This window comes from Vigna angularis, chromosome 9 (assembly GCF_016808095.1).
Source record: "Vigna angularis cultivar LongXiaoDou No.4 chromosome 9, ASM1680809v1, whole genome shotgun sequence".
In the NCBI taxonomy this organism is placed as follows: Eukaryota; Viridiplantae; Streptophyta; class Magnoliopsida; order Fabales; family Fabaceae; genus Vigna; species Vigna angularis.
The window spans coordinates 25,758,022-25,820,128 of NC_068978.1; the positions used below are offsets into that span (position 1 = coordinate 25,758,022).

The 62,107-nt window shown below is 34.6% G+C and overlaps 3 protein-coding genes across 6 annotated transcripts; 1 reads left to right on the forward strand and 2 right to left on the reverse strand.

Moving 5' to 3' along the window:
* Nucleotides 1-3,598: 3,598 nt before the first annotated feature.
* On the reverse strand, nt 3,599-16,341 carry LOC108347757 (uracil phosphoribosyltransferase). 2 transcript variants are annotated; one of them, XM_017587203.2, is made up of 12 exons: nt 16,074-16,341; nt 15,754-15,846; nt 14,653-14,731; nt 13,697-13,755; nt 9,353-9,430; nt 8,975-9,056; nt 8,583-8,631; nt 8,358-8,419; nt 4,831-4,898; nt 4,533-4,572; nt 4,399-4,446; nt 3,599-3,818 (listed from the first exon to the last, which is right to left on the reverse strand). In XM_017587203.2, the coding sequence occupies exons 1-11, from the start codon at nt 16,191-16,193 to the stop codon at nt 4,424-4,426; spliced, it is 753 nt and encodes a 250-aa protein (XP_017442692.1). In that variant the 5' UTR covers nt 16,194-16,341; the 3' UTR covers nt 3,599-3,818; nt 4,399-4,423. The 2 variants fall into 2 exon arrangements, with proteins under 2 accessions (XP_017442692.1, XP_017442691.1); XM_017587202.2 differs by having other exon boundaries at nt 4,517-4,572; nt 16,074-16,339.
* A 7,767-nt stretch (nt 16,342-24,108) lies between these two features.
* Nucleotides 24,109-41,918, forward strand: LOC108347507 (serine/threonine-protein kinase ATG1c). Of its 3 annotated transcripts, none has more exons than XM_017586788.2 (13): nt 24,109-24,545; nt 31,370-31,487; nt 31,559-31,617; nt 31,785-31,849; nt 37,161-37,254; nt 37,337-37,417; nt 37,611-37,719; nt 38,521-38,602; nt 38,677-39,056; nt 39,163-39,518; nt 40,598-40,889; nt 41,206-41,276; nt 41,502-41,918. In XM_017586788.2, exons 1-13 carry the CDS (start codon nt 24,303-24,305, stop codon nt 41,751-41,753), a joined length of 2,202 nt encoding a protein of 733 aa, XP_017442277.1. In that variant the 5' UTR covers nt 24,109-24,302; the 3' UTR covers nt 41,754-41,918. The 3 variants fall into 3 exon arrangements, with proteins under 3 accessions (XP_017442277.1, XP_017442278.1, XP_052724297.1); XM_017586789.2 differs by having other exon boundaries at nt 24,112-24,545; nt 38,683-39,056; XM_052868337.1 differs by lacking the exons at nt 24,109-24,545; nt 31,370-31,487; nt 31,559-31,617 and having other exon boundaries at nt 31,821-31,934.
* Nucleotides 41,919-46,357: 4,439 nt separating this feature from the next.
* On the reverse strand, nt 46,358-48,806 carry LOC108346684 (ATP-dependent Clp protease ATP-binding subunit ClpA homolog CD4B, chloroplastic). Its single transcript, XM_017585746.1, has 5 exons — nt 48,726-48,806; nt 48,153-48,338; nt 47,853-48,071; nt 47,529-47,746; nt 46,358-47,405 (listed from the first exon to the last, which is right to left on the reverse strand). The coding sequence occupies exons 1-5, from the start codon at nt 48,804-48,806 to the stop codon at nt 46,358-46,360; spliced, it is 1,752 nt and encodes a 583-aa protein (XP_017441235.1).
* Nucleotides 48,807-62,107: the final 13,301 nt, after the last annotated feature.

The window sequence follows — 62,107 nt, forward strand, 5'->3', positions numbered from 1 at the left end:
CATTATTCATTATTGTGGAAGTAACAATTTCTCAGTCCTCCAATAATGAATGGTGTTGGAGCTGCCAATTATATGAGAAATGAACACCACAACCTTCGAAATAGTATTTTCGTACTTATTTCTATTATTATTCTTAGAAGAGCAAAGATGGTATCACTTGGTACGTTCTATTAGTGTATTGCCGGCATAACTTGTGTTTGTGGACTAATGGGTCCCTTGTTTTCACTCTATGGTGTGTCTATAAAAAAATTAATAATTTAATTTTTATATTTAAGTTTTTTTATTTGATTTGGTTTTTATATTTATTTTTTATTTAATTTTGTCTAATTTTTGTTAAGTTGGTATTAATGTTGTTTGAAAAATAATACATGTTATTAAAAGATTTGATTATTAATTTGGTCTTTATATTTTTTTTTATTCAATTGAGTTTTATTATCTCACCTCTTAGTTAGGTATTTATAAGTAATTAATGTTATAGAATGCGATGATAAACGAGTTAAATGTTCATTTATAGAGCTAGGTTAGAGTGTAATCTTAATTTGGTAACTTTTATTTTAAGTTACATAGATATTTTTGGTTCTTTAACTTAAATAGTACATTCTCCTAGGTTCAAGGATAAGGACAGATTGAGAACTTCGTTTTTATGAATGGCACTAAAAGGAAATAGCTAAAGAATACTTTCTCTTACTTTTGATTGTATTTTAAATAATATTTTTTGTTTAGTCATAAATGAGTGTGATTGTATTTTAAATAATACTCTAAGTTGTTTAGTCATGGTTGTGTTCCAAATAATCCTTTTGATTATTTAGCCATCTCTTATGTCCTCTTTAACCTCACTTCTTACATTTAATTTTCCTACTTCACTTTATTTTCCTCTTTATGTCACTTTAAGATGTTATAGTTTGTGGCCATTCATCCATTTTCTTTATGCCAATTCATAAAATACACATGATATCTTAGCCTATCTTGGTTGGAGACAATTCATACTTGAAAAAATGGGTGTTCTTCGTGATAATGGTAATAGGGATCTTGTTCCTTTGTGTAGTAGAAAATTTGTTATTGGTCGAAAATGAATCTTTACATTCAAAGTTAGCCTTAATCAAAATATTGATAGACTCAAAGTTCATTTAGTTGTCAAAGCTTTAGACTGGAAACCGATGACACATTTTCTCCTATCACTCCAATGGCTTTTATTAAATTATTATTTGCCAAAGCTTTTCTTCAACATTGGCCTCTTTATTATTTGGATATAAAAAAATGTCTTTCTAAATGTTGATTTTATGAAAGAGTTGATTTCATCTTTTTATTTAGGTTTAATATATCATTTGATCCCTAGTTTTGGGCTTTTTGTTCAAAGTCGTCATACGTTTTAAAAAATTTCAGTTAGGCCCCATATTTTGTTAAAAAATGTTCAAAATAGTCCTTTTGGCTTACGGCGTTAAAAACATAACGGTACAGTTGTCTGCATGGCCAAAACTGAATGACGTGTAAAGTTTTTGCAATACGTGACACATGATATATTTGAATGTGTCAATTTTAAGAAAAAAAAAGAATGACGTCACAAAATGGGTTAGTGTTATTATGGCATAGTGAAATTGGTCTTGTAATCACTATGGCATAGTGATTCCTTGAAGGTGAAATTTGAAGAGCGTACGTACGTGAGGTAAGGGTTGCTAAACCTAGCCTACTTACTTGATGTTCTTGTTGTTGGATTGGGGGGTTAGGGTTTGAGGTGGAAATAGAGGGTGAAGTGGAGGTGGAAATAGAGGGTGAAGTGGAGGTGGAAAGTATTGGTGGAGAGGAAGTGGATGGTGGAGTGGAGGTGGACAGAGATGGTGGACTGAAGTTGGAAACTAATGGTGAAAAGGAGGTGGACAAAGATGGTGGACTGAAGGTGGAAACTAATGGTGGAAACTAAGTCAGATATCTTTCATGTGTTTTTCGTTGATATCCATTTGGGACCAAAGTACACAGTTTTAAATTGAAAAGGGGACCACATTGCACATCTTTTTACCAAAGGGGAAACTAAATTTAACATTACATATAAACACCTGAACGTAAACATTGAGTTTCACCTTCACATTACATGAACACCTACACCTGAACGTAAACATTGAGCTTCACCTTCACAGTACATGAACATAAACATTGACCTAGATCTTAATGTAAACATTGACCCACCTACGAACATCAACTTAAACAGACTCACATTGTTACAATGTTCACCACAATAACAACACACATAGCTCCAACTAACAATTTTATCCTTTCTCTGACAATTTCACCGTCTCTTTCGTCAATCTTTTCTTCATTACACCACTTGAAAAAGTTACAGTACATCCCTCTTGAAGATCCACCCTGTTATTTACCAAATAAGCCACCAAAATTGGTTCTAACTCAGTAATCTATGAACAAATAAATTCCAAATTAAGTAAGAAAGGTAAGTCAGACGTGAAGTTGCTAGTGTCGGAGCCGAACGTGATCATCGGCGTTGCTACATCTTTTCCAAGGCGCGTCGTTGGCCAAGAACTCCACCAACGTTACCACCAACCCTTCTTCTCAATTATTGTTCAACGTTCTTCCTCCTCTTTGAATGCATTTTTCTAGTTGTGGGTGTTTGAGGTGAAGAAGAAGACAACGATAGGGTGATAGTTGCCGAAATGTTGGGAAAGAGCTGGGGTTTCTGATTTTTTGTGAATTGCAAATTGGGAATTAGGGTTTCTAATTTTGCACATGATTTTATGAATTTTGAAAATTACAATTGGAGCTTCTGATTTTACACATGATTTTGCACAAACCCTAACCCTTTTCTTTTACCTAATAACTTCAACTTTTTAACATTTCCACGTACCTTGCCAACTCAATTCACCTTACCTTGCCACACAACCAAAAACTGTACACATCATTCAGTTTTTGCCACGGAGGCAATTGCACCGTTATGTTTTTAACGTCGTAAGCCAAATGGACCATTTTGAATCGTTTTACCAAAATATAGGACCCTACTGAACTTTTTTAAAAGATAGGACAACTTTAAACAAAAAGTCCAAAACTAGGGACATGATGTATTAAACCTTTTATTTAAATTTCTTATAAAAAAATTTGTCCAAGCAAACCTTTAGCTAACCCCATGCACAATTTTCGTAATATGATTAATATATGATGAAATCTAACACTCTTTCTCCATTTCATTCATATTTCGTTCTTCTTGTGCTAATTTGAAACGGAACGTGTTGTTGTGGAGTTCCCCAACAGACTTGAAGAATACCTTATCCATTTTGAAGGGTAACGGGTGACTTCATTCCCACTCATTAGCTTCCTTTCTTCATAGGACTACACCTCCATAATTTCAATCTTCAACCCCATATATTTTGTATTTTGGATGACTTCAAAATGTAAAATTTAAATTCTGAATTACGGAAATACATGAAAAAGTATTTCATGGATTATTGTTAATATTAGTGGGATTTTCCATTTCTTTATACTCTTATGATTTCATATGAATTATTGTTAATATGATAGTTGGGATTATGGTTTTAGGGTGATTATGTTGTGTTGGTTGTTAACTGAAAGTGCTTACGTGGTGTTTGGTGGCTTGTGGTGAGAGGAAAAAATTATTCAACTTTGAAGTATAATGACACATCTATGTAACCAAAAGAGTGCCATTAAATTGTAACCTACTATCCATCCGAAAAACTAGTGACCAATTTTAGGCCTCAAAAATTGAAAAATATGGCACCCAAGAAGTATGAAGATGAATATTTCATGGATCTGTACCATAGCTCCGGTCCCCTGCATCTCCAAGGCCTGGAATTATGAACCTAAGCACACAGATAAAATACATTTATTAACAATCTTACAACAAAATAATTTTTTCCAGGCAGTCCATAACTTTCTTCCAGCACTCTCATAAAATCCTTTTTTTTTTCATTTTACCCTTCTAGGATTGTTCATTCAATCCAGAAGTTATTTTTTGACTTTTGAATTATGTAATCTAGAAGCCAAATATAACTTATAGATTAATCCAAAACCCATTTTTTTCCTTAAAAACAGATTTTTGAACTGGACAATCTAAAAGTCATTTTTAACTTTTGAATTCTATAATCTGGAAGTCATTTTCTGAGAAAAAAGTGACTTTTAAATTATATAATCCAAAAGTATTTTTTACTTTCAAATTACACAATCCGAGCTTTAAGATTGTGCAATCCAAAACTCATGTTTTACTTTTGGATTGCATAATCCAAAGAGGGTAAAATGGAAAGTTTATTTATATGGTGTAGTGAGAAGTTTATGGAATTGCAGGAAGAAATTTTCATTTTCCTAATTCTATCTAAATAAATGTCAAATTATTCAAACAAATAATTTAAACATAAATAAATTATAATTTTGGGGGGCACCAACCCTTTTTCATTAACTTCAGGATCAATTATTCCAGTATAGACATGAAGCCTGCAAAATATCATAATTAGAAAACTACTGCTTGAAAGAAAGAGAAATTTGAAGTTGTGTTTGGATTTACCCAGGAAACTGCTCACTTAGCTTTTGAAGAGCCGGAGGAGCCGCAACAGCAGATATCTGCAATGTGATAAATGCATTAAAAATACATTTCATTATTAAATGTTCTACCACTACAGTTGCTTTGATCCGAATGAATGAACTGTTCAGTTGGTATTTTTGTTGGAACATTGATCAATGGCATTGAGAACAAAGTCATTGATTCATTTAACTAACTAATTATCCACAATGAAAGAAATATGTTGGCTTATAACTACAAATTTGATGGTTATTAAAGGAAATCTAGCATCAGAATATATACAGATTATTATTCCTTACCACTTTAATATGCTTGTTGTCAACTCCTCGATCCTTTAAGAGGTTCAGAGCAGCCACCATAGTACCACCTGCAATTCATACAAAATAATAGATGAAATACATAATTGAGGAACAGGTGTCATTTTCTTATATTTGACTGCTCTAAAATTGTTACTCAAGAATTCGATTCATTGGCATTGCAGGTAAAGTTTGTGATGTGCAGAAGATCAAAACCCAAAAAACAAATAAAGAGAAAGAAACAAACACTCAAAAATGGAGATGATGCAAGTCTCATATACACAAGATACAATGAATTTTGGTGATACAAGTAATATGATGATTATGTCACCATCACTAGGACTGGGCATAATTAACCTAATTATACTAAACTACGGATTATCTATACTATATTATACTAGAAAAACTAAACTATTTTTACCAAAAACTAAATTATACTATTTTGTAGTTCAATTTAAAAAAACTGCTTGAATTGTGTCTTTAATTTTACCTTTCTGTTCAATCGTTCCCTATCCATCCTATTTCTTTTTCAATCACCGCCGAGAGTTTCCGTCGAAGGTCCTGCTATCATCAAAGGCCCTCACTGGACGTGAGGTGATCTCTTTATCTACTCTCTCTCAATTTGGGTTTTCAATTTTAACCATTACAATTTATTTTCGATTCCTCTTTTTTTTCCCATTTCCCCAATTTGTACCCTTTTACTATTCTTTGTTGATTCAAAGTAGTTTCGAAGTACTGGAAAAGGATGGGTTGGGTGTTGAGAATGAGTGTTGCATTGTGGATTTTAGTTGAGGGGTTAAGTTTGAAAAAATAGGGATGGGTTCAGATCGTCTTTGCTGGGTATAGCGCAGTTTATAGGTAGATTCATTTAAGTTTTATCCTGCATCTTTTCCTCATTATATCATCTTGTATGCTTGTGTCTATGTAATTATTTGAATAAATATTTTTGTCCTATAATGAATTTACAATCTCTTTCTTCGTGTGCCTGGTGATTCAACCAACTAAATATATACACATCTATAAGTACATGATTTTGGTTTCTTTCATGTTTTGCTAGCAGAGTTGTTCAGTAAATGTAATTCATCTCATTCACGCTTTTATTAGTTTGATTTGGTACCTAGAAGAAGTTAGCTGTTTCTTATGCTCGATTCTTACAACAATAATAGATAAAATTTATTCTTTTGCATTAACTCTGTCAAGAACAGTCTATATTTGTTTGCCTATTGCAACTTTTCTCTGATTAACAGTAATTTCCTGAGCAATGCCCTTATCTTGATAGTCTAGAGATTAAAAGTATTTTTTCCGTTGAATTTCTCAATTCAATCTTGGATATGATTGTCATCTTGCAACATTCTTGATCACTTAGCATTGTTGATCAAGCTAGGTTGAATACCAGTTTGTTGTGCAAAAGATCAAAAACAACAATTAAACAAAGAAAGAAATAAACACAGAAGTGCATACTCAACGAGAAAACAAAACAAGTCTTGTATATAAACAAGAAGATACAATGAAATTTGGTGATACATCCAATATGATCATTATGTCACTGTCACCATCTACTGTATGCAGGTCACCCTTATATAGGTGACAACAAAAGGGTATAAAGATAGTTAGAACTGAAAACAGAAACCTAATTAACTAACAAAATAGAAACAAGGTCTTCTATCAAGCTAAACAGTCTTGCACCTCCAAATAGTCTATCATATGTAAAGAGTTCAAAGCATCAACTAACAGTTTTCCTAAGCATTATGAGAAAGACACTCAAGCATTTTTCACTTTTTCATAAAATGAAGCTGGTATATCAAAGCGTATTTGACACCACTGACACTTTGATCTCATTTCCTCCACTGGCTGCAGCCAATCACTGCCATCAACATTTTCTGGTGACATTTCCAGACAAACTTCAATACTAGGTCATCTTCTAAAGCTAACCCAAAATCCACCAAATGTTGAAACCTACTCACACAAAGCTTCTCTGTTGTCCTTCAAGTATGTGCAACTAACATCATTGTCTAGTCATCTAAGCTTCGGCATGCAACCATTGTCAGTCTCATAAGCCTTCCATGGACCTATTTCAAGTCTTGCCATGCTCTTGTATCCCTATTTGGGTAGGTAGCACGTCCAAAAGTTGTTTCTTCTTGAAAACTACTTGTTTCCACAAATGACTTCTGCAAGCCCAATTTTTTCAATTTATGGTACACCCATCACCACTACAGTGAAACTAAATGGTAAAAGTAGGTTTTCATGGTCTACCTATGTAGAACCGTGGTTCCTAGCTCTGGTCCAACATGATTATCTTAAAATCAAATTTATATCAATTGAGGAACATACCCAGTGGAAGAAACTTGACTCTGAATTGAGTGCAATTTTGTGGCATTCAATGGAACCAAAAATGTTAGAGATTCTAAAAACCTTCGACATGTTGCTCGTTTTGAGGAAGGCTCAGTACTTTTTCCCTTGACATTCAATGAATGTATGATTCTACTGAAAAGTTTTCTTAAACGGACTAATCATGATATGATATCACAAAGTTCTCAAACCCATAAGTTGTTTAAAATCTTAATATGTTCCTAGAGCCTAACTAGCAACAAGATGTGAAGAAACTTGATAAATTATACATGGTACTAGTTCCACAGGGTTTGAATCGCAACTTTGACCATGTTCAAGATCAGATTCTTACTGGTCAACAGATTTATTCAATGAAAAGTTTAACAAGGCTGCTTCATGTTCCTACTCTTGAAAAAGGTGGAGATACTTTTGAATACACTGAATCTTCAATAATAATATCAACGCACGGCAAAGTCATGGTAATTGAGAAGAATGTGGCAGTAAAGACCATCATCCTTTTCTCCCACACAGGATCCCAATTTTTTAACAGGTCTTACCTATTCCATCCTCCAATCCACCCATGTCTATCGACCAAGAGTCATGCAATCAAGAACCCCATCATCTATCTCCAACATCACCTCCATTACATTCAACCCAGGACACAGGATTGTTTCTCAATCACGTGAAGAGCCATGTTATTCATGTTCTTCTCCATAAGTCACCCATAGTACAGATCCCAATGATGAAAAGTTCAGGTTCACCTGCAGCTTTTGACAAGGTATTCAATCTACCAGACATCATTGACAGAGATTCTCCTAGATTAACAAAAGAGATTATAAAAGTAATGTTTCATTGTTAGAATGTCAACAAAGTCATGTCTTTTAAAAAGGATATAAACATATTATGTATCCCTAATTATCATAACTAGAAATACACTAATTGATAAAATGAAAAATAAATCCCTAAATAGTATCTTTGTAAATACAACCTTGATTCAAACTCAATCATTGAGAAACTATTTTTGGACAAACTTGTGTCAGTTTGTGATTCGATCCCACACAAAGGTTCATAAACAATTCTAATAAGAACCTTGAGAGAACCACCTTCAAAGAAATCCATACTATACAAAGATAAAAAGCCGCATTGTAGATGGATGGCATGCATAAGATAAGAACAAATGCTAAACATAAGACTATGCATACCTGTTGCCAGCATAGGATCAACCACAAAAATTTTACATCCATCGGCAAATTTCTCAGGTAACCTGCAAATAAAATAAAGGAAGAATGTGTAAAGATGTGCTCCAGCACTTGGTAGAACAATGGGCTGCTTTATCTAAACCATTAGCCATGCTAGAATTATGAGAAAAGAAAAAGAAAATATTGGACAAAAAAACATATTTTTCATGCAAAATATAAATTTCTTACTTGTTCAAATATATAGTCGGCTGAAGGGTTTCCTCGTTTCTGCTTATTCCTTTTCCATAGAAGTATAAAAGTATAATTATTCAATTTAAGGAACAGACAAGAATGTGCCCTAATTTTAAAAGGTGCATAATAGGCACCGCATAATACCAAAACCTCTACCTACTAGTGCATCTCCAGAATTTATGATCCTCAAACAATTATCATTTTAACATGAACTATCACAGTTATATTCAAATATATATAACCAGATATTTCATGTATGAACTGTGTCCAAATATAGTAAAACATGGGTATGGTGTGCCTCAATTCTAGCATCTAGACTCTCAAATAATAAAATAAACATTAAAGCATCTGCATTTCCCTTTTTTTTCATTAACTGGATGTATTATTACCTAGATGGTATGTTTTTGTTGCAGGCAAGACTGATGAAGCATGTTCAGCAAGAGCAAGGCCTGCCCTCAAGATTGGAATTATCTGAAAAATTAGTAAATGATTTCGGTAATAGCTTGCAGAAAGACAATGCATAACCATGGCAATAACACCACAAAAAGCCCAAATGACTTGGGTTTGATCAATAATGACTCATGTCAACAAAATGAAAGAAAAGCCAAAAGCATGAGCATGGTTTAGCCAAAGACATTATATCCCTAAACTGCTTCATAACTAAGAACAAATAAACAAAAATTCCTGTAATATTTAATCATTAGGCCACAAGAACTCTGCAAATATTTAAATCCAGTTAAGGATAATGAAAGTAAAATGCTACTTACAGCCAGAGGCTCCCTTGGATCAATGAATTCCACAGAGGCTACAGCCAATGGTGATTGAATCTCTCCAGAAACAGTGGGCTAAAAATATAGAAAGCAAAGCAGAAAAGAGAGAAAATGCAAATCCAAGGTCATGAGTCCAACAAAGGGAGGTGAAAAAATTAATAGAGACAGGAATAAGAAATATCATCAAATCGAAATAGGTGAAAAAATTAATAGAGAAACAAAATTATTACAAAGGAATAAGAAATAACATCAAATCATTCAACTGTCAATAAGTGACAATTTCAGTTTCAAGCTACAAGGACCATGTTTTTGGTAAGTAATTGTTACAAATTAAATGGAATTGAAATAAGATACTTTAATATAGCAGTAATGAGTAAGAAATACCAGTTTAGAATTTAAATTGGAAGAATAACTTAATAAAATGACCGAAAACTCAATTAATGAAAACATCAGATTGGGAATATCACACAATGGGTTCCATTGTTGGATCAAGCACTAACCATTACGCCAAAAGATATAACTCATAGTCAAAGCATAACTCTTTTACTTAAGAGTGTAGCAACCTCAGTGTCATAATTCAATTATGACTTGGCCAATCTAGCGTTTGCTATGAGACAATTGACGCAACTTACAACATTTTCCACCTAAGCAGTTACTTTTAGTTCCTATCTATAAGAGTTTTTATTTTTACAAACATAGATTGTCAAAATATATTTTAGAAAATTTTAGATATTATTCCCATGTATTTAATTTGTTATATTCTCTATATCTGGCTATTATTACTAGAATAATAATCCCACAATTCCAGGGATCTGTTTCATAGAATAGATTGTTTATTTAATAAGCTCTTGTATATATATTCAATGCATGTAAGGAGACAAATAATAAGAAATATATTCTCTCTCCTAAATTTAAGATGGTATCAAAGCTCTCGATCCTTGGGAGCCTCTGACTACGTGATTTGATTGCAGCCTTCACTGCTGCTCAACCCTAGATTTCCATCACAGCCTTTATTACTGCCCAACCCTAAAGTTTCCCGCAGCCTTCATTGCTGCCCAACCCTAGAGTTCCCTCACGGCCTTCATTCTCGGATGATCTCAAACACTCATCATCAGTCTTGGTTTTTGTGCCTTAATTGCACATTTCTATAATGGTTGAAATGGAAAATGTAGACAAGTGACAGAATACGAGAGACTTGCAGAATGTTCATTCAGCTTATTGATTGAATGGAAAAAATTATCTTAAATTGTCTCAACTCATTAAGACCATTCTAAAAGGGAAAGGAAAGGTCAGCCATCTCACTGATGATGCCCCTACTAAAGAAGATGCTAGATTCATGGGATGAAGAAGACTCCATGATCATGGCATGGCTATAGAACTCAATGGTTCTAGAAATTAGCGTTGCTTGCATGTTCCTCACTTATGCAAAGGCTATATGGATTGCAATAGAGCAAACCTACTCTAAGGAAAAGGATGCTGCCGAGATTTATGAGGTGAAAGTAAAAACAATTGCAGCCAAACAGGGCACTAAGACTGTCACGAAGTATGCTAGTCAACTCAAATCTTTATGGATGGAATTAGATCATTATAGGGTCAAAAAGGCCAAGAGTTCTGAGGATTTAGAAATTCTAAGAGAATACATTGAACAAGATTGGGTGTATGATTTCTTGTTAGGCCTAAACCAAGAATACGATCAAGTCAAAATCCAAATATTAGGCAAGCAGGAGGATCCTGGCAAACATTGATAGAGTTGAACCAAGTCGAATTTCAACCAAGTAGGACTAGGCAAATTTCGACTGAATTCAATCCAGTCAGCCCATGCTGAATTCAACCAAGTCAGCCCTGATCAAAATGTGTCTGAATTCAACTCCAGTCGAATTTCAGCCAATTCGACCCCAGCCAAAATTCGGCCGAATTCAACCAGAGTCGGCCACTATTGAAATTTGGCCAAATTCGGCCGAGACGGTGTTGGACGAAAATCAACTGAATATGACCGAGTCGTCCACAGTCAAAATTTTGGCCAAATTCGATCAAGTCAGGCCTAGCCGAAAATCAACTGAATTCGACCTAGTCAATTGTGGCCGAATTCAGTCGAGTTGTCCCCAACTGAATTCGACCGAGTTGGCCCCGACCAAAATTTGGCCGAATTCGGCTTAGTCAGCAGCGTCCAATTTTGATGAATTCGGCTGAGTAGGCCTTGGCTGAAATTTGACCAAATTCAATTAAGTCGACTCTGACCAAATTTTTGTCTTATGACTGGAGCTGAAGTTTGAGACTGGCGGACCTAAGCTAAAGGTCGACCCTGAGCAATTTGGCTGAAGGTTGAGATAGGCCTACCTAAACTGAAGGTTTAATATTATATTTTATAAAAATTAATACTTTTATTTTGTTCATGTTTAAAATGAAAGGTCATGGGTGGTCTTGACCCACATGGCTTTTTAAATGGGGGCTTTTTGGCCCTACCCTAAGTGGGACAGGGCCAAACCCTATGGGTTGGACCAAATTGACAGCTCTAGATATAAGCATGGTGTTGGAGACGCTAATGTTGCATAGATTTATTGATGGGGACGGGACCATGAGCAACAGAAAGGATCCACTTGAAAGACTTGGCGGACCTATGACAAGGGCCAAAGCAAGGAAAGCAAAGGAAGCTCGTGAACAAGTGTTGTCCATATTATTTGAATACAAGCCCAAGTTTCAAGGAAAAAAGACCAAGGGTGTGAATTGCATCATGGCCCAAATGGAGGAAGACTAACGCATTACTTTGCTGTTGTTTTTTTTTTTTTTGAAGTAATTTGTTTGTTTAAATAATGGCCCAATCCTTTGTAAAATTGGCTGACCAAATTATGTTTTAGGTTAATCAATTAATGAGCTTTAGTTTGGTTTTATTTCAAGTTGTAATAAGGGCCCAATTGGCAACTTACTCATTAGCCTTTGGGAGACCAGAAGGATGCATAACTGAATGCTTTTGGGTGACTTTTGGTTGCCACAATTTTAGTTACAATTAGCCATTAACTCTTTTGTAATTTTGATGGCTATGGCTTCTAAATAAGTTGAACCATTTTCATCAAAGAAACAAGTGAAGTTTTATGCAACAATATTAGAGTTTTATCCTTTTTATCTTAGTGAAAGTGATTCTCCTAAGTTATTGAGTGATTCAAGAACCCTTGCCTGTATCAAAGGACTTTTCCGTCCTTTGTGTGTTGCCTCCCTTGGAAAGAGTGATTCTTTCCTTCCACCTTTCATATTTCTGTCCAAGTTTATCTCGTGGTCATATCTTTCGTTCTACATGCCCAAATTAAGTGATTCTTGAGCCTAAATTGAAGTCCAGAAGGTGAACTTTCACCTGGTTTTAGAATCACCTCAATCGAAGTTCTATAACTCATGATAATGGAGTTTCTAAAATACTGTCCACCTTCTCACTAATTTTTCCAAATTTCCTACAAGGTTCTAACCCTAAAGATCCTAAATCAACCCTTGAGCAAATGGGTTCACGCCAATTATGGATGATGTAACTACAGTAATGTTGGGGGAGCTTTGGATGAGATTTCACATGTTCAAAAAAACAAAAGGTGGGTACAAATAGCATCATTGACACTGTAAATAAATCCTAAATTATGGATGATGCCTTGTCAATAAGGTTTATGATGACCAGGGAATTCCTAAATCCTTTATTTTTGGGAATTTTGAATAGTCTAGATGATGAGGGTCTCATTTGTTTTCACTATTTAAATATTTAAATTCCTAAATTCTTTATTTGTGGGAAATCTGAATAGTCTAGATGAGGGTCTCATTTGTTTTCACTTAATTATATACGATTACAACCTTGATTTGTAATTGTCAACACCATCATTGGTTTTCCAATCTGCAGGAAAACGCTATCAATAGCCCAATGGTTTCAAACTGCAGTATATTTGGGCTTCATAGGTGGATGTGATAATTTTGTTGACAAGCAAAGAGACTTGGACTTAATAGACATGATTTTACAAGTTGATACACCCCAAAAGCCATCCCTAATACAACCCTAGTTTCAGGGGTATTTTAACATCCAACAACCAAAATTCTAGTGCGGCCTTAAAACTTGTTTTCAGGCCTAGCTATGAAAGGCATAACAATAGCTCATGAATAACAACTATGGTTGGCACACAGTATAAGGTTTATAAAGTATTCCCTTTAGAATTGACCACATAACGATAAAACTATAGCTCCAAATTTGTAGCATTTTATGGCTATATAAAGAAGAAAAGATAGAAACATCAAATCATATAGTAAGAACAAGAAAAAAATCCAAGTAAAAATCATGAGAATTAGCAAGATATGAACCATGAAATAGCAACTAACCAACCAATCCCTTGCAGCTTCATACATAAGTAGCCTTCCCAACTCGGCCAGCGCATTTCCTAAAACATTAGAAACTTGAAGTGTTAGTGAATCATTTGATTAACTAATCCAGAAATTTTAACCAAGTCATCTTAAAGTTTAGAAAAATATTGAGATTAGAAAATAAATAAACAAGAAAAATGAAGGGAAATTGGAAAACTTTCTGTGAATTTGGATTATCAACTGTTTTCATTTTTAGTTTATATGTTTTCTCCAAAATGCTATAGTGTTTCATTTAGCTTCTCATTTCATGCAATTAAATGATTAAAACACCATTTTATTTGCAAATTTAAGAAACAATAAAGATAAAATAACATTTTGTAATTCACGCTGATAGCATTCCTATCAATTGAAAATGAAAAGATAACACAAAACCAAATGTACCCTTTGAAATTGAAAATTTCAATGAATGCAAAATTGATGATGCAACTCACTAGTCCATCCTACTAAGAACTTGATTTCTTAAGGGAAAAACACCATCCTAGTCTAGTTAAGATGTTCCAGTTCCAGGTTCCCCGTCATACTTAATTTCATCATTTTTCTTTCATGCTGATTACCAGTGACAACAGATTACAGATAAGAATGCCACTGTGAATAATAAAATTTCAAAGCTATCAATAACACTCGCAATAAGGCATTCAGATAAGGTTAATGGTTCGTGATTGCAATAATTAACAATAAAGTTGCTCCAACTGAATCAACAGTTTTCCAAAACTCAGTCTTTCAAATTCCAACAGCACATTTTTTACAAGAAGCTATAATACCATTAAGCCTTAAATGGGAAACTAGCAATTAAGCTAACTAAAGTGGTGATACTGTTCATTCACCATTATGTCAGATGTAATGGGCGTATACCGGCTTAACATTGACCTCAAAATTTACAGAATATTGCTTAAAAATGGAACTTTGCTACTCACTGAAGATAGGACAAGGGGTTTGCTCATTCCTCAAAACTGAAACCCAGTGCTTGATCAACGGATGAGGAGGCACATACACCTTCAGAAATCCAACAAACAGAGTAATTCATCAAAGAGGCCACCTCAGAAAGTACCAACACACATCCACACCTTCCATTATATTTCCCTCGGCAACCAAACTGGAGCAAAACCCGTTAAACCCAGAAGCCAAAACCACCAAAGGAATTCAATAATCCAATGCAAAGATAAATCAACCAATTAAGCAGTGTGAGATAAATGATCGTAGAAGAAAAATTGGCTCCTTTTTTCCACTTTTTTCACATCAATAAAAACACACCAAAAGTTCATAAACCCAGAAGCCAAAGCCATAAGCAGAAAAAGTAAAAAACAAATTTTCATTATTATATCAGTTAACTAACTAACCCACCATATGATCGAGTTCAAATTCTCGGCTAGGTTTTTTTTATGCTGTCATCTACAGAGCATTAAAAATACACTAATGTTGGTGTATTAAATTTCTTTTTAATATTTTTTAAAAGATAAAAATCAGTGTCCATCAGTGTATTTTACCGTCACAGCATAGGAACAGCACAAAAAAACCCAGTAGAGAATCCAAATTCCGATAGATCAATCTCCAAAGGATTAAAAAAATAACCCTGCTTCCTTCCCTGCATTTTCCTTTCTCAGATACCAAAACCCCATAAGCGAAACCCAAAAAAGAAATTAAATAAAGCCAACAAAAGCCAGAAACCAAAACCATGAGAGAAACAATAACAATTCATAAAAAATTGGAAAAGATCTTCAACCCGTAAAGCCATCATAGATAAATTTCTAAACAGAACACAAGAACTCTCGATTTCACTCCCTCCATTTTTCTTCATACAAACCACAACCCCATAAACCCAGAAGCCAAAACCAAAAGAGCAATTAAAAAAATGACCCAAACCCACAGCTAAAACCCAACCAAACCACCCACCACCCACCACGGACAAACAACAAAAAAACAAAACTTTTGCCATCACTCACTCCATTTTACCTTCCCCGACCCAAAACCATCATATTGAACAAAAATCACTCATAAAAAAAGAGAAGAACACTAACGAGCATTCGGTTCTCGGCAGGGAGCTTCTCCTCCATGGTCATATGAGAGTACACCACACCACACGTGCGCCGCGGAGCACTGGAGCAAAAGATCTGAGCCGAGACAGAAAGTAGGCAGCAACATCAAGAATAACAAAAGAACGAATAAAAAGGGTGCACATTTCGGAATCAAGAATAGAATCCAACTGGAACAGACATACCCATTAAAAGAATATAATAAAAAAATAACCACAACAACAATAATATTTAATGAATTAATTAATTAAAAGTAAATGCAACGAAATAAAAGGAAAATGGAATATTTAATTTATGATGATTGCCTTTGGGGTAGTGAAGAGAAAGGAGTGTGAGAGAGAAAGAGAGTGACATGTGGAAGGAATTGGTGGCGCATCGGAGGGAAAAGGGAGAGTAAGGTTGAAGATAACGCGGGAAGAAGCCATGAAGTGTGTTGTAATCTGGGTTGTGGCCTATGGGGAAGATGATATGTGGAATTTCTAGAGTAATGGTTGGTCGGATAGATACATCTTCATGGATATGGATGCAAGAGAACCACCTCGTATTTCTTTTTCATGTTTAAACTACTACTTCATTCATCATTACTACAAAGAGAGAGAATGTGTGTTTTTATATTTTTTAACAAAACTAAATTAATAACTTACATTCTAAATACAGGTACTTTTTATGGTAAATTTATTATTGAAATGTGTAAATGAATAGTACATTTTGTTCATTTTATTTTATTTTTAAAATTTAGAAATAACAAAATAAAATAGAAATATATGGAAATCAAGGTTTACTTGTTATTTTTTATCTTCATATGTTTATGTTCTAACGGTTAGAAACACACGTGTTTTAGAGTTTTTATATCTGCATTTTTTAATTTAAATAATACAGTGCTGAAAGAATTATTTGAAAATTTAAAAAGATGTATGTTTATATTATGTTAAGTGGAAAATAAAATAATTATATTTGGTGGATAGACACCTATATTTGAATATAATAGAGGAAGTTAAGAAAATATTTTAAAATAAAAATATATGTAGTTTGTAAAAGTAGTGTTAGAAATTCTGTGGTTGTCGTTTTAAAAAATGTGTTATTTAATTACGTTATAAAAAATAATTAACTTTTTTATTAAATTGTGCATTCCATATAATATATATAACATAAGAATTTATCCTGAATGATAAAAACTAAAGTATATACGAAAGAGATGTATCCTTAAAAGTATTGTATCACCAAACAAATAAAATCAACGTCACTAAATCATAAATCAAAACTCATTATTTTTTTTTTCACAAAATCATATTCATAGAATTATACTCTATTATTTATATCTTTGTCAAACGAACTTGATCTACAACTTTTTTTTATATAATAAAAATAGTTCAAAACCACATTTTCAACACCAATAATGTAAACAAAGGACTGGTTAGCTTTTTTTCACTTTTAGTATGTAATACTCCAAAAACTTTTCATCATATTCTTATTTGTTCCTTTAGGAAGTTAACTTATTTTGATTATTGATATGTTTCATTTTCTTTTTTAAAACCCTATATATTTTATCTAATCCTTATAATAACTACAAAATATCATATTTATCTTTTTATATCTTCTTCTTATTAGATCTCTAAAAAAAACCTTAAAGATAATTCACACACTCTATAGTCTTTTTAAAATTATTTTCCTAATTATTATAATTTTTAGGTTATAAACATATATATATATATATATTAATTTTTTTTATTTTAATTAATAAACCTTTTAGCTTTCATAATTATAAGAAACAAATCATAGCAAACAATAAAAACAATAAAAAGTTGAAAGCATTTTTATTGTATGATTAATTAAAGAAAGTAATTTATTTTTATGATTATTTTTGTATATTTTATTATAGCTTTTCTTTTTATGATTTGATAATTGTATTAATTTCATTTTTACTATCATAAAAAATGTAATAATGGAGACATGCCATGTTTTTACTGATATAACTATAACTATAAATATTTTTCAGATTGAGAATAATATTTTTGAATTGTATTAATTTAAGTAGGTTTGTTGAAAAATAATAACCCAATGTGCTATTAATCATGGTTATTGAAATTATTTTAATGAGACATATATTAAGATCTTTTAATGAAGATAAACATGTATACAACACTTTATTAATGGTAAATTTGATAAATATTTCTGCCTTACATTTTACTTAATCTATATTCATATTGTTGTTTTTTATTAACGAGTTAAAATACATGTATTATTTTTTATTGTAAGTAATTGTTTCAGTTTTAAAATGTTTAATTTAAATAATTAATTATTTAAAAAGTAAAACAGTAATATAATTAATTTAATTTAAATTTGATTAAATAGTATAAAAATGATAAAAATTTGATATAAAAAAAATCCTTTATTAGTGTTGTAGACGTAAGCTAAGGATTCAATAATATTTCTCTCCTTAAAATGTTGTAGAGAATTTATCCTGAACCAAGATCGCATTACTACATTGGGATGGCTGTTTGTTTTTCTACATTTGATCAAATTTCTTCTTACACCCATCATAGAATTATAGATTTCTAGAATGTAGGTGGTAGAAATTTGGCATCTCGATTCGTGTTTTCGATAATTATATTGATGAGTCTCTTCAGGAAAAATATTTTCAAAATTGGTCTAGTGTATTTTGAAAAACAAAATCTTGAAATTCACATATTCGATGGGTGTAGGAATAAATAGGCCATTGGAATAGGCTTTTACATTTTTAACTTTTTTAATGAAAAAATATCATTTGTACTTACTAATCTAGCCCAATTTATGTTGAAATCTTTACTAAGGAGCCAATTCTTAATGTACATTAGGTTGATTTATATAAGAAATATTTGATCTTTAAGAAGTCAAATCCCAGTTATCAATTTTTTCTAAAAAATGAAGAAAAAAAAGAAATAAATAATGTAAAAATGTGATTAAAATAAAAATAATCAATTAAAATGTTAAATTTAATTATAATTTCGGTTTGGGAGAAGAAAAAAATTTAATCTAATATATATTATAGTTTTAAAAGTCTTCAATAACGTAAATATATCGTCTTTTTTCCATGTTTCAATTGATGAGTTGCAGTGCTTTATGACTCTTGGCATGGTATCCTGACAAATTATCGTAAGTTGGAAAGTCATTAATGGTGAAAAATAACATTGCATGCATGGTTGTAAAGGGGGAGCGAGTCAGAGCTGCTATGAATAGAGCTCTTGTAACTCTGTAGAGGGCATCAAATATATTTTGTAAAGTCATGTATTTCGCTTGTAGAGGGAGGTTATGCTCTCAACCCATCCTTTGTAGAGTGACGATTCTATAATGTGAATAAGAGAATTCTTTCTTTTATCTCTTTTATTTGCATCAAGTGAGTGTTATTGTTAGGTTCCAAACCCAGGTACCTAACAAAGTGGTCCGACCTGCCGTTTCGAGAAGTTGCCGGATATCCTTAGGAGAGAGCGAAAATTTCATAAGCGAAGGCATCAAATAATTCAACCTCATCAACCCATAACAACTTTAAGTCTTCAACTAGTGGCTTGAGATAAAAATTTATCTCATTTTCATGCTACTTTGGACCAGATATCATCATAGACAACATTAATAGCTAAACCAAATCTAAGATTTCTACATTCTTGACCAAAGTTGGGAATTGTTGATCAATATATTTTCATTGCTCTGAATCAGTTAGATGACAAAGCAGTCCATGAATTGTTCTTTCATCTGCATATCATCTAAGGTTTTTAATGTCTTTTAGATTCGAAAACAAACGCTTAAGTCTGGCCACAATTGGAAGGTATCAAACTACTTTCAAAGTAGAACCATTTTTTTTTATATGACCATTATCTTTAGTGTTATTTTTTGACTTGTATCATGATAACCCACATTTTGGACACTTTTTCAAAAATTCAAACTATTTTCTATATAATATGCAATCATTAGGACGTGCATGTATCATTTTATACTCCATATTCATCGAACAAAGAATTTTCTTCGCATCATAATAATGAGTAGATAGTGTATTTCCATTTGGTAGCATTTCATTCAACAATGTTAATAATTTTGTGAAACTCTTATCAGTTCATCCTTTGGTCACCTTCAAATTCAGGAGTCTTAAAATTGTTGACAACCGTGTAAACTTAGTTGAACCGAGATACAAAGGAGTCTCGGCACTAGTGGACATAGTCTCATACACATGCGCTTGGGCAAAAAATTTTGCGCCAATATTATGGGTCGTGTCCTCTAATTTGTCTTCTTTTGGTCAATCTTCCATGGTGGAATCAATAACATTTTTCAGGTTGAGAGATAGTCGGAAAGTTTATTTCTTCGCCATGTCATATCCATGTTGTATAACATCGTAGGAAACCATCACAAATAAGATTTTCTCTAATTTCGGAGCGTTCAAATTTCTTCCATTCAAATAGTTCACACAAGGACATTTAAACTTGACTTCATCATTACTTCTATCCTAATAAAAACCAGAGATACTTTAGACTATCATAGTCTTTCTCTTAGATGATATTGTCTTAATAGACAACTATCTAGAACGTTTAACTCTCCTGAGTTAAACAATACAAGTATTTTAATTCTCTTTAGAATATCCAAACACAATCAATGTTGGTTTACAAGAACATATTTGAGTAACTCTCAGTGTGAGGATAGGTACAATATAATGAAATATGAGACTTGTGAAGTTCTTTCTTTGCTTTATGAATAGACTCAACCAATGTAAACTTATAGAGAGAATAATAGTGTAACGATACAATGATTGAAAAAGTTATTTTATTCTCTTGTGTGAGTCCTCTTTTTATAACTTTATTCGAGAGATGATTGTTACTAGAGAGAGTTGACCTTCTTGAGAGTAGGTGGCTTCTCGTACGGAGATATGTACTTTTCTACACCTTGGTAAGAAAAACATTGCTTTCGCAGATTGAAATGACTTCGTATTTTACAACGTCTTTTTGATCTTCATGTAGAGCTTTTAAGCATATCTTGGTATTGTAAATATCTGCACAAATAAAGACAGGAAAAACAAAGTAGACAAGGTACAATACACACATGCATTTAATGATTGTAGAAATGGAAAAGCCTTATTTTCCAACCAAGAGGGGGAGGTGAATTAGTTTTGTGTAAAAAAATTGTTCTTTTCACAACCTTTGGAAAATCTTTAACCTTTTCTTGAAACACAAGCAAATAAAGATTGTAAAGCAAATAAAGATTATAAAGCAATAAAAAAGATAAGGGATAGAAAAACAAACACCAAGATTTTTATACTAGTTCAGCCTCAATGCCTACATCTAATCCTTTTCAATCAATCTTAGATTGAAAGTCACTTCACTATAAAGATTGAGTTATACAGCAAGATTAACAAAGACCCTCTCTCAATGCAATCTCCTCTCCAACTCTAAATCTAGTATAGAAGAATACAACACAGAAACACAACCCTCTTTCTGCAGAAAATCCTTTGAGACACCTTTCAAAGAAACCAGAACCTCATGTTCTCTTCCTGGTCACCAGCAACAGGGAAACCACAATCCATAGATTGCAAAATCAACATTGATCTGATTTAGAACACCTAAGAGTGCAAATGATGATCAACAAACGAAAGAACACAACAATTCCTTCAAGAATCCTTTCAATCTTCCAAACTAAACGCTTCTTGATTTTTGGAGAATTAGCACCTTGTAATTTCTTATCTCAACTAACTTTGTCAGATATTAAAGATGAATGTACCAAAGTTCTTTATGAAGATAGCTATTCGTCAATATATAGTTTTCTCAAGTCTAACGAATATTAATCGATTACAATATTAATGTAATCGGTTAAACAATTAATACTACTATACCAAAATTACATTAAAACATTTTTAACAAATTACACATTTAATGTAATCGATTGCACAATTAATATAAGTCAAAACAATTCAAAATATGACTGTTATGTTAGTTAAGACTGATCATGAAAACAATTTTTAGTGTACACGAGATTTAACCGATTAAGAAAATCGTGTAATTGGTTAAGTATAACACTTAAACAATTTTGAAATTTTTTTTACTTAAAAACACATCATTGCACTCAACAATCAAGTGTAAGCAAAGACACGAGTTTTAATCGATTATACATATAATATAATCGGTTAAAACTTGTAGTTTGTCATAATTAAACATATGTTGATATTTGATGAATCTAACTAGTTACATAAACACTGTAATCGATTAACTCATACAAATATGCATTATGCAAAGAGTTTTATTATTCAAAACTATGAATATGTATACCACAAATATAAACTCATGTATAGTCACAATAAGTATGTAAACCAAGCATTTCAAGCACAAACGCACATGTAAATGTAGCTTTGCATATTAAAACGTTTTTGTGTTGTCCAAGTAACTTATTGAAACATTTTTATTGTTGTCATCATAAAAAACACATAAGGGTTTGGGTTTAGCTTTTACGTAGCTCCCCCTATCAACAATGATCTATATATTGATAGAGTGTTGAAACATGTTTCGTAAAATAAGCATTTAGTGCAAGTTTGAGCCTTTTGAAGTAGTGATAGTTGATAAGATATATAACATTTACAACTTCTTTCATTAGACACGTTTTTATCAAATGTTATTTGATCTTTTATACTTGACACATCATGGTTTTTGTTATAAGCATTTATAAGAATGCACTTTATCTGGACGTTATACTTCTCTAAACCATATTTCGTTAAATTTTGTTTGTTAAACTTCAAAACTCAAGATGTTAGACAATTTATTTTCTTTAGACGATATTGTCTTAATAATGTGGGTGTAGTTTGAAAGAGAATATGTTATTTGAGCTGGCTTTGGTTGTGGTAGATGAAAAACACCCAAAACGGTGGGAGATTGTGGTATCGTGGTAGGAGGAGAAAAAAGTGTAGGGGAAGTTCAAAAGCAATAAGTATTTCTTTTAAAGGATTTAAATCTCAAATAATATAAAAAAACTAGACCATGAACTAGGAGTAGGAGAAGCTCAACATTTTGCCCTAGTTAACTCAATTGAGTCGTGGTGGATAAAGATAACAACGTACAAGTTCGTTTTTGTTTCTTTGTTCAATTAAATGATTATCTTATCTTTCTCTTGTTACAAGTGTATTCTTTGTGGTTTCCTTGTCATTTAATGACACTCTTGGTTTTTTTTTTTATGACCATTCCTGCAAAACAAAACTTAAATAACTTGTTGATATTATGTAAACTTTTGAAATATCACTTTACTTGCCTTTGATGAAGTAACATTCTAAACCTTTTCAATCATTGGGAAAGTTTAAAAACTTGTTTGATACATCATACTCCAAAACACAACTTTTTCATTATGTATTTTCAAGGAAGTCATGCTAGTGGTATATCTAATTTTACAATTTTTAATTGAAAGTCGTCATATTTTTACATAACTTCAACATGGAAAAGTATTATGAATACACGATATAGCTTATCACTTATAATATATTTGAAATTTGAAACCTACTCGTAATTTTATAATAAATTCATATTAGAAATATAAAAAACCCAGAAGAGATAGTTGCAACTTTTTTTTATGTAGGACTTACTATGTTTGTTGTTTATAGAGGTAAATAATATGATTTTGATTTTGCTTTAAAATGTAATTTGAGTGTTGGAATATCTATTTTATCTTGAATCAAGAAGAGAATTGACTAAATTTGGTAGATGTTTAGACTAGTTTTTTTTAGTAAAGTTGAATGATTTTTTGACTTCATAGAGTCGATTTTCTCGAAATTTTTTGAACTAATTATTTAATCAGGTTTAGGTCCAACCAACCCATCAGTTTGTTTTCAAAATAGGAATTTCTAACTTCTGCATAGTACTTGAGGGTGAACATTAAGAAAAAAAAAGTTAAATATATCCAAACACATTAAAAAATCAATGAAAGCTTCAAAAGTAAAAACAATAATATAAAAATATATGAAATTAATATAATATTTTGGTGTTTAATATTTTTATCCCTATTTATTTTTTAACTACGACAGAACAGTTTTAATATGCACTAATTTTGATTTTCGTAAACAATTTTTTATATATTAGTAAACGATTTTGTGAAAAACCATAACATTTAAATTTATTATATTATTTTTAAATTTTTTAATTGCTATTATATATTACTTTTTCTCTTTTATATCTCTGTTTTGTTTTAAGGATAATGTATGATGACAATGCATAATAAAGTAAAAGTTATTATTGTAAAATATATGGAATTAAGTTTAATAAATTAAAAACTTAATAAGAATTTGGTGGATGATAACAATAATAGTTATATGATTGTCGTCTTTTCGATAACAATAAGACTAATAAATCTTCTCAACTCAAAGTAAAGTGTGTTCAAAAGCAACCCCGCATTTGTGTAAAAAACAAAAAAAACTTTGAAACTTTTCTGACCCAATCCGTGGCCGTGTTCTGCAAAAAACCAAAACCCGATAAAGTGGTTAGGAGGATCCGTTTTCGGTAATCGGGTTTTCGGAGTCTAGGGTTTCGGGTTCAACGGCGGCGATGGCACAGGCAGTGGGCCGGAGCAGGTTGGTCGGAGAGTACGTGGTGGGGAGGCAAATCGGCGCGGGGTCGTTCTCGGTGGTGTGGCACGGAAGGCACAAGGTGCACGGAACCGAGGTGGCAATAAAGGAGATCGCCACGCTTCGCCTCAATAAGAAGTTGCAGGAGAGCCTCATGTCCGAAATTTTCATCTTGAAGCGGATTACACACCCTAACATAATCTGTTTGCACGATATCATTCAGGTTCGGTGCCGAATTTTTCTTTTGTTTTTGCCGTGGAATGTTTTTGTTGCAACCACCTTGATTAACGCCTTTCACTGTTTGGTGGGACCCTGACAAGTTTGAGGTTTTTGAGCAATTAATTCTTGGTGTGGGACTTAGTTAAATTGAAAACTTAGCACTCCTTTCCACAGATGTAATATGTTGGACTTGAATCCCTCAGAAGCCTGGGTGTATTGCCAGTTGAGTCAAAGTCTTTGGGTTGGTGGGGATTGTTGAAGCTATTATGTGATCTGGAATTTCGGAAAATGTTATGAGTGTGAGGATTCTCTTATTTTTGGGATAATCTGTTTAGGAGTGTTTCTATAACTTTTTTTGCTTTAAGTAAATTGCTTTTGGGTTTTAGGGTGTATATTTGCTTCACAGTGAAGTGGTGATGATGATGTTTTAGGAGAGCTTGGAAATGTGTGCTGAGTGATGACTTTTGTAATTTTGATATTTGTGATTTTTCTTTTAGCTGGGGATGGAAATATTTAGTAATTTTTAGTGGTGAGAAAGAATGTTGGCAATATGCGGTTTGACTACTGAATAAACAAAACCTTCGAAAAAGTGTCCGGGGTCATGATAACCATGGTTGCTGCTATTTGGGGATGTACCGTGGGATTTGAAGAGGAAACAGATTTTACCATTTTGGGGGTTTCTGCATAAAACTATATGGTTGTGTATGCTAGTATGCTATTATTTATAGGAGGGAACCTTTTTGCTTTGGGGTGTAACTGCATCCTACTGTTTGCCCAGGTTCACTGCTTTTCTCTATTTTTGAGAAGAAGCAGTATGCATGCGCTCTCTATTAAGTTAACAAGGTGCAGTATATTGCTGTTTAATTGAATTGGGGGAAGTTGTGATCATGAAGCTCGGTTTGATGTAGGGAAACAGTAGCTTTTTATGTGTTGGGAAACGGCCTTGATTGCCTTAATCACGGTCTCTTTGGCGGTTCTGTGGATTGCAGCCTCAAAGATTGGTGGTAGATTCACTAGAGATATGACCAAAGTTAGGTAAAAAACTAGAGTTTAAGATTGTGTTAGAACATCTATCCTAGATCCTTTGTTGGGCCCACTTGCAAATGCCATGCTCCTGACCGGAAGGCCTAGGCATGAGGACCACTGAAACACCTCCTTAGCTACACTCACTCCAAACCCACCTTAGTTATGGTCTCATTGTGGTTGCCTTAATTGCACATCAAGGGTGGTGGTTTAATATATAAATGGGAGGCAACTCTCACTTTATAAGTCAGTTTTATTGTGATAGGTTCTTGGGTCAAGAAAGACCAAGAACTATCCTGGTGCAAAAGTAAAACACACTCACAACACCAGAAAAGATGAAAAGAATGGTATATTTCCTCTGTAATGTTCTCAACTGTACAACCTCCAAAAGGGGGCTTAATCCCTCCTCCACAGGATATGAATTGTCCTGTCTATACAACACTCAAAATGTTAGCTACCCCCTTACCGAAATATACAACCCTTATATAGGTTGCTCTAATCTCCCCCAACCGACTAACTACTACCCTATGCATTCGAACCAATGCATCACCCCTTACTCACAGTAGTTAACTAACTCCCCAACCGTCTAAGATGTCTTCCCACGTAGCCCCATCTCGCCCTCCTTCCTGCCACTCTATCAACACCTGAGGTATGCTGCTGTCCTCCCTCTGTTGGCTCCTCCTGTCCAACACCCGCTTCGGCCAGAAACTAGGTCCCTCTCCTTGTAGCTCTGCCGGTAGTTCTTTTTCAATTTGGTGGGTCCCCACCGCCAACTTCAATTGGGACACATGAAAAATCGGGTGTACCCTTGCTGTCGCCGGTAGCTTCAACTGAAATGCCACAGAACCCACTTGTTTCAACACCTCGAATGGCCCATAAAATCTAGCTGATAGCTTCGGATGTATTCCCGTGGACATGGACGACTGCTTATGAGGTCGGATCTTTAGATAGACCCAGTCGCCTACTTGTATCTTCACTGGTCTCCGTCTTTTGTTGGCGTGTTTAACCATCTGGTCTTGAGCTTTCTGTAGATGAAATTTGAGTTGAACTAAAGCCTCATCTCGAGTCATTAGTTCTTGCGCCACCGCCTCTACTGCGGTCTCCCCTGGGATGTATCTCGACAGGGATGGTTGTGGTCGACCATACACAGCTTCAAAAGGGGTGCATTTCGCGGAACCTTGGTAGCTGGTATTGTACCAGTACTCTGCCCAAGGTAGAACAACACCATTTCTTCGGCTGTTTCGAACAGAAACAACGCAGATAGGATTCTAAAACTCTGTTTAGAACCTCGGTTTGCCCATCCGTTTCCGGATGGTAAGCTGTGCTCATGTTGAGCTGGGTGTTCTGGAGTTTGAACATCTCCTTCCAAAATATGCTTAAGAATAACGGATCTCTATCACTGACAATGGACAGAGGTACTCCATGTAGCTTGACTACTTCTTTAACAAACATTTCTGCCACTGTCTTAGCTGTATAGGGGTGCTTCATTGCTATGAAATGGGCATACTTGCTGAGCCTATCCACTACCACCAGAATAGCATCAAATCCTTGGGACTTTGGCAACCTTACTATAAAATCCATACTGACTTCCTCCCAGATTGCATTCGGGATCGGCAGGGGTTGAAGCAACCCCTGGGGTTGAAGCAACCCCTGGGGTGAAGCTGCCAAATACTTATGCTGTTGGCAGATGAGACATCTTGCTACAAATTCTATGACCCTCTTCTTCATCCCTATCCAATAAAGGGATTGGGCAATCTTCCTATAAGTCTTGTAAATACCCGAATGACCTCCTCTAGGTGTGGCATGGAATTCCTGCAACAGTTTCGGAATCCACTCAGACGTCGCAGATATCACCAGTCGCCCTTTGTAGTGCAGCCTATCATTCTCCAAGGTATAAGAAGGATGTGAATCAGCATCAACTTGCAATCCTTCCACTATTTTCTGTAGCACTGGATCCTCCTCTACCTCCCGTAAAATGTCCTGAAAATCCTACCAGTAAGGCCTGGAAATTCCCTTCAGCTCCATTTCCCCCTCTGCCTCCATCTCTCCTTTTCGTGACAACGCATCCGCCCCTCTGTTAGATGCTCCTGTTCTGTACTGGATCTCAAAATTATACCCAAGCAGTTTTGCTATCCAGTTCTGCTGGTTTTGTGTCGTAATCCGCTGCTCCAGCAGGTATTTCAAACTCCGCTGATTAGTGTGCACTATAAATTGTTGTCCCAGCAAATACGATCGCCAGTGCTGAATAGCTAGGACCAGGGCCATCAACTCTTTTTCATATATTGACTTGCTCAAGGACGCTGTCGAAAGTGCTTTACTGAAGAAAGCCACCGGTTTCTTGTTTTGAGATAGCACTGCTCCCACTCCTTTGCCTGATGCATCACATTCAACATGGAACTGCTGTGAGAAATCAGGTAATGCAAGAACTGGGGCCGTTGTGATAGCCTCCTTCAGTTTCCGCATTGCCTCACTGCCCTGTGGCGTCCAACAAAACTGTCCCTTCTTCAAAAGATCTGTCAAAGGCTTAGCTATCTGCCCATACCCCTTTACAAACCTCCTGTAATACCCTGTTAAGCCCAGAAATCCTCAAAGGGCTTTAATGGTTCTGGGTTCTGGCCAATCCATGACCGCTGCCACCTTAGCCTTGTCCATCTCCACCCCTTCGTCTGTTATCAAATGCCCCAGGTAATGTATTTGTCTCCTTCCAAAATCGCACTTCTTCTTGTTGGCATACCACTTCTGTTCCAGCAAAGTTCCCAATACCTCCTGGATATGCTTTATGTGATCTGCCCAGGTGCTACTATAAATCAATATATCATCGAAAAACACTAGGACACTCCTCCTCAGATACTTCTGCAGCAGGTTATTCATCACACACTGAAACGTTGCTGGTGCGTTAGTGAGGCCAAACAGCATGACTAAAAACTCGTAGTGGCCTTGGTGTGTGCGAAACGCAGTCTTCGGAATATCCTCTTCTCCCATCCTTATTTGGTGGTACCCTGCTTTCAAGTCCACTTTAGAAAAAAAGTTTGCTCCCTTGAGTTCATCCAAAAGCTCCTCTATCACGGGTATAGGGAACTTATCTGGTATTGTCGCCTTATTCAATACTCGGTAATCTATGCAAAGTCTCCAACTCCCATCCTTTTTTTTTACTAGGATTACTGGGCTAGAATAAGGACTGTGGCTAGGTCGTATGATCCCGGATTCTAACATCTCTGCTACTTGTCTCTCCACTTCAGACTTCATTGTGTAGGGGTATCGATACGGTCGTACATTCATTGGATCGACCCCTTCTTTGATGGGTATCCTATGATCCCATTGCCTGACTGGAGGTAAGCCCAGGGTTTCTTTGAAAATCTCCTCATACTCTTCCAACACCGCTTCCAGCTTTCGGTTCTGCTCCTGCGTCAACTGTTTCCCTACCTGGGAGTCTCGGTCCCATTCTGTCTATCCCAAATCCCAAACTAGTGTCACAGCCTCCACCTCCTTAACCTGGGTGACACTAATTCTTTGGTCAAGGTGGGATCACTCTGTATGGACACCTTCTTCCCCTCTCTTTTGAACCCCATTGTTAGCGTCCCCCAATTAATGGTTACCTCTCCCAAGGTAGCTAACCACGCCACTCCTAAGATGATGTCCACTCCCCCTAAATCAAACAAATATAATCTCTCCTTCACTTCTACCTCCCCCATTTCCACCGTCACCCCTTCACAGTAGCCTTGAGTCTCCTTCCTTCGACCATCTCCCAAGCATACCTTGTAGGGTGGTGTTCCTTCCACAGGCAAATTCAATTCCTCCACCATCCTTCTGGCTATAAAGTTGTGGCTGACCCCACTATCAATTAGCACCAGCACCTTCCTCCCATTCACCTATCCCTGCAACTTCATCGTCTTAGGTTGGGTGAGACCCCCTGCAGAGAAATATGAAAGCTCCATGGGTTTTTCCTCCTCTTCTTCCTCGTCTTCCCCTTCGTCTTCCTCCTCACCCTCAGCCAGGATAGTCACCCTCATACTTCTCTCCGGACAGCAATGACCTGGGCTGTAGGGACCTCCACAGTGGAAACATCTACCTTCCTCTCTCCTCTTGATGTATTCTGAATATGGAAAACTCCTCGGACCCCGTCCCTTGATTCCGCTACCCACTGTACTCACTCCCCTAGCCATTCCGTTCGTCGGGTTTGCTTCCTTCCTCACAGATCCCACACTCTCTGTCATGCCCATTCTTGCTGGGTTGCTTCTAATCGGCTCAGTTTTCGCCACTATGCCTCCTCCTCCCATGGAACGGCCCCAAGGTTGGGTGTTCTTGGTTGTCGTCCATCCACTCGTTTTCGACCTCCGCTGCACGTCTTCCACATTGCGCGCAATCCTCATCGCTACCATCAAATCTTGTGGGTCGTGGGGTCTTAAGTGGCACCGTATCTCCTCCTCCAACCCCGCCAAGAAGTATCCCAACAATTGCTCGTCAGAGAACGCCTTGGTCTGTCCCACCAAAGCTTCGAAATCGTGCACGTACTCTTCCACCGTGCCCGTTTGCTTTATCGCGACCATCCTCTCAAAAATTCCGGCTCGATTCCGACCCCCGAATCTGATGACCATGGCTTCCTTCAAACCCTCCCAAGATCGGTTTCTCGCCTTTTCTTTCCAGAATTTGAACCAATAACCGGCGCTTCCCTCCATGCTAATATACGCCAATTCGACCTTTTCCGATTCTGTCACCTTCTGAATCTCAAAAAACTTCTCTGCCCTGTTTATCCAGTTTAACGGGTCATGACCTTCGAAAATGGGTAATTCCACCCTTCTCCGCCAACTGGGTGGTCCCTCTGGCCGTTCCCCGTCTTTTTCTCCGTCCATGTCTGTTCGGCAGTCCTCCCGATTACCATTAACGGACCCTTGAATCCCGCCTGAATTTCCCTCCGTCTGCCTGGTCCGTGCTCCCAAAATCCTCATCAATTCCTACAAGTCCTTGCGCATCGCCACCGAGTCTTGACGTATAGCCACCGTCTCCGCCTGCAACCCGTCCATGCCAATCTCTAGATGTTCCAACTGCCCCTCAACCACGTTCATGCGCCCCTCCATTATGATCCTCACGCCCAATTGGATCTGGCAGGTCAGACCAATTGATAAGTTCTTGGGTCAAGAAAGACCAAGAACTATCTAGGTGCAAAGTAAAACACACTCACAACACCAGAAAAGATGAAAAGAATGGTATATTTCCTCTGTAATGTTCTCAACTGTACAACCTACAAAAGGGGGCTTAATCCCTCCTCCACAGGATATGAATTGTCCTGTCTATACAACACTCAAAATGTTAGCTACCCCCTTACCGAAATATACAACCCTTATATGCATTCGAACCAATGCATCACCCCTTACTCACATTAGTTAACTAACTCCCCAACCGTCTAAGTTCTCTCTTATAGACTCTTAGTGTCCTATCAGTTTTATTGAGTTAAGTTTGGTCCAAAACAAAAGTTTAATATTATGGAAAACAAAGGAGGGGCAATTATTGATGAATGACATTTGATTGTAAAACGACTATGGTTGTTTAAAATCTAGCCTGGATTTATTTTGTGCTAATGGCAAATGAAAAATGTTGTCTGTAGGGTGTGAATTGTTTCTAAGCATTAGTTTTGGCTTATTTTATTCAAAACCAAAATTCTGAGGTTTGAATAAGTATTGTAGAAAGTAACATTCTATGAATAGATCCGTCTATTACTATTTGTGGTAAGTGTGATGTCAAATGAAATATGCATTTTTTGGTGCATAAAGAAAGTTTCTCATTAGAAGTTTCATTCACTTTATGTAGGTTCCTGGGAAGATACATCTTGTGTTAGAATACTGTAAAGGGGGAGATCTATCCTTGTACATTCAACGCCATGGAAGGGTACCAGAGGCAACTGCAAAGCATTTCATGCTGCAGCTGGGTATGTTTCAACTGTATACAGTTATGTTCTCCTTAAATGTTCTAGTAGTAAATGACTACCCTGTGTTTCAGCTGCTGGTCTACTAGTTCTTCGAGATAATAACCTTATTCATCGAGACCTGAAACCACAGGTTTTTATTTTGATTCTATTTCATTAAACATAAATGTGTATTTATGGTTTTATAGCTCGTTAGTTCAGAATCCTAGTTGACCCCCTTCTATATTAAATTTAATCTTTGTATGAAGGTTGCTTTGTTATTTTAGCTAAATATGCTAATCATTATCATCCTTGAAACAGAACCTTCTTCTCTCCCAGAATGATGAGAAGGCAGTACTGAAGATTGCTGACTTTGGATTTGCAAGGTAGCCTAATTATTCTACTTCATTCATCTATCTTGAAGAACCCAAAAAAATGAAGACATCATGAAAGCCCAGCGTTAATCTTTGTGTATGTGGCTCAATATTTTATTTGAGATAATTAGTGAAAATGTGTTTTTAAATGTGTTGATCATAATAATACAAACAAGTGTGGGTTTAAAAATGTTAGACTAGGTATTAAATATAGGTACAAGGTAGTTGTTTGTCTTATAATAAGAGAGAGAGAGACATAGGCTGAATCCTTAATATGTATTGAGCACAGGGTTATGCATTTATAAATAAGAAAATACTAAGAGACAAGTCTAAGCCATTTACATCTCACACTCCTCCTCAAGCTAGTGCATATAAATCATATGTACCAAACTTGTTACAAATATAATCAATTCTAGAACCTTGTAATGATTTAGTAAAAATATCTACTAGTTGATCATTAGAATTATCAAACTTAGTCTTGATATATCTTCAAATATTTTTTCGAATAAAATGATTGATAATCAATCTTAATATGTTTGATCTTTTCATGAAAAATGGGATTTGAGCTAAAGTGAATAGCAACTTGATTGTCACATATAAGTGTTATTTGAGTGACATCTCCAAATTGCAATTCTTTAAATAACCGGTTAAGCCAAATAAGCTCACAAGTAGCCAAGTCTATAACTCTATATTCTACTTTTGTACTAGATCTTACTATAACATTTTTGTTTCTTGCTCTTCCAAGAGATCAAATTATTACTAGTAGAAACACAATATATGAAAATTGATCTACAATAAAAAGGAGGGCTTGCCCAATCAGCATTGGAAACAAACCTAAGAGTAAAGTCTGAAATTAAAAGGATCAATTTTTGGAAACAAATTTAGCATCGATCAACAATGACCTAGCTCTAGATATCATGTTACAATAAAAGAGAGTGAGGCATAGGCTAAATCCCTAATATATATTGAGCACACTGGGTTATGTATTTATAAGGCCTGAGCCCATTAATCTAATAGCTTGGAAAAGTGCTATGAGTTATTTACTTATTAGCATTAATTTCTTGTACTTGTTGGTGTTCTTGATGTAATTTTCTTCTATAAATAACAAAGATCAACGGAGAGATAATCAATCTCTTAAGTTCTTTTTTACCTTGTCTTCAGTCTTAAGTTGATGTAAAGTGGGTTGATCCCACTCTCCTACTTTTCCGGTTGTCCACCACTATTATTTTGCCGTCATCATTCGTCATCTGCTACCATTTGCCATTCGCCACCCACCTTTTTCTTTGATGACCACTAGGTGATAGCGTCCTCCTCAAGCTAGGTTGGGCCAAAGAAAGAAGATGAAACTATGGATATGGTGGTGAACCTCACGGTTTTGGTGAGTGTTTATGGTGGATTGGAGGTGGTTGATGGTGCTTTTAGAGAGGTTAGGCCAACTCTAGAGAAGAGTGGCTAGAGGGACCTCATGGATGCTCTAGCCTTAACTTGGGACAAGATATTGTTGCTCAAATATTTGACAGCATAACATTATGAATTCTCCAAGTCAAGTTACAAGGGGGGAGATACCTCTTTTTATAGAGAAAGATGTCTCCAAAGTAGACAAGAAACCTTAAAAATGACTTCTGACACTCGTCCAAAGAGAGGAACTTTCTCCAGCGAGCAACACTCTTGAAACTCGCCCTGCAAGCAATGGAACTTGCCCAGCTAGCAGTGGAGCTCGCCCAACAACTAGTGGAGCTCGCCCAATGAATGGTGGACTCACTGAGCGATCATGTACCTTTATTTTGAGCATAATTATTGCTCTACAACTTGAGCAAACTTGTTTCAAAATCCCTATACTACTTGGTTTCTAATACAAGGCCTAAAAAGATATCCTATACTACTTGACCCTTAATATAAGGTCTAGAATCGCTTCATGATGGCCCTAGAGAAAGTGGTTTGTGTTACGAAAATGCTTTAGGAATATTTTATTTTTAATTTTAATTGAGTCAAAGTTTGTTCCTTATTTTTTAGGATTTAGTTAATTTTTAATTTTGGGTTGAAGTAGTGGATTAAAATTAGGATAAAAATGTTAGTGGGTAGTTACTTTTTCAGGTTTTAAATATTGTAACGTTTCTCATTATTTCACTATCAATAATACAGAAGCATTTAGCTTCAAGCGTGCTATGTTTTTTAGTCTAAAAAACCGACAATTGATATCAAGAGCCTTTTTCTTGAGGGACCTGTGAGAGAAAAATCTGAAGCATGGAAGGAGATTCAAAATTTTCAACAATAGCACCATCAATCTTTGATGGTGAAAATTATCAAATTTGGGCTGTACGAATGGAAGCCTACTTGGAAGCTCTGGATCTATGGGAGGCAGTTGAAGAGGATTATGAAATTCCTGTGCTACCTAGGAATCCAACGATGGCTCAAATCAAGAATCACAAGGACGGAAAAACCAAAAAAGCTAAGGCAAAGGGGTGCCTCTTTATTGCAGTTTCACCAACCATTTTCACTTGAATCTTGTCTCAAAGTCAGCCAAAGCCATATGGGATTATCTCAAAGAAGAATATGATGGAGATGATCGAATTAAAGGCATGAAGGTGTTGAATCTCATTAGAGACTTTGAATTGCAGAAGATGAAGGAATGAAAAACTATCAAGGAGTACTTTGAAAAACTTTTGAACATAGCAAACAGAGTAAGATTGCTTGGTTCTGAATTTAAGGACTCTCATATTGTTGAAAAAATTCTAGTTACCGTACCTGAAAGATTTGAAGCTACCATAACCACCTTAGAAAATACTAAGGATTTTTCCAAGATCACCTTGGCAGAGTTGCTGAATTCCTTGCAGGCACAAGAACAATGAAGGGCTATGAGAGAAGAAGGCTTTCTTGAGGAAGCCTTGCCTGCTAAACATGAAGACAGTTGGAAAAACAAAAAAATGAACCAACAACCAAATAGAGAAGGTATTGTCAGAAATGAAAGCAAAGCAGGAAACTCCAAGGGAAAGTATCCTCCTTGCAAACATTGCAACAAGATGGGTCATCCTCCATTCAAGTGTTGGAGAAGGCCTGACGCTAAATGCAACAAGTGCAATCAACTTAGGCATCACGCTGTCATATGCAAGAACCAAAATCAGCAGCAGGAAGAAGATGCTCAAATTGCAAATGAAGAGGAGGAAGATCAACTTTTTGTTGCAACCTGTTTTTCAACCAATGCTTCAAGTGAATCTTGGCTAATTGATAAGTTGTACTAACCACATGACCTTTAACAAGGCACTCTTTAGAGATATGAGGCCAACTGATGTCACCAAAGTCAGAATAGGCAATGGTGATTATATTTCAGTCAAAGGAAAGCAGTTGCAATTACAAGTTGTGCAGGCACAAAATTTATTCCAGACGTTCTTTTCGTTCCTGAAATTGACCAAAATTTGTTAAGTGTAGGTCAACTGATTGAAAGAGGATTTAGAGTTATTTTTGAAGACAAAAATTGCTTGATTAAAGATGCAGCTGGTCTAGATATGTTCAAGGTGAAAATGAAAGGGAAAAGCTTTGCTCTAAAACCATTGGAGGAGGAGCAAACTGTATTCTCACTCAAGGAAAATGTGACAAAAATCTGGCACAAGAAGCTAAGACATCCTCATCATATGTTGGGTGCAAAAAGTTTCTCTCTATTTTAATCTTAAGTAATTCAAATTCTTCTTATTAGTCCAATTTAGCTCGACCATCTTCTCCTACTCTTATCACCTCCCAACGACTGAGTCCAATTACCTATCCAGTACCACATGGTGAGTCTTCTTCATCAAGTCCTTTACCATTGTCATTTTATATTGTCTCCGAATAGTGATGATTTCAGTTGGCCTGTTGTTATTTGAAAAGATATTCGCTCTACACACAATCCTTATCTTATTTGTAATTTTCTTTTGTATCTTTCATTACCATTCCTAAAAGTATGAAAGACACCCTTGATCCTAGGTGATTCCAGACCGTGATTGATGAAATGTAGGTTCTTGAACATAATAGTACATGAAACTTAGTTCCTCTTCCTCCTAGATAGAAGTTTGTTTGTTGTTGGTCGGCTTATGCCATTAAAGTTGGGCTAAATGGTGAAGTTAATTGTCTAAAGCTAAATTGGTTGTCAAAGGATATACTTAGATATGCAACCTTGATTATGTTGATATGTTTTCTCATGTAGCCAAAATGACTATTGTACATCTCTACTTTGCCATGATAGCTATATGTCATTGACCTTTCCATCAATTAGATATAAAGAATGCTTTCTTCAAAGTGATCTAGAAAAGGAGATTTACATGGAAAAATCTCCTGGTTTTGTTACCCAAGGGGAGTTTGACTTGGTTTGTAAGTTATACTGTTTCTCTATGGTTTCAAGTAATCTTCTCGTGCTTGGTTTGGAAAACTCAGTCTTTTTGTTCAAACTTCTGGAATAAAATACAGTGAGGCAAATCATTCAATTTTTTATCTTGGAAAATGTGTTTACCTAATATTATATATTGATGACATAGTTATTACAGGAAATGATGCCACTAGAATCTTATATCTAAAGGGAACACTTACGTAATCACTTCCAAACCAAAAACCTTGGAAGTCTTTTTTATGCACCTTGAAACAGAAACGAGAAAACAAGATAGAGAAGAAGCATAGGTAAACGCAAACTGGATTATTGACTATTAGTTGAAAAAAGCCAACATTTACGAAGGAAATAGCTTCCTTTGACATAGGGTATTCTCTCTAACAATAGTCAAAGACTCAGTACAAAAAGAAGACCCCTAACACCTACCAAATCGAAACTATTTATTTATATCATAGTCTCTCCCCCAAAACAATTAGCTGCATAACTCCCTGTTATTTCTAAATTTCCTTCTATAATACACATTCCCCCCTCTCATTATTTCCTTGCCTAGCAGTCTTAAATACTTTCTAGGCGTTGAAGTGGTTCAATTAAAGAAAGGCATTGTGGTTTCTCATTGGGAATATGTTTTAGATATCTTGAAAGAAACATGCATGACTGATTCTAGACCAGTAGATGTTCCTATGGCCAAATAAAAAATTAATGTTAGTGTTAGAATAAATAGTCTTTAATAGGATTTATTATAAGTTGCTATGTGCTTTGTGCTGGACCTAGTTCATAGATGTATCTTTTCAAATTCTCTTACTCTTTGGTCTCATGTATTGTATCTGATGTATCTAAAATTATTATAAATATGAAATCCTTAGAGGGGAAAACACACTTTCAAATTCATTCTTATTCCTCTATATCTATATCTTCCTGAAAATGGTCTTCTCTATACTCTCATTAAACCACAATTTTCTTCTTGGGCAGGTCTCTGCAACCTAGGGGCCTTGCTGAAACCTTGTGTGGTTCACCACTCTATATGGCTCCAGAAATCATGCAACTACAGAAGTATGACGCTAAGGTGATTTCAATTGTAATATCTTTGGTAAACCTAAGCATTCATGATTGGTTTCCTTCCCATTTAAATCTAATTAAACATGCAGGCAGATCTCTGGAGTGTTGGTGCAATCTTATTTCAGCTGGTTACAGGAAGAACACCTTTTACTGGAAACAATCAAATACAGGTATTAAATTGATATAGTGCCCTTTTTTGTAGTCTTTTGAATATTCTCTCAATGCAAACAAATGCAAACAAAGTTGTTCTTTCTAACCAATAATGTATATAGTTTGGTGCTATATTAGTAGTGTTGTTCTCCAAATTGGTACATTTTTCTGTCTTAGTTAACTTAATGTAACTTACAATCATGAACTCTGCAGTTACTACAGAATATATTGAAATCGACAGAATTGCAGTTTCCATCTGATTGCCCAAGTCTGAGTTTTGAATGCAAAGATTTGTGTCAGAAATTGTTACGTCGGAATCCAGGTATGCTTTTGATTCTATTGGAGATTTTAAAATCTGAGGCCTAAATTAAGGATGAGTTTATGGTCCAGTTTATTTAATCATTGTTTATAGTATTGTTACTTTTCTAATATGGCATGAGATGTCCTTGGTGTCACTTATCGACTTTTTCCTGGGAAACTAGCTGCAGTAAACAAGATGAACGCATGTGTGTTTCAAACCTGGCTATGTAAAATTATATTGCTTTGATTAGCATCAGCATGACAGCTCCTTCATAGAATTCAGCTGAAAAATCTGTTTGTCCTTGCTGTTTCAGGCTTTTTTAGATAACTTATTCTCCTGCTAACCAATACCATATCAACTAGAATAAAGGGGTATTTTTTATTTTTGTTATTTTTGCTAATGTAGATCGGACCACTTAATAGGTGAATACATATTTTTATTTTCAGGGCAAGATTTAGATACATAAAAACCTAATACATGATAAGTTATTACACATTGTTTGGAGTATAGGCAAGGTAACTCTGGAAGAGAGTCTTGTGAATTAAGAAAGAGATGCCCTCCATCTAAGGGGTAATTAATTTAGGGATTGATAATAGTTGGAGCTTGATTTGGTGAACTGATTTGTAATAATCCCTAGTTTTTAATATTAATATAAAATATAAATTGAGGGAAATTACTCTACATTTTCAGTAGTTTTTTCGTGGGAGAAACAAGGAAAAAGGGATGATATAAAATTATAAGTTTTTTGTCATCATTTTCAGTCATTCCATATATTATTCTAATATATTGTTCTCTCTTCTGTGTCTGTTTTTTTAACTTCAGTGGAACGTCTAACTTTCGAAGAATTTTTTAACCACCCATTTCTTTCTCAGAAGCAAAGAGAACAGGATGATGAGCCATTGAGGTAAAAACACTCTCTTATAATTTATGGTTATTATGGTTTTTCAGTTGCAAATATAAATAATTTGTAGTGTGCAGGAGTAGAAGTTCTTCAAGGCTGGTTGGTGGGTTTTTTTCTACAGTGTCTGACCCTTTGAGAAGAACTGAGGAAAATTATCAAGAAGATTGTTTGCCTTTCATCCTAGATGACGACTCTGGTGGCCCCGAGGGGAGTCCATCCTTTTCAAGAAAAAAGTCCTCAATAAAGTCCACCTATGGATTTGATCTAAATTCTAAATTAGATAAAGCAGAATCAACATCTCCTATCTCTAATAACTTCAATTCTAATTCTGGATTTCGTACCATGACACAAAGATCTCAAAACACTAATAGGAGATTGGACAACCGTAACATTTCAAGAAATCTCACTGATCCTCTAGAATCTCCAGAACAGATGTTCGCAAATCCTTATCCAAAAGGTAATACAAGCTATTTTTTTTCCATTTCTGTTTTCATGGCTGGATTTATTTATTTTTTCTTCTAAATTATGTATAATGCTTCTCATACTTGTGTAATATGTGACAGTTACGGATTCCCTGGAGAATATTGATCAAGAATATGTTCTGGTGCCAGGGCCCCCTATAGATGTTTCATCTTCTTCGGTGGGTGCTTCCAGGCCCAGCCATACCCCATATAGGTCTGGTAGTTTACCTCAAGAGTCTTCTAGTACAATCACCAGACCAAGTGCTCCAATGCCAATAGTTGGTGCACATACAAATAGCATGTACCAAGTTGGAAGTTCAGGAAGTCAGGACTCTGCCCCTGGGACTTCGCTTGGATCGATGGATATAGGTGATGAACAGCCATCAGCTCACTGCATGACCCGGGTAAAATCATTGCAACAGTGTGCATCTGCCATAACCGAGTTAGTTAATGAAAAGGTAAATGTTGCTGAAAGTTTGCTCACAACTGTGATCTTATATGATGTAGCCTGGCTCTAAGTTTTCTTGTAAACCATTAATATTGTCCTCAAACTATTACACTCTCTCTCGTACCAAGTGGTCCCGTAAAATAATAAAATTGTTTAAGTAATATCTGATTTATTGAATATGTTGCTTCTATTACCTCTATTCTATTTTGTTGAAGTTTAGGGATTAAATTGAAGGATTTTTTGTAGTTGGGAGCAAAATATGATTTCAAATACTTATAGTTCAGGGATGACATGGATTGTTTATTCCAAACTTTAGTTGAGGAATGTGCATGTACTTGAAAATCATGACCTAGTTTTTCACTCATCTCTAGTGGAGTTTTCTAAATGATCTTTCAAACTAATCTGGACATTTAGGTTATCTAGTATTGTGAGTGATAAAATTTCATATTATGGATACCTTAGTTCTATTTAGACAATAGGTTAGCTAGATCTTTCTATTTGGCTTTTATATATTCTTGGGTGAATCGGCATGTTATGGCCTATTTAATTACTTTGTGAAAAGCGGATTATGTGAGATAATACCTAATACAACACTTTGGTCACCCTCCGCTTGCTCATTGCACTAGAAACATGCCGTTATTGTTATCAGTTGTATTATCTGTACTATCCTATAAAGGAGACACCAATCTTTTTGGTGTACACATTTCTTTCTACAATTTTATGCTTATTCTAAACATTTTTGTAATTTTTTTTTTATAATAACTACTGCGGTAACTGTTGTTTTTAGTGGGGTAACCTTTTTTTCATTTAGTAGCAAAAGTGTAGATACATGGGCATGTCACACTTGTATAGCAATTTAGTTGGTCATTCTGTACGCATTACGAGGATCTTTCCTTTTGGTGGGAAATAGAAATGATTGAAACTTATTTCCCTTTTACACAACCCTTGATGTCTTGTGTTGCTGCCTTTGACATTTTGTAAAGTGGCTATGCTTGTCTAAATGTTAAGTTTTCATTTGTGTTACTGTGGTAATATTAATGATACTTGCCTTTTGGACTGCTCTATGTCTCACTCTTAAAAATGGTAAAGATGGAGGCAGGAAAGCATCTGGAAGCGTTTTCTATTCAGCTTGTAATTCTTGCAATCTGGAAGCAAGCACTGCACATATGCCATACACAAGCTGCCTCAGCCATGGAAGGAAGTCCAAATCAAGAAACTTCAAGATATAGAAAGAGTGCCAGCAGGAAGCATGGCAGTCCTGATTCAGAAGAATGCCTTGATGGAAACACCCTATGGCCAAAGGATATTTTATCTAAAATTGAAAGTGAATTTTTGAGGGAATTTGAGCATGCTGAAGAGCTTGCCAAGACCATTGAGCCTGGTATGGCATCATTTATTTTAAATTTTGAGCCAAATGTCTAGTTAACTTCTCTTCCTTCTTTTTTTAAAAAAATAAAATTAAGCTACTTCTGCACCTGAACATGTAAAAGAGTTTTCTTATGTTTAAACTTGGTTTTATGAGATGAACAATAAATTTTATATGCACTTTTTGTGACATGCATGAAATGTAAAGTAATAGTTATAACGCAAGTGTCACCTTTCTCGGTGTGTGAAAGAGAGCGAGACAGATTCTTGTAGTTTTATTACATAGTTTATGAAATTTATAATAATGGAAACTGTTTCTGTCCTGATTACAGGAAGCACTGAGATGCCAGATGCAATGGAGACAATATTTCAATCTGCCCTTGCTTTTGGAAGGCATGGGGGTGTGAGTATTTCATCATGCTTTTTATTTCATCTATTTTGGCCTGGGTGATCAAAGTCCATCTTGAAAATACGATTTTAAACTTGTATATAAAAAGAGATTTTCCATCATTGATTATACAAAATTAAGGTTATCTTAGACATTTTTAATGATATGCTAAAATTAAGCAAACTTGAAGATTTAATTGGTGATCCAAGCTGAGGTTGTGTTCTGATATTTGGTTGGCAGGTAGAAGAACTCATGGGTGACATGGAGAGTGCAGCTGCATTGTATTCAAAAGCTGTCCGTCTGTTAGTTTTTCTTCTAGTGGAAGGACCATCCCTGATTCTTAATCCTCCGTTTTCGCTGACAAACTCAGATCGTTACAGACTTCGAAATTACATTGATATTCTTAATAACAGACAAGGTTATTCAAGGTCCCAGCGAATGGCACTACTGAAATGTGATGACAGTCAAGGTATCCTTAAGGAAAAATTTTAGTAATTGTTATTTATCTCCCATTCACACAACAAATTATTTATTTGTACAGTTATTCTTTTGAGGGGGGTGAAATTGGTGATGCTGATGGGAGTAAAGCAGCACAAAGTAGATTGTAAAATTCAACATTTCGGTGGTTAGAATGATGATCAAATGTGCATTTGATTATGTATGCTGTGTCATTCGTCCCGTGAATTCTTTTATGAGCTTTAGGTTTGAAATTTGATTTTCTCTTATGAAAATGGTAATTGCATATAACAACAACGATACTACAATAAAATATTTGACTGATGACCAGGATTTGGTTTTATTACACATAAAATGCAAAAGCTAAAAATATAACTATCATAATTCTTGATAATTGTGACTTTAAGAAAGAAAAATTAGAACACATGATTCAAAACAAGAAAGGTAAAAAAACTTAAGTTCGTATATCTCTAAAGAAAGTGAGTGTTAAAACTCGTTTAAGTATTTTTTTTCTTTCAAAGAACTAACATATACGTTTTTTTATACAATCAAAATCTAACAAAGATACAAAAAACTTTACCTACTTGATGTTGTAGACAAATGGACCTAAGTGGCAATTTTTCTCATAATTTTCCAGGGTAAAACCGCAAATACAGACAAAAAGCTGCATAACAATGAAACTTTTTTTCCTTGCCAACCTTTTAGAGACTGGTTTGGCGATGAATTATCGACGAATGTCTTGATTTAGTGGCGCATTTCTGGGTGAAGAAGTTTTGTGACTTGGTTGATTCTTGAATGTTTTTATTTTGGCTTTTGATGCATTTGGAGAAAGTCAGAAAGGTCCAAGCCTACAGTATCAATTGATGAAAAAGTAGTTAGAGGTTCACAAGAATACTAAGGATTGTCCAAAGCAAGTTATCAGTCTAAAGAGATGAAAGACAAATTATGGTTTGAAGACTTTATTTCTTGGAAGGATTTAGGCTACCTTGGGTATTATGGCTTGGAAATTGTAGAAGGATGATCCTAGGTGGCTAGGGAAGGGTTTTTGTAGGATCTTGAAAGTATCTTTATGTAGAAAATGATCTTGGTGGTCTTGGTTTGTACTTTTGGGAAAATTCTTGTAGGGTTACGTTGCAGATTGAATGGTGAGTCTAATGGCATAGTTCCTGGGAATTATAAGTGATTTTTGGTTTACAGAAAGGGTAAAGTTTGAATTTGACTAATTTTTTTTTTTACTAAGTGATACTTTTATATTTTGGTAGGCTTTTTGCTAGCTTAGGAAGCGGAATGACATAGATGATGAAAGCATAATAAGAACACAATATAATAGAAAGAATATGAAAAACGAGGGAAGAAGTATCCTACCTTTGGACATGTACAATATCGAAGAAGAGTAGAAAAAATCTGAGGCTCTTATACCCGTTTTCTTGCTTTTTTTTTTCTTTAATCAACAATAGCAAATTAATTGAAAAGGGATAACAGGGTCACTTCAACCCTTATACAAAAAAAAGAAGAAAAGAAAGAGAATAAAAAATAAAGTGAAGAAAAAAGTCAACAAAAAAAAAATAAAGATACTCATCTCAAGAGTACTCCCTCAACAAATTCAAAATGGAAGATAAAAACCTCTCACAAAAAACATACTTGCAAAGAAATCCTAACAACTACAATACCAAACAAAAAAAACATATAGCCCAACAAATGGGATGATCTTTATGATAATATATTCTCTAGTTATAATCAAACATTTTCAGGAAGAGTTAAAATCATATGTAAAAGATGAGTTTAAACTGGCTCTCTTGGACTATTTTGGGCCATTATGGAGTTTTTAGAGTAGAAATAATTTTGAACCTTGTATTTTTGGCCAAGAAGTTTAAGATTTATTTGGGTTTTGTATTATGGGTCAAATAGTGTAGATTTTACTTTAGGCATTGTATTTTGGGTAGGATTTTTAGACCTTAAGCCAACAAAGGCCAAGGCTCAATGTTGACCAAGTTAGATGTCCAAGAGCAAGGAGTGGGTTGTCCAAACCTTTATGAGAGTGACCATGTGCTTACATCAGAGAAGATTTTCAATAGGTAGTGACCACCTGTCATTCTTCTAATGGAGAGAAATTCTTCCACATGTCCTCTCCTAATGGAGAGGATTTTCCACCTTGTTCTCCAAGTTAGTCAAGTTTGAGTTTTTAGGTCTAGCTTCTACAATTTTGGAAACACCTTTAGCCTATAAATAAAGGTGTCTCACACTCTTGTATTCACCTTTGAATTTGAGTAATGTTATGATGTCATTTTACGCTATACTAGTAGTCATCTTAGGTCACCAAAGGCTAGAGCATTCCATGTGGTTTTCTCTAAGCTATTTTCCTCTAGAGTTGGCCTAACATCTCTAAGAGCACCATCAAACACCACTCTATCATCATCCAAACACCAAGGTCGTGACTTCTCCTCCTAACTCATCAAATTTTGCCCTCCTTGTTCCATCTTACCATCACCATAACTTCTCTTCTAGCTTTGGCCCAACCGGATTAAGGTGGTTGCTATCAGTTTCTCACATTTAAAGTTGCAATTATATAAACCTTCTTTTAAATTGTCTTGTCTCTTTATCATTTGCATTGAAACTAACGAAAACTTGTTAGATCCCCTATGATTAATGTCGCTCTCACTTCTTTGCTCTTACCATTTAATATTCTATGGTTTTCAAAAGTCAAGCAGTTAGAGAAGCAGTGAAAAGATGAACTATTTCATGGACATAATTTTTGCATATGATTGTTGAAACTTGGGTCACACTTTCTTTTTGGCCTTAAGAAAGGAAAATAGGATGAAAGATGGCTTAAAAAACTCTACTAAAATAACTCACCATCACACAAAGAATGGATACAAGTTATTTAAGTTCTTAATTGAATGTTCAACTAAACTCAAAGGTGTGTTTTAATGTTCATATATGTTTTTTTTTCACATGATCTTAGTCATGAGCATCAAAGTCTGGTTTAAAATATTGAATGTCAATTGCCACCTAAGGTGTAAGGACATCTCTTATTTGTATTCTAACATAAAATAAAAGGTTAAATTTGTTTAGTATGTAAACTTTGACGCAAAATTGAAATTCATTCCTATCTTAAACTTTGATATAGTTTGTTCTCCAATCTTTAAAAATGAATAGATAATCTTCTAATTCAAATTATTTTTTTTTTCCGTGTATCAACAAGAATTTCAGGCTAATGTTTAAGTAATTTTACATTATGTAATATGTTTCATCTCAAATGTCATGTTAAAACGTAATTTAACAAAAAATAATAATAATAATGTTGGGTTAAAAAAATTATATCTATTCATTTTTAAAGTTAAAGACCAAAATGTATCAAAGTAGAGATATGAACAATTTCAACTTTGCATATAAGTTTAAAAACTACAAACATATTTAACCTTAAAATAAACTATTTTTTAACATGTGCTTTTCAAACTATTTTTGTACTAGGTAGACTTTCTTTTATATATTAATATTCTTTGACTTTTATTTTTAACTTTTGTATGGAGGATCACATTCTGAATTAGTCTTTTACACCAATCCAACATAGTCATTATTAAATTTAAACTCCAAATAACCAAATACAATCTAAAATCTTTGAGTAAAATCTAAAATTATAAAAATCCGTATTAATATTTCCAATAAAATCACTTATATTCTACTTTTTATAACATTAGAGTTAGTGGAGAAATCCAAAACAAATTCATCTCCTAAATCATCTTCTTTCTTTACATTTAAGTAAATACATACTCTAATAATAACATTACTTTACAACCAATTTTGGATTAAAATGAGTGTCTTAGCTAATTAACACATGAAAACTAACCCATGAAAACTAGAACTAATAATAGATTTATTAACAACTATAATGATTAAAACACTAAACTCATCACAAACTATCTTAAACAAGTTTAGACAACAACGTCGACAATTCCTTTAATAACTCAATAGAAAACTTATACAAAAATTTTGAATCAAAATTTCCTTCATTATTTTTCTTTTGCATTTTCTTAAAAGAGGTACTAGGAAAGATATCAGAAGAAAAAAAAGAGGCACGTATGTGTTGAAGGAAAAAGAAAAATTTGTACTAGGACAAAGTTGTATTTATATCTTAACAATAAACTATCTTCTTCATTTTATGGAAAAATATTCTTTACTCTTCGATTCTACTTTCACATGAAAACTGGGTTTTATTATAAAATATTGTATAAATATAATAAAATAAATATAAATAAAAGATTATAATAAAATAAGATGGAAATGAAAAGATTCTAAGTGGTCTTCTTTCTTAAGAAGATTTAATCATCTTAAGAAAAAGAAGGTTCATCTACATATAAAACCGATGCTTATATTAACACTCAAAATAACATTAGAATTGAAAAAAAAGTTGATTGTGATACTTTCAGATTTAATTTTCCTATAAAATACATTCTCGATCCTTTTCATTTAATTCAAAGCAAACTTTACTCGAAGATCACTCAACATCTCTTTTAATTAATTTCGAAAAGAATTTTCCAACTCAATATCCCTAAAAAAAAACAGAACTATTTTTTTTTCTTATAGAAAATTCTACAGTACAATAATAAGACTAGTAAAAAACTATAACATCATCATTATGATCAAGAAGTAGCAATGATCACCTCACCATCATCATCAAGGTCAACATATACATGGCTACCTTCTGCAATAAACCCTTCAAGTATTTTATCAGCCATTGTGTCCTCAAGAAGTCTAGTTATTGCCCTCTTCAAAGGCCTTGCCCCATACCTTGAATTGTAACCTTCCTCAACCAACTTTCTCTTGAATCTGTCACTCATATTCAGCTTCATTTTCTTCATCTCAAGCCTTTTACAAACAGCACTAAGCATTATATCCACTATCTTATTCAACTCAGACTCTGAAAGGCTTTTGAACACAACAATTTCATCAAGCCTGTTCAAGAACTCATCCCTAAAGTTCCTCTTCAGCTCCTCAGCCAAGCTACCGTTGCCTTGATTTCCAAACCCTAAATTTGAAGTCATTATGATGACAGTGTTCTTGAAGTCCACAACCTGCCCTTTGCAATCTGTGAGCCTAGCATCATCCATAATCTGAAGAAACACATTGAAAACATCTTTGTGAGCCTTTTCAATCTCATCAAAGAGAATCAAAGAATGAGGGTGGCGACGAACAGCTTCAGTGAGTTGGACACCATCATCATGACCTATATACCCTGGTGGAGAACCAATGAGCTTTGATACAGTGTGTTTCTCCATGAACTCACTCATGTCAAACCTAATCATAGCTTCCTTGGATCCAAAATATTCTACAGCCAAAGCCTTAACCAGTTCAGTTTTTCCAACCCCAGTTGGGCCAGTGAACAAGAAACATGCAATAGGCTTCTCAGGGTCCCTCATCCCTGTACGTGCCCTTCTTATGGCTTTGCTTATTACTTCTACAGCTTCATGTTGTCCCACAACTTTTTTCTGCAGAGCTTCCTCTAATTTCAGCAGTTTTTCAGCTTCCTCTTGTGAAAATGTTTCAATAGGTATTCCTGTTTTGGTGGAGATTATGAGGTGTATATCTGTGGCTGTGATTTTCTTACATGAATCCTGAATTTGGGTTAGTTGAGCTTTTGCACCAGCTTCATCAATTACATCAATTGCCTTATCAGGAAGGAAACCATCACTGCATCACATTGAGCATAATGTCATCAGTAAACTATGCATTTCTTTGATCAGTAAATCACTTCCATAAAAAATAATGACAAGCAAGCTTTAACTTAAGGTTTGAGATTATGAAGTTAACAACCTGATGTATTGCTTTGATAAAGCGGATGCAGCAACAAGTGCATCATATTCATACTTGACGCCATGAAAATTTTCATATTTGCTTATCAACCCTTTCAATATTTCAGTGGCCTCATCCACAGTTGGTTCAGGCACATCCACCGTTTGGAATCGCCTCTGCAGTGCTGGATCCTTCTTAATGTACTTCCTGTACTCATTAACAGTTGTTGCTCCAAGGCACTGCAAAGCTTAGATTATGATAAGCATTTCATATGAACAATAGTCAAAATGAAAGTCTCTCTTTGTAAATGTAAAGAAAATTAAGTACTTGATGCATGCATGATACCTTGATTTCACCTCTTGCAAGAGCTGGTTTCAATATATTGGCTGCATCAAGAGCTTCTGAACAAGAACCAGCTCCTATTAGAGTGTGAAGCTCATCAATGAAGAGAATGATTTTCCCATTACTCTTTTTAACTTCTTCAATCAAATCTACCATTCTTTTCTCAAAATCCCCACGATATGTGGTTCCAGCAACAAGACGTCCCATTTCTAGGGCAATTACCTGAACATATATGTTAGGCTCAACACAATTTCACTGCAAACTTTGAATCTAAACGTGTGAAAGATTTAAGTGGATCATGACCATATTATCCTGGAGTTTCAATGGAACAGTTTTATTGACAATGCCTTGAGCAAGCCCTTCTGCAATCACAGTCTTCCCCACACCTGGATCACCCAAAAGGCAAGGGTTATTCTTCCTCCTTTTGCATAGTATTTGTTGAACCCTCTCTATTTCTTTACTCCTTCCTATAACTGGATCTAATTTTCCCTGCATAAACACAAGGAATGTGTTTCATCATTATCATAAAACATTGCTTACCAAATTCCAAAGTGTAGTTTTTTTATCAACAAGAAAGAAGATATAAAATGAGGGTACTTGGATACCCTAATTCATATACGAACTTTTTTTAGAAAACTAAACGAAAAGGAAGATATCATGTTTCACAATTTTCAAACAAAATCCACTGTCAGTATACTAAATATCAGAAAAGTTCATAAGATATCAATTTTATCAAGTTTTAATTTGATCAGACACACAACAAAAAATGAGATGTATGATATTCAAATGGTTTGACAAACCCTAAACCCTACAATTTACAGAATGTATAGCTTCTTGTAGATACACATAATTGCAGAGCTTACAGAAAATAGTCACCTCTTTAGCCATTTGTGTTAGGTCAGTCCCATACTTGAGAAGCGTATGGGAGATAAAACTATTCTTCTCAAGCTTTTCCATTCCAAAAATCTCCAAACAAAGTTGCAACAGAACCTCTCTAGTTAAACTTTTTTCAATTTTGGAAGTGTTATATAGAGGAGTGTAGTGTACACTATTCATACCAAAATCACTGGCCACATTAGCATCAAAACTACTTTGTAATCAGCACCATTTTTGCACTGTTTTCAAGAACACAATGCACTTCTCTAATTATAACTGTTGCTAAAGGTTCTTAGTTCTTAGTACCTTCCAAGAAGTCTAAAGGTTAGAGACAGAGGGAATGTCTATCGTCCATAGAGATTTTCAAAGAAAAGAGAAACTTCCATCAGTGGTAACAGCTTGAATAAATAATGGTATATTAAATTTATTATTTATGTTGAATGGATGAACTTAACTTGTCGCTTTAGTTTCCAATGAAGTAAAAGAAGCGTAAGTAATTAGTAGAACTTAATTGTGCCTTGTTTATGGCGCCGATTATACACACGAAAAAAATGCAAAATGATTTGAATTCTGTCTTAATAGATTCTTTAAATCCTTTTTAAAAATCTTATGTATATTATTCCTTGTTTTCATGGATAACAGCACCGTCACATTCCGGGTCCAATCAATGAACGGACGAAAGTTTTTGAAAACTTTGTTATTTTAAGAAGAACTAAAATTAAAATGCTGTTTATATTGGTTAAAATAAGATTGACTAAACAACTTATAACGTTACGCGTTCAACGTTTAATTATTCAATAAACAACGTTAAAAATGAACGGTCACAATATACAAATAAAAAATAATAATTAATGGTGGATAAAAAGGATAAAATAATAACTTTAATACCAGACACAATATGGTAATAATTTGAATCAATATTATGCTAATAATAAACAATAATTAAAATAGTATATTAATATAATTTGATGCGTAAGTTACTTTTAAAAAGGAAAATATTATCTTTAAAAATGGATAAATTTTCTGACAATAATGATAATCAATGTTTTGAATATTATTTAATTTGTTTTCTCGCTCGGCAATCACCAAAGAAACATGCAGAAAGAGAAACATGCAGAAAGAGAAAAATAGGTTCTCGCTCGGCAATCACCAAAGAAGAAATAGAAGAGTACTGAAAGCTAAGAAGGTATGTCACCTCTACATCATTCTTTTTCTCTTTTTATTGTACTTTGAAGTTTTTTTTTCTCTAAAAGGTTTTGTTTTTTCCTACACACAAATAATGTTTTTTTTTAAATCATAATTTTTTTATAAGTTTGTGTCGGCCTATGGCCGGTTTCTTTCTTTTTCCCACCATTCTTAAATAAAAAAATACAAGATCTTTAAAACAAAAAAAATGTCAATCTCTTTAAACCAAATCTTTGTCAGATTCGCTTTTTAAAAATCTAAATCAATCTATAACAATTTTTAAACAAACTCACAAACCTTTTTCTACCTAAAGAATTAGGTGATCCCTGATTGTCCATCATAAATGGATATACGTAGGTGCATTCTGCTTTCTCTCTCACTGTGACGAAACTTTATTCCGACGAACCCACCTATTGAAGGTTCGTTTTCGTTTTGAAGAACTTATTTGTTGTATTTTTTGTTGAACTTGTTTGTGTTGTTGTTTAGTTATAATTGTTTATTGTTGTTGTTTGATTGAGTTTGTTTGTTGTTGGTTATTATTGTTTATTGTGCATACTACATTCATGCTTTATAAAATAACAAAAAGTGAAATTTGTAAGAGTTGTAAAAAATGATCACAATTAATTAAAAAAACAAAAAAAATGATTAACGTTGAATATTGACAAAATTCGACGTTAATGTCATATATTAACAAAATTCAACGTTAATTTAACGTCGAATTTTTTGAATTCGAAGTAAATCTAACGTCTCCTAATATGACATCTTTCGCGAATTCGACTTTTAAAGCCCAAAAGATTCGACGTTGTACGCGATTTTTGTACTAGTGACTTTTCCGATTTATAATGGGAGTTTCAAACTTCTCAATACTTTTAAACCACACAAACAATCATCACTTTTTTTATATAAGTCACTTCAACAAACATTTTTTTAATAAGTAACTTGGAACATCCTATTTCAATAGTTTAAACATTATTAAAAAATTATTACGCATTTAATAAACTAGAATAGTTAACCATACATAAAATATATAAAAATGTTTGTAGAGTTATCCCAAAACATAACTATAAGTCAAATTCATATAAATAGATATAATAAACTATTTACTTACTTACAAAAAGTTTCTATAATTTACAATCCAAAAGAAAACATTAACAATACTAAGCACTAAGCATATGCAACATCACTTCCTAAAACCTACTACTCCACAAAAATCTCATCTCCCTTTATTGACACTCATTAGGTGATCATTCAAATCATACAACAATCACAAACAAACAACAACGCAATAAGGATAAACTAATATTATAAAAAATTCAAATCATGCAATTATAAAACATCATATAACATAATTCATTTCCAAACCAAATCAAACCTAATCATACATATGAATTCTAGACTTAACCAATCTGGATATATATATATATATATATATATATATATATATATATATATATATATATATATATATATATATACATATATATTATATTGATGTCAGACTATGACAAGTTGTACACTTGTAGTGGTGGAACAACTAGTCTCCCAAGCTACCAGACAAGATTGGTTTGTTAAGGGCCTATGGACAAAAATAACACTAAACCATAGACTAGAACATTCTGCTACTCTTCACCACATAATCCCCTTCTCTACTTAAAATAGAGTGATTATTGGAGCATTAGGATAACTTCCAAAATTAAATCCTTACATCAATAGATTACTCTACTTGGAACAACCATAAATAATTTCACCTTAGAAACTCTTTTCAAACCATATTTCAATACATACATGACCTCATACATGAACCATCATAGTATTCAATATCTATTACCAAACAAACCTTAAAGTACCAACATATCTACCATTCATAAGAAATCAAAGGAAAGAAAGTGAAAACCCAAACTATTAATAGGGCGCACAACGTCAGAATCTTGGCGTTGAGCGCCAGACCTATAGTAGGCCAGTGCACTCAGTGCTCAAATACACCACTTAAATCCCAAAATTTAGAGAGTTACTGATAATGGTTGAAAATACCGTTATTTGTGATTCAATTTTTATATTAAATCAACCCTTTGTTACTTAGAAGCTTGCTTGAACTCGTGTATTTGCTTTAGTTTTGTGAATAAGTGAGTAGATGTTATACTTTATGATTTTATCACTAAATTCCCTTTATTTTGTTGTTAATAATGTGCTTGGAAGAATCTCCAACAATATATAGAGCTGTATAGAGCTGAATCAGCCAAAAAAACAAGCAAAACAGCAAAAAAAGTGAGTTTTGGAATGCTACCGCCAGGGCTGAGCGCCCCTGAGCGCCAGTTTTCTTCCCGCATCATGCCTGGGCGCCCTTCCAGGGGCGCTGAGCGCTAGTTTTGACATGTACCACGCTTGGATGCCTCACTTAGGGCGCTGAGTGATAAGTGCCAAGAATTGCATATCCTAAGCACTTATTTTAATCTCCTTTGATGCATTATGGAGTAAAATCTCATGAAAAGTTGTATAAAATGAATATATTGTTGATTTTGTATCACTTTGAGTGTTTTTGTGTGTTTATTTTTACATCAGAATAAGGATTGGAAAGAACAAGTGAGTCCAGTGACGAACGGACGCTCGCCCAGCGACGAACGGACGCTCGCCCAGCGAACGGACGCTCGTCCAGCGAGCAGTGGACGCTCGTCCAGCGAAACCAGCAAGTGGACGCTCGCCCAGCGAGAGGACGCACGCTCGCCCAGCGAGGACGCTCGTCCAGAGAGCTGCGGACGCTCGTCCAGCAAGCGCTCACCCGTGATCAGCAAGTAGACGCTCGCCCAGCGAGAGGACGCTCGTCGACCAGCGAGGACGCTCGTCCAGCGAGCGCGTAAAAGTGGACGCTCGCTCAGCGGGCAGTGAACGCTCGCCCAGTGAGCGCGCGCCCAGCGAAAAATAACGCTCGCCCAACGAGCTTGCACCAGTCGCCCAGCGACCCGACCCTGTTCGCCCAGCGAAAAATCACTTACGACTCATCTCTTTAAGAACGCGAACCAGAGGCAGAGAAGGCAGTTTTTGGAGGGGTGAAACCCTCCCAGAGCTCAAGGACGAAGGTGTGGAGGCGCGACTTCACTGCAGGAGCTCATGGAGGCCGCTTGGGGCATGTGGAAGCATCTCTTTTCTCCTCCTTGGGTCTTCTTCTTCTCCCATCCACCATGTTTGTAAGCTTGAGGTTCTTCCATGGAAATGGAGAACCAGTTTCATTTTGTTAAGAATTGATGTAATTACTGAATTTTTGTGTATTTGAAGAATGATTTGATTATATGTATGCCTGCTCTGTTAATTTCTAGTATTCTTATTTCCGAGATTAAAGCATGCATGTGATGGAGACGTTCATGTCATGGACTAACTTTGGGTTTCATGGGTTATGAAGACGTAAGATGGAACCAGAAGTGAAATAGGAGTCCTAGTGATTATTGGTTCTAGAGATGGAAGATGATCGCTTGTTGTCTTAAGATCCTAGTTCTTAATGCGGTTTCACCTGTTAGATTATCCAAGACATTGGGAATTGATAAGGAAAACCTAGACTTTTTCACCTAAGAGATTAGGGGTAAAGTGTTTTAGTGGATTGACATTAGTAATTAATAGAGAGGAGATGAAACTTTTTATGCACAAGAGTGAAAGTGGTGAAATCTAATCTGAGCAAAACTGATCCATATCATTTCGGACCTTTTTCCATATCTTAGTGTTTTCATTACCAGAGTCCAAATTTGTAATTATGTATGAATTTATATTTCTGCACCTGTTTTGTAAATTGATGTTATGTTCTTGAGTCTGGATGAGTTGTTAATCGCACAATTCTTTAGTATTACGAGTCTCTTGGGAAAACGATACTTGGACTTACCATTTTATATTACTTGAAGCGATTCGGTACACTTGCTGAAATAATCGCCTAACACTGAGCGCCAGTTTCGTGGGTTTGGACCCGTTTTCTGTTATTTTTATGTTCTATTTAAGGACTTGGACGTTCTAGGGATTGTATCTTTTGATGGCTTAAGAACAGAAACACACTTTTCACCCCTTGGGGGTAGATTTGGGGATGTGATAGCTCTCCTCTTCTCTTTCTATGGTTTTTCTATCTCTTTCATTTTTTTATTCCATTGTTCATCTAGTTTCCCCATGACAAGGGAGAACTAAGTTCAATTTGTTATTGGAGAAAATGTAACCTTTATACTTTCATGTATTTGAATTGATTTTAATTATATATGCTTTTTTCATTAATTGTTAGGGTAATTCTTCTTCGCTCAATGCTTGCTTTGGTTAACTCATTCATTAACATGATGTATGATTTGCATGAGTACCGGAAGGTATCTTACAATTCAAGTTCTGGAGAATTATTCACAAAAGCAATATTGCTCAGGAATAGGGGTATGAGTTCTGGTTGGCTTAAGCTTCTGTTCGTAAGAATTAATTTTTAGGAATGATGAAAGACATTATGATCCATAATTAAGGATAGACTTTCTTCGCCGAGGAATCGGGTTTTAAGTAATTTAGAAAGTGACATTGACATTAATGAAGAAGATGAATTCTTATATGCATGAGAGTGATTATGTGAAATCTAAACCCCAATAACATATTCATCTCATATTTTCAATATCATCCATTCATCTTCGTGTTTAGCCTCAATTGATCAAATTGCATTCATGTTTATTTTTATTGCATTTGCATTCAAAACCCCAAAAATTGTTCTTCTTAAGTCTTAATTAGTTAAACAATTACACAACTGTTTAGTGCCGTGAGTCCTTTGGGATACGATACTTGGTCTTACCATTTTATATTCCTTGATACGATTCGGTACACTTGTCGACATCTTAACAAGTTTTTGGAGCCATTGTCGGGGACTCGTGGTTTAAACTATACTTTTGTGTGATTCTTAACCGATTAAACTTTATCTTTATTTTTATCTTTTTATCTTTTTTATCATTTTGTGCTAATTGGGTGCTCTAGTGCAGTGTTCTTTAGTGTCTGCAGGATTAAATCCAAAAGTTTGTACTAGGAGCACAAGATCATCAAGAGAAGAAGGTTGAGGAAGGTCGCAGGACGCCTGGCTACCCCTTTAAGGGCCCTCAGCGCAGGATGTCATGCATCACCGCCTGGACGCCCCACTGAGGGCGCTGAGCGCCAGCCTTCAAGTGCCATGTTCACTAAGACTCTATGCATGAAGTGGTTAAAGATATAAAAGAGAATGAAGTTATTGAGATTGAGGCTCCTTATTCAAGGAGGGTTAAGATGGTGAACAGGAAGATGCTGCAGATGAGTTGGTGTGATGAAAGGAAAAGGAACACCAACATCATAGATGCGGATTGTGCTTAATGGTGTTAGGCTCGTGACGTTAAACAATCGCTTATTGGGAGGCAACCCGATTTCTGATTTTTTTAAAATTTCTTATTTGTATGGTTTGGATTTGATTTTTGCTTTGCAGTAATGACAACATCTACTGATGGATGCTGGACAACATCTATTGAGGGATGGTAGGAGGACTCAGATGACAACATTTACTGATGGATGCTGCTATGATGTGGTGATGAATGATAGCGTCTACTGATGGAGGCTATGTGATTAAGCATCTATTGATGGATGTTATGTGATTAAGCATCTACTGATGGATGCTACTGACGACATCTACTGATGGATGCCGATGAAGATGAGAAAGATCAACATTTACTAATGGATGCTGATCAGAAAGATTAGACATCTACTGAGGGATGTTACTGAGAGCATCTACTAAGGGATGCTGATGTGAAGGATTTGCATCTACTGATGGATGCTGGAAGATTCAAATGAAAGCATTTACTGATGGATGCTGCTGGATCAGGATTTTTATGTTTTTGTTTTATTTTTATTTTATTTGAATTTTGTTTATTTTGTTTTATATCTTATGTACTTGGTTTAATGAATTGTGTTGCAATGGTTTGGTATGATGTGATAAACTGTTGTTTGTGATGAGTAATATTCTTGTGTTTGCTCTATTATTTTATGATGCATGATGAGTTAATGATTGGTGAGGCGCATAGATGGTGGTTGCTCATAGTTTTGTTAAAAACAGATGCATGATTTCAATATTGATTAATGTGTTGGGCATGATGTTATTAAATTATGGAACTTGATTTAGCATGTAAGAGATTGGGCTCCAGAGTTTTTGATTGATTGAATGCTATTACTTTGGAAGCATGATTGATTTTGCCTAATTTTCTCTGATTGAATCACTTGCTTGCTTGTTACACATGATCAAGGCCTTGTTTTCTTCTCCCTTAGATCCAATGCCAATAGGTCAACCCAACAAAGAACAATGTTTCTCTTTACCCTTTGAACCTTGAGCTTAAAGTTGAAAGTGGAAAAACCCTTTTTGAAATCCTTATCTTGAATTAAGTAGAGTATGTTTTAGAGGTAATGGAGAATGGTTCAAGTTTAGGGTAGTGAGAAACCAGAAAGAACTTTGTGAAATTCATTAAAGAGCATTGAGAAAAAGAAAAAGAAAAGAAAGAAAAGAAAATGTTAAGCTCAATGCAAGTAAAGTTGGGAATAAGTTCAAAATTGGTTTCTCACATAAAAGAAGAAAAAAAGTTGATTGTTAATGAGAATAAATGAATTGTGCACTCTCATAACTCAAGGATTTTGGGTTTAGAAAAATCAATTTTCTTCTTAGCCTGACCTCAATACAAGTCACAAAAAGTCCTTATGATGATAACTTGCTTGTGAGTGTGTTTGATATGTGGTTAAATGAAAGACAAAGTTGATTCATGTGACATTATGATGGTAGAGAGTAAGGGTGGCACCTCACTATACACCTTTGAGTTTGAGTGAAACACTTTTGAGTGCTTGAGTGAAACACTATCCTTGGTGAGAAATTGTTCCATGCATTATAGTATAACATTCATGCTTGGTTGTTGATCTTTCATGAGTTTGCATCTGTTATATATTATGAATATGTGAGCACCATAGTTGAGCTTGATTGACTAAAGCATTAATGCATCTTGACTGAGATTTTTCTATGATGAGCAGACATGAGTGATTTACTTATCCTGGAGGAAAAATGCTTTTTGGTGTGCTAGACCATTGTAATATGATTATTTTGTTTCAGCCAAGTTACATTTTGCTTGAGGACAAACAAAGTTTCAAGTTTGGGGTTGTGATAACGGTTGAAAATACCGTTATCTATGATTCAATTTTTATATTAAATCAACCCTTTGTTACTTAAAAGCTTGCTTGAACTCGTGTTTTTGCTTTAGTTTTGTGAATAAGTGAGTAGAGGTTATACTTTATGATTTTATCACTAAATTCCCTTTATTTTGTAGCTAATAATGTTCTTGGAAGAATCTCCAACAATATATAGAGCTGTATAGAGTTGAATCAGCCAAAAAAACAAGCAAAACAACAAAAAAAGTGAGTTTTGGAATGCTACCGCCAGGGCTGAGCGCCCCTAAGCGCCAATTTTCTTCCCGCACCACGCTTGGGCGCCCTTCCAAGGGCGCTAAGCGCCAGTTTTGACCCGTACCACGCCTGGGCACCTCACTTAGGGCGTTGAGTGCCAGTTTCGTGGGCTTGAACTCGTTTTCTGTTATTTTTATGTTCTATTTAAGGACTTGGACGTCCTAGGGATTGTATCTTTTGTGGCGTAAGAACAGAAACACACTTTTCACCCCTTGGGGGTAGATTTGGGGATGTGATAGCTCTCCTCTTCTCTTTCTATGGTTTTTCTATCTCTTTCATTTTTTTATTCCATTGTTCATCTAGTTTCCCCATGACAAGGGAGAACTAAGTTCAATTTGTTATTGGGGAAAATGTAACCTTTATACTCTCATGTATTTGAATTGATTTTAATTATATATGCTTCTTTCATTAATTGTTAGGGTAATTCTTCTTCGCTCAATGCTTGCTTTGTTTAACTCGTTCATTAACATGATGTATGATTTGCATGAGTACCAGAAGGTATCTTACAATTCAGGTTCTGGAGAATTATTCCCAGAAGCAGTATTGCTCAGGAATAGGGGTATGAGTTCTGGTTGGCTTAAGCTTCTGTTCGTAAGAATTAATTTTTAGGGATGATGAAAGACATTATGATCCATAATTAAGGATAGACTTTCTTCGCCGAGGAATCGGGTTTTAAGTAATTTAGAAAGTGACATTGACATTAATGAAGAAGATGAATTCTTATATGCATGAGAGTGATTATGTGAAATCTAAACCCCAATAACATATTCATCTCATATTTTCAATATCATCCATTCATCTTTGTGTTTAGCCTCAATTGATCAAACTGCATTCATGTTTATTTTTATTGCATTTGCATTCAAAACCCCAAAAATTGTTCTTCTTAAGTCTTAATTAGTTAAGCAATTACACAACTATTTAGTGCCGTGAGTTCTTTGGGATACGATACTTGGTCTTACCATTTAATATTACTTGATACGATTCGGTACACTTGTCGGAGTCTTAACAATTACTGACTTCGTGGTGCTCAACACCTAAAGTGACGCTCAACATCTTAGAGCCTAGGGGCTTTTAGGTTTGACAATGTTGAGCATCACACAAGACCACTCAACACCATACTAGATGATAATAACTTGTTGTACTGATTTAGATGCAGCTTGAACCTATCCAAATGGTCAAAATGACTTCCTTATTGTAGAAAAAGTGATGCCAATATCGCAAGCCAAGAAAGGGGTGAATTAGATTTTACTTTAAAAAAAAATTCTTTTAAAAAGCTTTGAAAAATCTTTAAGTTTTCTTGAAATCAATATGACAAGTATATGAATCAACAATAAAAGAGAAGGAGAGAAAGATCAATACAAAGATTTATACTAGTTCGGCCAAACCTACATCTAGTCTTCTTTCAACAACCTTAGTTGAAGGGACCACTATAATGATAAAGTATACATGCAAGAATATAGATATATCCCCTCTCAATGCACTCTCCTTTCCCACTCAAAATCACTTACAGTATAAGATGTCAATACCTCACAATCTCACAAACCCAGAAAGTTGTTGGGTCTATCGAGGAGGAGGTTACCCTGTGGGTTACACAAACACCAATAACATCTGAGCCAACTATATAAGGGATCGACACACTCTTTACCCAAAATCTTAAGGCAATGAGTTAATGGGTCTTTCATCTTTATATACTGCTCTACTTTCTCATTTCTATCCAATGTGGGACTTGGACTTACACTTGGATACCCAACATCTCCCCCTCAAGGGTGAGTCCCTTCCACATAGGTACACTCCCCCTCCAACGGAAGCATTCCCAACCAACCACAACCACGAGTAACCCTTTCCAACCGCCGTTCATCTTAACGGAACTTGCTTACCTGAATACCCTTTGCCAGGAAGACTTTCGGTATAGGGATCATTATACTCGTCTGAGTCGGTCACCAAGACAAACCATCGGCTCTGATACCACTGTTGGGTCTACCGAGGAGGAGGTTACCCTGTGGGTTACACAAACACCAATAATATTTGAGCCAACTATATAAGGGATCGACACCACTCTTTACCCAAAACCTTAAGGCAATGGGTTAATGGGTCTTTCATCTTTATATACTGTTCTACTTTCTCATTTCTATCTAATGTGGGACTTGGCCTCACACTTGGATACCCAACAAAAGCAATCCCAACTTTCTATACACCTTGAAAGCAATCCCAACTCTCAATGCGTAACACTCAGGTTCTCCTCCTAACTAACAGCAATAGGAACACAATCCTTTTGATTGTAATGTAGACATTGATTAGTAATGTATCAACTTAGCTTTCTTGCAAGAATATTTGTGAATTTCCCAAAAGAATGATCTTGATTCTCCAAGAAGTCTTAGGACGCTCTTCAATCAATACTCAACAAACTAGTTAGTTATGAAAGTGTAAGTTCATAGATTTGTATTGAATCAACGCGCAAGACGTCTATTTATAGGATTTTCTAATCTTGATGCAATTTAATCGATTACGCTTTTAATGTAATCTGTTAAGTTTTTTTTCTACTTTAAAAGTTTTACATCTGTTTCAGATTTAACAGATTGAACGGTGCATGTAATCAATTAGTAAATCACACAAGTCAACAACAAACAAATATGATCGTTATAGGCAGTTATGACTATTAATGAAAATTATTTTCACAAAAGAAACAATTTAACCGATTATGAAACTTAAGTAATCAATTAAGTTTCATACTTAAGTAAATTTATCAAATCATTTTCCATTCCAAACACATCAATGCACTCAGCAAACACATGTTGGCATAATATCGTGTTTTAATCAATTATACAACTAATGTCATTGGTTAATACACAACTACTTTACCATTGTTAAGCATGTGCTGAAATATGAAGAAATTTAACAGATTATATGAACAGTTTAATCGATTATTTCTTCCAGATATACAATGTGCAATATGTTTCAACTTATGATTCATTTCCATATAATGAATTCATATATCAATCATATCAAGCACAAACATAGTAAAGATCAAACAATTGTTATGTCATTGTTGTGCAAGAAACTATAAAACATTTATTTTGTTCATCATCAAAAACACATATGTGAGATGGGTTTTGCTAGATATAGTTCCCCCTATCAACAATCTCCACATTTTTTTATGATGCACAACAAGAAATCTATTTTTCAGTTACTCTCCCCCTTTGGGCATTAGCAAAAAATGGCGGAACAAGTAACATGGAAATAAAAGTGCTAAAAGAGACATCAAAATAAATCCTTATGGACCATTGAAGAATGTGGCATGCAATAGATTTCATTAATTATGGTTTATGTAGTAGTTGCATTTAATGAATTTTAGTTGAAGGGTCGAGACAAAAGTGTCTATAAATAGTTCTTGTACTACTCAATGTATACACATAACAAGTAATATAAGAGAGTGTTTATCTAGAAAGACTTGTTTGTCAACACACATTTGGTAGAAATGTGAAAATTGAGCATCATATAAGAAAGAAGACCCATAAAACTCATTGTCTTAAAGTTTTGGGTTGAAAATGGTATCAATCTCTTATATGGGTTTGACTCATCACATTTTTGTAATCTCTTCATAATGAATCCTCCCTAAAAAAAATCACCAATGACATCAGAGTTGTTAATTCATCTTGGTGATAAGAAAAGAGCGCTTTGATAAGAGTAACAATTCAAAAACCACCACAACAACAATGGTATAAGTAAAAGTCACCATACATGCTCTTACTCGAGAGGAAATTTATCAATGCAAAAGGATTCAATTTTTAAAAGTGAGATTGTTGAGAATCCAAATGTATTTTAAGTCTCACAAGTAAAAATATTATTTCTAAATTGGGCTCAAATCATATTTATGTAATTTTTTCATAATCATTCCTCTTTAACAAAAAAAATCATACTATCATCTTTATGATAAATCTTGTTTTAGTCAAACAAAAAATAAATAAATAAACACGTAGTCTTCTACCATATTATTACTTTATTCTCAATTTTTCAAAGCATATTTGGATTGAAGTATTGGAATACGAAAGAAAGATGTGATATAGAGATTACATCCATTGAAAAATTCCAGTTATTGTTATTTTGTTTAGGATGAATAGTTACTTCAATACAACAAATTATAATTTTGATATAAATATTTAAGTTTTTAAAATTAAATATGTGTTATATATATTTATTATAACAAGAGTTAAAATTAATTTGCAATTAATCTTTAAAATATTTTATCTTTTATTTTTTATTTTATAAATTTAAAATTATTAATAATTTCTTTAAAATTATTTGTATGACAGTTACTAAAATAAAAAAAAACGTATCTAATTATATTACCCGTTAACAAAATTTAAATAAAACTTTAAAAATGTAACTATTTTTTTCTTATTATACTGACAACTCAATACTTATGATAATGAACAAATTATTTAGTCTTTTATTTGTAATAAAACTCACTCTTGTATTTAAAATAGACAGGTGAGGGTTGATGTCGAGAATTTTCTTTCTTTTTATGGAAATCTGTTATTGGCTGAAAATGGTCCTTTACTCTAAAACACCAATATTCTTTTATGCTCAACATCATCATAGATAAAATTGTGATTCTATGCCTTCAATTCAAATAAACTTTAAGAATAACATTCTTAGATCTGATAGGTAGAAGACGCAATCTACAAAGCTTTTTGCTGACTCATTCTATACATTCATATCTTACATTAGATGTCCTAGTCCCATGA

What these genes read in the sequence shown, in the direction of transcription:
- LOC108347757 (XM_017587202.2), bottom strand. Translation starts at nt 16,193, where the DNA reads ATGGCTTCTTCCCGCGTTATCTTCAACCTTACTCTCCCTTTTCCCTCC. An exon ending in ATCCAAGGGAGCCTCTGGCT is followed by an intron (nt 9,057 to 9,352) that starts GTAAGTAGCATT and finishes CTAATTTTTCAG; the next exon opens with ATAATTCCAATCTTGAGGGC. An exon ending in ACAACAAGCATATTAAAGTG is followed by an intron (nt 4,573 to 4,830) that starts GTAAGGAATAAT and finishes ATCACATTGCAG; the next exon opens with ATATCTGCTGTTGCGGCTCC.
- LOC108346684 (XM_017585746.1), bottom strand. Translation starts at nt 48,806, where the DNA reads ATGGAAAAGCTTGAGAAGAATAGTTTTATCTCCCATACGCTTCTCAAG. An exon ending in TAACACAAATGGCTAAAGAG is followed by an intron (nt 48,339 to 48,725) that starts GTGACTATTTTC and finishes GTGTTTATGCAG; the next exon opens with GGAAAATTAGATCCAGTTAT. An exon ending in TGAAACTCCAGGATAATATG is followed by an intron (nt 48,072 to 48,152) that starts GTCATGATCCAC and finishes ATATATGTTCAG; the next exon opens with GTAATTGCCCTAGAAATGGG.
- LOC108347507 (XM_017586788.2), top strand. Translation starts at nt 24,303, where the DNA reads ATGGCACAGGCAGTGGGCCGGAGCAGGTTGGTCGGAGAGTACGTGGTG. An exon ending in CGCAAATCCTTATCCAAAAG is followed by an intron (nt 39,057 to 39,162) that starts GTAATACAAGCT and finishes AATATGTGACAG; the next exon opens with TTACGGATTCCCTGGAGAAT. An exon ending in TGCCAAGACCATTGAGCCTG is followed by an intron (nt 40,890 to 41,205) that starts GTATGGCATCAT and finishes TCCTGATTACAG; the next exon opens with GAAGCACTGAGATGCCAGAT.